The following is a 72,089-nucleotide window of genomic DNA, read 5'->3' as shown; positions in this document are numbered from 1 at the left end:
ATCTCTGTGAGCACACTGGACCAGAAGCTGATTGTGTTATAGAGACAGCAAGCTTTAGTCATTGTAATGGAGTTTAAATTGAATAATGAATATCTGATGATTTCTAGGATCTATACAACGTGATGTGGCTTCATGCATCAGAATATTTTGGAGAAGAGATGACATTCATGCGAGGATGTGTGTGTGTGTGTGTGTGTGTGTGTGTGTGTGTGTGTGTGTGTGTGTGTGTGTGTGTGACCGCCTGTCGGTTCATCCATTCCACTCTGGAACGCTAACTCTGGCCAGATGTGACCGTTGCCCTTCACCGCTGTTCGTCTTATTCTTTCTTTCTCTCTGCCCATCTTTCTTCCCCATCTTTGGGAAACTCCTTACGACTTTCACTCGCTCATCACCTTTCCATCATGTTAACCTAGCCTGCCGAGTTCAATCATTTTCATATGGCACTAGAAGAGCACTCACATGTACACACCACACCAAAAATATGCATATCACGGTTCAGAAATGGGTGATGAAGGTAGTGTGTCAGTGATCCAGCTGAACACTTCTGGCATCAGATTTTGATTTCAGGCCCTGTTTGTGTGTGTGTGTGTGTGTGTCTGTTTACACTGGGCGTTCACGCGGTTACAGGCCTGTTGCTAAGACTGATCCAGCTCATTTCCTCTCCACAAAGTATCATCATCTGTCATCTGACGGGTGTGGGGCTTAGTGTGTGTCTATACTTTAAACATGTGGTCAGTGCATATGTGTGTTTATACATTATATCCCCATCTATACGCATGCAGTATACTGTACATGTCCATACTATAAGAATAACATGGGGTCACTGCTGTCAGATTGGCAAAGCAAACGTTCCTGTAAGTGAGAAATGGCTTTTTGCTTTTATTTAGAAATACATTTTTGAATGGAGGCGGTGGACCAAATAAATGCTTAGAGCTTTGATCTGGAATATGAATAATAATAAACAGGGTGGATTTTCCTGACTGGGAACTCCTTTCTTATAGCGTTTGACTTTTGGTTTTTATTTTTATTATTTATGTTACACTACTACAACCGCGATTTATTCTACTCGATACAATTGAGGACTTTCAACGGCTTCATAACATGCTCACTATGTATATGTGAAGTGAAATGCAGGGTAGCATACAACTGTGGCAATGTAAAGTTAGGATTACAGTAAGCGTGAAAATATTGGATATGAATAATAAAAAAGCCCAGTATGTAGGTGGGTTTTCAGTGTATGAACATCAAGGTGACTTCAGGATTGGAAGGATTGTGGTTATCGCAAATGAACCATGTCAAGTTTAGCAAAAGATGGTCATTCATGGTTGAATCACTTGCATAATAATTGCTGGTCTGTGGCAGAATGAGTTCCACCTCAGGGACTTTCTTATTTGCCACCGATTTCCACCGGGTTTACATTGTGTGGGGCAGAATTATCTTCTAGAGATGAAGCGCTGGAGCGTTACCATCACCCCAAAAGAGGAATGTAATGCAAACAAAGAGTTTTTCAATCCCACAGAGAAGTTAATAAACTTTTGAAAACCAATAAGCGTGGAAAACTGATGGCCGATGACAAAGAGCTCTGGCCAAAGAGCTTACTGAGTGTCCACACATCAGCACACGTTTCCCAGGTTGCTCACTAGAGGAAATTAATGGAGCTCCAGTGACCTGTTGATCATCTTGCTCAGAGTGTGACGTTGGGAAGCACCGGCTTCTGAGATGACAAGAACAAGGAGTGTGCCATAAATTAGTCCTACTGTTGCTCAGTGGCAGACAGTAAAACAGTCTAGTGTGCCACTCCCACGAGTCAAAGTGTGTAACTGTTCAAAGTGCTGGGAAACTTCTCACTGTTGCATTAAGGTTGAATGCATCAAGCTAGCATGGTTCAGATGGTGGTTTCACCAAATAACAGTGTCAACAGATCAGTGACTCTAGTGTATACGCCACAGTCACGTAACGAACAGTATTGCCGCAGTGCTGTTTACATCCCTGTTGGTGGTCAGTGGTCTCAAGCCCAAATACCTCTAATGGCTTTAATTTTTTTAATTCCCGTTTTGATCTTGTTGAGGTCATGTTTGGTGGTTTCAAACATGATAAATCCCGTTGTCTTACATACTAGTTAGTTTCACTCAGGGCATTTTCCTCTTTCTGTCTCTATCTCTCAACTTTTAAGTGTTCTGTTTTTTCTGATGTTGCTTTGGAAAGATGAATATGGTGAAGTTATTTTATGAAGGCAATTTAAAAGACAAGATTGTGCCAAATAATGAATGATGAGTTTGTGACAGGCCTCATAGGCACTATATACTGTGTTTATCCCTACACATTTAAACAGCAGCCCTGTAAACACACTTAGTAATTTTACAATAAGGTATGAAAATAATACTAGACTTAAGTCACTAAAAGTACAGTTACTATAAAGAAATTGTACTCACTAAGTCACTGGATATTTCTTATGTCAATCTTTTGAAATGTTAAAACTTTTAAATTATTCCGATGGCATGCGTTTTTGTTTGTAGAATCAATTGTCAGCCCTAGTGTTGTTGGTGTTGGCTTGCACCGATGATTGCCATTGTGTGTTAGAAATGTGGAAATATACACAGAGGGCTCCATTTGCCTGCCTATGTGTTTTGTAATCTTATGTCAACAGTCTGCGTTTTCTCATTTCCAAAGCAATTCTGATTTTGTTTTCTTGGAGATAACAAGGCCAGGTCATTTGTTACAATAGGCCTCAATATCAGTTACAATTTATCAGGAGTGTTTTTGGAGCAGTTTTTCTCAAATCTTATTTTTAAATGTATTTATTTCAATTTTGAATTCAAAATATGTTATTGCTAATTTTTAAGAACAAAAAAAGAGGCATAAGTCTACAGCTATGCATTATCTCTCATTGGCCAATCAGCAAAGCACCTTTTTAGCTTTTTTCCTGTCAACTATTTCCACAAACACACACACCACTCAATAACTTTGCGGGTGTTAAGGCTTCTGCCATCTACTATGTGTAGCAGGTTCTTTGCAGGGCTTCGGAGGCGCCGCCCACTGACTGCACCTGTCCCTGGCCAGCCAATCGAGAGCAGGCAATCTAAAAGCCTTCTTGTGAAATAAATAACTTCATTTACCAGTAACACCTGGTTTTATGTTGTCCCCCTTACCTTACACTTAAGGTGCGGCCACACCAAACGCGTTAGGCGCGGTAGAGGCTTAGAAAAACGGCATTTTTGCATAGGGAACCATTGGTTTAGGCGCGTTGATGCGTTACCCGCGGTAAAGCGGTGCTTTGGGCACGGTAGCCGCGTTACCAGCGCGCCTACCACACCAACGCATTAACGCGTGAGTTCAAAATGTTTTACTTTTTACGCTGTGCTTTAGCCAATAAACAAAGTTAGCTCCGGTCGGATAGCATTAGTTAACTCACCCAGTTGTGTGCGGCCACCACCTCCATATAATGAACCCAAACATAACGGCTAAATCCGGGGAACTTTCATGACAAGTACAGCGAAGCACCGGTGTTTACTGTATATCTACGCCAGCCACGGTCCCCTGTCACAGCCAGGTAGGGTAATGTAGGCTATTTTCCTTTATTTTGTACTGCCGTGCACACAATGCTGCTGTAAATGTGTGTGGTATGGTGCTGCCTTGCTGTGTGTGTTCATTTCCGAGCGGCGTGAATCTGCAATGCTGTTTTAAGGCTATTTGTTCCGTTCAGTTGCTGTTTATTTGTCTTTTGGCACAATTGTTGGCCGTGTTGTTGTTGTTTTTGTGCGGACATGATCGCTGTTGTGTCGGGTCGGGTCTGATCGCAGCCATGGTTGATTAGGGAAATAAATATATCGGGAGGGAGACTAGCTGCGTTGGGCGCGTTGAACCATTTTTGACACAAAATTATCAAGCGCCAGATTAGGTGGCCACCGCACCCAACGCGTTTGGTGTGGCCGCACCTTTAGTGATCTGGGTCATCATTGAGAAGTTGTTTTCACCAGTTAAACATTGTCACATTGCGTACAACCCTTTGTGATAAACCCTCTTTTGCAAGGATGCTTCACATTAACCTCAGCATCCAACTCAAGTATTCACTGAGGTCAGTGTGGGAATGAGGGGGTGTTCTGACAGCACTTTAGTGATTTAGCAGTATGAGGCCGATGGTCTACTTGGGGGGCGCTGTGCCAACTGTTGAAAGACAACACCGGTGAGAAAGCAGCTCTGGCACGGCCGCCGTAGCAGAAGCAGCACGGACCACCCGCCTCTGCCTGACTGCCCGCTCTCATGCGTACAGGTATTTTTAGCAGCTTAGGAAGAAATACTGCCTGGATCTTACATCAGCTCGCTATATTGCTTAACGTTGTTCCCTGACCAGATCCCACTCTCCTTTTGAGAGAGAGACACTCACGCACGCACTCACGCACGCACTCACTCACTCACTCACTCACTCACTCACTCACTCACTCACTCACTCACTCACTCACTCACTCACTCACTCACTCACTCACTCACTCACTCACTCACTCACTCACTCACTCACGCACTCACGCACGCACTCACTCACTCACTCACTCACTCACTCACTCACTCACTCACTCACTCACTCACTCACTCACTCACTCACTCACTCACTCACTCACTCACTCACTCACTCATATCTTTTTGAGGACCTTCATTGACATATTGTATTTCCTAGCCTCTTACCCTAACTTTAACCTTAACCATCACAACACAACTTTTTCTTTGCAGCGTCTACCCAACATAACATTTGATTTAATAATGATTCATTCAAATGCTGCGGCTTAATTTTTTAACAAAGATGTTTTTTTTTCTTCAACTTTTCTTCAACACATCACCGAAGCTTATAAACGTATTTCCCCTAATAACAAATCATCCATTTACAAGTGATTACTTCCTTTATTCTTGCTTTTTCTTCCATAGTGTTGTGTCAAATACCAAATGTATTATTTTCCGCCTACTCACTACCAGATGTGTGGGATTTAGAGCAGAAAGTAAATTCAGATAGCATCAGGTAAGCTAGCAGGCAGTCTGATATATTCATATGCGCACAGTCTAGAACACACTTGGCTCCAAATCGCTCCCCTTCTCTTTTTCCAAAAATAACAAGGTCTTGACTCACTCCTTCCTGCCTTCTCCTTTTTCTTTCTTTTCATTTCCACCTTTCGGGACTTTCCCTCATCCTACCGCTTCGCTCCAAAACGCCGTCTCGGTTTATAATAAATCGCCCCTCTGGATTTGGATGCTTCTTTCCACCCACGTAACCCTCTCCTCCCAAATCCCCCCTCCCCTCTTTCCATCACTCATTATCCGTGGGTTTTATACCTATAAACAATATTAAGAGATGTATAAGTCTGAATTGACCAGAGGCATAATAGGTGTTTATTTAAAAAACTGAAATTAGTGCTACCAGGTATCACACAGCTTTCATGTTGATCACTCCATTTCTTTTTAATTTAAAACTTGTATAGTTGCCCATGGAATACAATAGAAATATTGTTATTTTTTTCCATTCGTCCCTGCCCAACACGTGTTTGAGATGTTTCAAAACAAATTCTGCTCAGCTCTTGATATGAATAAGTGAAACCTCAGAGGACCAAAGAGATCAGCAGGTCTGATCTGAACACCAACTTACTTAACTACAAAACATCTTGCCTGTACCTTAGGTAAAGTCTAATCTTGGTCCAAAGGCAAGAAGTTGTTGGGAAATGTAATCAGTTTACAGTGGTTTGCATTGCATCTCAGCCCTCTCAGTCAGTCCCAATTTTGGCAACTGGACAGCAAGAAGCACTTAACCTGTTTGCCCCAGTAAATAACCAAGTGTTTTCTCTACAGACTCTAGCTCAACAATAAGAAGCCGAAAGTCACCCTGAGGTCTTCTGAAAGGCAAATAAACCCTGGCTTGACTTGATTTTGCAGCAAGATTGTCAGGCACTCATCAGACAGCAAACATGTGACAATATATTTTAATAATTACAGTTTTAGAACATAAACGACTAAGCCTTTTGACACACTTGAGTAAAATCCACCAGTGGACTGATGGGTAAGGGGTTATTTGGTAAAAGCTTCTGTGTGAAAGTATTGACTGCTATTGCACTTGGTCAGATCTCGAGGCCTTCCCTAGACTTTTGGGGGCAGGATTTGGTTTGGCAGCCACCACCCCTCCCCTTTGTCAAAAGTTTTCACTTCACGTGGCTCTGAACCAACTTGTGTATTGTAAATATTAATGTATAATAATATACAAATAAGTATGTAAATAATTGTAAATACATTTGTGCTATTCCTTCAGATTTTTTCTGAAGAACTTGTGAATCTTATCTCATTTGTAGCAGCAGTATATTTCAAACTGGTTCAAACATCCACCTTTGTGCATGAAATAAGTATTTTCTAAGGACGAACTGCTGAGGCAAAGCCTGCATTTTTGCTTAAGACCTTGACTTTTGGGTGGAGGGACTGAACATCTAAGCGCTGTCTGTAATTATTTTTTATTTATATAGGCCAATATCATCACCCTCTGTCCTTAGACCAGTCCACAAAAAGCACTTATGCCAGAGGCATTTTAAGCACTGGAGTAATGATGTCACATAGTATGTAATTTATTGTGTCATGTTTTTCTTAATGGAATTTGGCGTAAATACCAGTTGAAATGTTATCGGCCATGATTCTGATGAGGTGAAGGGGTGATGAGTTGGAGCCAGTTAGAACTTGGCTCAGAGATAAATGTGGCTTACTGTCAGTGTCAGGGGGATGTGTGTGTGTGTGTGTGTGTGTGTGTGTGTGTGTGTGTGTGTGTGTGTGTGTGTGTGTGTGTGTGTGGGCTTAGGGGTGAAGGGCTGCTGACACTCGTCCTCCCTCTCTCCTCCCCACTGAAAGCTGTGGTTCTCTGTCCTCCTGGCTCCATCCCAAATAGATCGTGGGAAGATACCCCTGACTGAAAACTAGAATAAATAGATAGTTAGATAAAACAGGATAAAATAAATAAACCATTTCAAAACACAAGAGGAAAAATTGCTCCAATCATCATCGACTCTATATTTAGATACAAATATTTTTTTCATTTTTCATTTAACTTTTATTTATCCTCGAGAGACCAATTGAGGGGTGACCCTCATTTTCAATGACGTCGAGTCAAAACAAATTCAAAACAACAATACAAACAAAATATTCAATGCAAAAACATCAAATACACAACAAGTGAAGAGAAGAAAAAACAAAACGATTGAAACATTTACAGAGTGGGGAAGAGTGGCAGCAATTAAAAGGCATAAAGTACAATATAGTCTAATTAAAACAGTTACAAGTAGAGTTTGGCAGATCCAAGATAGTCTGTTTAAATTGGCCAAAGGATATGAATGTATTTAGTTTAATTTTTAGCTGTAAGTTGTTCCAGGAGTCAGGTGCACTGAAGCTAAAAGCTGTCTTTCCCAGCTCAGACCGGGCTTGTGGGACATAAAGCATAAGGAAGGAGACCCTCTCTCACTGTGTGTGTGTGTGTGTGTGTGTGTGTGTGTGTGTGTGTGTGTGTGTGTGTGTGTGTGTGTGTTTCTAGGTCAATAGATCAGAACAGCATCTTAAATGCTTTTTTACCATTGCAGTTTAACCACTTTAAAAACATATTACAAGCACACTAACTTAAATAAAAAATATTAGAAATAATATTAAATATACAAGAAACTAATTATTAAAGTTAAATAACCACAAAAAAAGTGTGTACCAATGAAGGAACTAGTATATTTAGCAGTGAGTCGAGAGGAGAGGCAGGAAGAAGCTCCTGTAACTGCTCAGCCATGACCCTGCAGAAGGGTACTGTGGAGGGTAAATGGTAATATATTCTCGGGGTCAAGTATTGGCTCCACAGTGGCTTGTTTCAGCAATGAGAATCCTGAACATGGATATTGGTTGGGATATTCAGCGGCCAGTTTGAGGAAGATGTAGGAGGAAAAAGACACATTTCTTTAGCTGGGGGAAAGTTGAAGCTTGCAAAAAAAAGACAGAAAAAAATATGCTTGATGGCAGAGATATGAGCTTTGGTAAGAGGTGTCAGAGTGAGAATTGAGACAGAGACAGAAGAAATGACAGAAAAGGAGTGATAAATGAGAGGGAGTTTGGATGGCTGTTTTCAATTAAGGGAGCAGGAGAGCAAATGAGTGAGTGAAGTGTGTGGTTGGTACATTCCAGTTCTAAATTATAAAACTGAATCCAAAACAAGTCATTCGTTACAAACTGAAAAATGCATTGGCATGAATAATACATTCATCACTCACGTCCTTGGCACCTGATTTTATGCATTTTGCATCACAAGTTTGATATTATGAGAGTCTTGACACATACAAAAATGGAACAAGATGTTACCATACATATATAACAGGAGAGGTAAATCATTGTGACTTGTGGGCAGTATCTCTGATTAATCCATAAAAAATAACACATTCAGATCAGTTGATTCGATCAGGGTTATCTGGCCTGCAAACTGTGGGTGGGGAGTTTTTGAAGGCAGATGTGGTAGTTAACCCATCTTTGAGATTTAAAGTCAAGTTATGCCTCTGCTACTTTGATCATTATTTTATAAATCCCCCAAGTCTCTTTTGATTTATTTATGCTGAAGTAAGTCCTTGAAGCAACCATCAGTTAAATGCCTCAGTACACTTAGAATATAAAAATAAAACAAAAACACAAATGTATTAAAAAATCGTTAAAAAACCAAACAACTTATCCTAGAAGAACAATGGATGGCACATGAAGATATTGATTACGACATCTAGTGACTGTAAATGATTGGGGTTAAGAAAGAGCAAAACAACAATAGTGCTAAATTACTATTTTTACATAAATGTCAACTCTGCATATATGACGCATCTGTGTTTAGGTGATGTCCCATTACCACCCTCAGAATTTTACGGAAAAGTGGTTGACCAATGGGAAGTGCAATGGGAGAACACAGATAATTTGGCACAAAAGATGGAGACGGAACCACAAAAAAAGAAGGTTTTTGTGGCTTGCCACTTTTAAAAACAATCTGAAATCTTGAAAGACAACATCCTGTGGAAGCCCTCAGCCCCGTCTCGTTTTCACAGTCACTCTCCACCATTCATCCTGGATGACGGGGAGAGAGGTGGCTGAGGGGAGCAGCAGAGAAGTGTGTGTGTGTGTGTGTGTGTGTGTGTGTGTGTGTGTGTGTGTGTGGTTTCTGTGTGAACGTGCAGTGGGGAAAGCGTGGGTGTCCAAGCTTGAGGGGAGTGGGACAACTTTCCAGGGGAGTATACCGAAAGTTTTTAGAGGAAAAAAAGCGAGGAAATAGGACGGAACCAACACAGGGAGAGGGGATTAGGTGGTGAGGGAGAGAACTGGCTCTGTGGATCCAAGTGTAAACATTGAGCCAGTGTATGGACGTGTGCGGGGGCGCCAGGGGTGAAATGGAGAACGATAAGGATGATGGAGGGAAGGAAGTAAGCAGAAAAAGAAAATTAGGAAAGTTTATTATACAAACTGGTCTTGTCCTCCTCCTCATTCTTTCTCTCACTCACACACACACACACACACACACACACACACACACACACACACACACACACACACACAGGGAGGTGGTGGTAAACAGTTATGAGAGTTAACAAACTGGCTTTGTGCTCTTTCCGTTGCATTCTCTTTCCCATCTCAACATATTTCCTGCCACACGCCTCCTCTCAGTGGGCCACACACAACCACATGCGGGGCCCACATGTGCTGAGGGAATCCAGAAATCAAACATACAAACAAACACACACACACACACACACACACACACACACACACACACACACACACACACACACACACACACACACACACGTTTGAACAAACGCAGAATATAAAACACTTGCAAATACCTCAACCATAGAAGCCAGCACCTAAATACACACACTGGCAGCCAAGCTCAACAGGCACAGCCAGTCTCACACACATACTGTCCACTCGTGTTTCGATTGCACACCCTCAGAGGCTTGGCGCTAAGGATGAGGGGGATTTCAAACCTGATGCTCCACAGCTGCGGGACGGCACCCAGCGCGCCGCCAAACTGACGCAGAGTGATGACCTCATCAGATGGGAGTAACTGTGAAAACAAACTGCACACGGTCAGAAGCTGAACTTTGACTTTGTGCTTTTATTCTGAAAAGAAAAAGAAGAAGATAACAAATTGAGAGGCTTGGACACACCACGTCTGTGAGGAAGAGAGAGAGAGAAGGCCGTATGTTAATCATTTACTTTTTGACATCAAATTTACATTTCCAAGAACACAAATTCAGACATTCATTTGTGCATTTGTTTTTGATCGCACACTTAACAGCATAGTAGATAAACCAGATCAATGATGTACTCATCATGAATACAAAAGTGCTTTTTAAACCGTTTGTATGTCATTATTAGTCATTTATTCTTTAGGGACAGTGAATAATTGTACTTCATTACGTGGCAAATGATTGCGCTGACTGCTGGAACCCACCCGTCCGGTGATGAGAGGAGACGTCCACTCGGCAACAGACCTCCACACCCTTTAGAAAAATATATACAAACGTCATATTAATTCCAGAGATTTGAAAAATGATTTACAGTAGACGTTGCTGGCCAAAGACAAATGTTACCAGCAGTGACAAAGAGATGACTGGCAGATAAAACTGTGATGAGTGGGGCTTGGCTCCGGTTGGATACGAGTTGAGAACGTGCTGAGTGTTTGAGGAGGAGGAGGAGGAGTGGTGGATAGGACAGACAAACTGGGTGTAGCCTTTTTGAGCAGGATTCAGGAAAGACAAATAGAAAGAGAGAGGGCAGTGTGAGGAGAAAGCCTCTGCTATCATTTATCTGCTTTTGATTAAAGCAAATAATCCACAAAGCAGCAGTTCAATTCTCTCCCCCTTCTCCGTTTGCCTATGACTATTTAATCCCCTTTTCATTTCTCATCTTTCACAACTGAGTGCTCCTTTGACTTACTCAGCGCTTTCTTTTTATGAAGTCTCTCGCTCACACACTCTGTTGTTTTTTTGTTCAGTCGCTGCGCTCAAAGAGCTGCCAGAAGCAATTTTAACTACTCACATATGTCCAGTGCTGGCTCAAGATGTCCACTTCTTCACTGCGGATTGCTCAACATTTTCACATAGCGTGCAATCTGAAGCTGATCACCATATGTCTGTGTTGGTTTTAGCAGGCTTATCCAATAAATACACCCATCTGATTAAAAGGTTTGAGGTCAGTTAAGAGGTAGACAAATAAAAAGGGAAGAAAGTTTGTAACTTAAAGAATCTATACATGCAATTTTTTCAGTTTGTGTGAGAGAAAATCTACTTTTTTTTCACCAATTTCTCTGCTGAAAGTAACTTTAATGGCCAAGAATGAAATGCAACCACAAGACACGGTTGGTTTGCATGGCATCAACTACCCGTATAACAAGTTACCAAAGTGTTTGAGAGTTCTCAGGAAGATGGAGGATCTCACAATGGTAAATGGTAATGGTAAATGGACTTGTATAGCGCTATATCTCCGTTTATCACAGACCCAAAGCGCTTTACATTGTTTTTGTACACATTCACCCAGTCACACACACATTCATACACCGATAGCAGCAGCTCCCACGCAGGGTAGGCTTAGCACTAGGGTGCTAAGCTAACTAAGATAACTATCAGGAGCAATTCGGGGTTCAGTGTCTTGCCCAGGGACACTTCGACATGTGGCGGGGAGACGGGGGATCGAACCTCCGACCCTGCACACCAGAGGCGAAGTGGGTAGGGACTTTGAATACTGAACTATCCCTTTAAATGCCACTTGGGGCGGCAGTGGCGAAGTGGGTAGGGACTTCGCCACTGCCCCCCCAAGTGGCATTTAAAGGGATAGTTCAGTATTTTTTTAAGTGGGGTAGTATGAGGTACTTATGCATAGTTAGTGTGTTACCTGATGGAGATGGCGATCAGCGCAGTAATTTTAAAGAGTTTGGGCAAGATCAGCCTTGTACTGTTTCAGATGGAGTCATCAGAAAAAAAAATTAAGCCACGTATATGAATGCTAACTTCAAAAATAAAGAGCTGTCCAGTTGTAATCCCAATTTAGATTGTTGTGCTGATTTGCAGACTGATACGCTACACAGCACTGGCAGTAAGCCGTTTATTTCACAAAGTTATTAAACAAAGTATTACAAATTAGCTACTAGAATCAATAATTACTACTAGTGATTCAGAAAAAAAAACTTAATTGACCAACAGTAGAAGACCATGGTGCACTGGGAAGCTCCCATGTGTAAATTCATCAAGCTGTATTAAGGAGTGCTATGACAAAATACACTAAGCGAAAAGTGATCCCTGGTAATACATAGGCCAGAAACAGGACAATGTCACGGAGGTAACATTTATGAATAATTAAGGGCACGGCCTCTTGAGTGACAGCCGCCCGTTGGCTCTCACTTTGCCTCAGAGGTATACGTCACATCAATGCCCTTTTTCGGTAAGAGGAAATGAGGGGTAGTAAAAATCTGACAAGATGGGAACGTGCATAGGCCAGGACGATTGGATGCAGTTGAAATAACTGAGGTCAGCCCGGATGCTACATCCATTTTATATACTATCTATGGATCAAACTGATCGGCCTGCTGCAAAAAGTGTTCCACTCTACAGCGTTTAAAAGCCTTTAGGATCTGCCCTCGCAATGATCAAAGTCATTACTTGGGAAACTTGTGGGGCCCGTTGTTGTCTTAGGCCAGTGGTTTCACACCACATTGAGAATAATGCTCAGTCTGGAGAAGCCATTAACAGTCAGTATCAACAACCCCAGGACACAGAGTCCGGCCCAAGTCAGCAGAGCAGAGCCTGAGCTGAGTCAGACAAATATACCAGGTTTGTTGATGGAGGCTGCATGAGAAGATGGAGGAGATATGAAAGGGGGAGACGGTGACAAAAGAATTCAGAAGAAAGAATAAGATGTGAAAGCATTGGAGCAAGGCAAAAATAAGTCACTCTTCACTGTTTCGATTGTGATTTTTGCTGTTTTGTTATGTGCGTAACAGGGATGAAGACCCAGGCTAGCTGTTTCCCCTTTTACTGTACCTGCCTTTGTGCTAAACTGACCTACCAGACTGTACCTTTCTATTGAGTGTATTGAATCTTCTTGGTTACTCTCTAACTCTCTCAATAAATCCAAAAAGCATATTCTCCAAAATGTAAAATCCTTTCACAATAACTATTCCACAAGCTCAAATGACCTGACTTGTCATTTTTTTATTAGAGAATTGTGGAACAAAGTTGATTTTAACAGGATAACTTTATGTATTGAGAATGAGCTTATTTTATTAATTTATTGTATTAAGCTCATGTAACACCACAACACAACTTCTGACTTTGGCTCCTATCAAAACAGGTTGTTTACTCATGCTCGATGCAGCAACATAAGGAAATTTAACTTAATCATTTTACAGCAAATTGTACATCTTATAATGTTGTGGGAGTTTGCAGTAGATTTTACTGTAATAACTTCGTGTGTCATCTTATTTAATCACCTAAAGACTGAGAGCATGCAACTCTGAGTTGGATGTAAATACATAATGCCAGAGTTGAGACATCATAGCAAAGGAGACTTGAGGTTGAAATTTCTGGGCGCACTTTGTTTCCCCTTTTCTTTTAAAAAACATTAAAAACAAAAATAAACTTGCCACAAAAAAAAATGTCACATGATGAAAATGAAGCAGAGGGATGTAGTAATGTGTGCTCAGCTGGTTATCCTTAGGTGTATTGCCACATGCTCTCCCATTAACTCCAAAATGTCTCCATTATACAGTACGTATGTATTATGCAAGTAAATCAGCTTGATTTAAATAGATGCATGTGTACATTTGTACCTAGAAAGGACTGTTAGCCTGGCACCGCCCACCTACCTACTTCCGCTCAATTTTCACTTCTGTACAAATGAAATGAAGTACGATGGTCTGGTATAGGACCAGGCTAACTGTATGTACACCGTATAAATCATTTAGAGTATGTTTTTAAAGGCTCTTTATTTTCTTACTTGCAATAAGCAGTGGCATCATAGATTGATTAAAAAAGTATTGGAACCCAGTCAACAAGTCTGATAATTTCACATGTGAATTTCTTTAGTATCAAATCAAAATCAGTTTTATTTGTCTAGCCCAATATCAAAAATAGACATTTGCCTCTGTGGGCTTTACATTCCATACAGTATGACACCCTGCCCTTACACCCTTAGCTCGGCTGAGAAAAAACCCCCAGTAAAAAAAAACTTTTTTTATTTCATCAGTGCAAAATTTAGTTTGAAAAAAAAAATTCGAAGCTCTTCCGAGCCATCTGTACATCACCCAAAAACCACAGCGCTCCATCCAATGCCGACAAAGAAAACATCTTTTCACCAAATGTGAAGCCCTGGCTGTTGTATGTATTGTGCATTCTCACTGTATACTTGTCAGTATCCTCTTAGCAAGTTACACAAATCTTTTGCAAACTTTGAATCAAAACCTTACTGAAGTCAGTCCAGGGGATTTAAAAAGAAAAAAGGATAAGGAACGTTTTGGGGGGCATGTTGTATTTTGTTAAAGTTCCGACATATTGAGGGCAAGTCAAGATCAACCAACATTGGTGGTCTTGCGCTTTACGTGGGAAAACATACTTGTTTCATTCCAGGGCAGAGATGAAAGAAACCTGACCTGCTGTGAAGCCCTAAGGCTGCAATTTATTTACACATCTCTGTATAGAAGTAAGGAATACAGCAGGCGATGGTGACAGATAACATTCATCTACTGTCAGTGTGTGAGGAATAAATAATCTGCGCTGTACAAAGGGAACCACTGTTGTACAGGTGAAGTTACTGTTTATATTAAAAATCTCAGTATCTCAGACACTCTTAAATCAACCTTATGATTTGCAAAGCATTCCAGTAGGTGTGTGAATAAGCATTGTACATTTTCTTGGACCCTATTTTTTTTCAATTTGTCTGCACCTCTTTTGCACGCTAACATGAATATGTACTGTCAATTCACATAGCCTAAGTATAAACATGCTGTTTGAATATAACTATTTCCTGCCTGATTTTCTCCTGTCATCACAGTCCTGTTTGTGGGGACAATGTGTCTGATTTCTCCATCTCATCCTCTGCCCGTTTTCTTGTCAGTCCCTGCATACTTTTCTACTTACACAGTATATATCCTTTTATCTGACTTTTTCTTACATTTTCTTCCTGGAGACATTAAACGCTGTCATTGACATAGTGAAATGAATCAACCCATCTTTCTTTACCTTTGTTCTTTGCTTCTTCTTTCCATCTAGCCAACCGCAATTGACTCATCCATCTCATATCATCCATCTCTTGTCTTCCCAATCTATACGTAGAGTTAAATGTCTGTTGCTCTTCAATGCTTGGGGCCTTGTGTTTGAAGCCAAGCTGAAGTGTTCCGACGGATTTATTTATTTATTTATTATTATTCTTCCGGACAATTACACATAATACATCATTTTCTCATTGCATATTCATACATATTACTTTGTGTTATCGTCCGAAGGGAAGCAGGAGAAGCCAAAGGCTTATCGGGTCCCGCCCCCACTGCCATAAGATTCAGATACACAGCTACTATTAATCCCATATATGAGACAGCTATGAAAGATCGTACATCACAGCAGCTACAGATGAGGAATCCTACTCAATATCCTGCTTCGGAGCACTATGGCAGTTAGACACAATACTGTATGTGTTCAAAACCTCTTGTGTAATTAAGAAAAAGTTGTCATATTTGGTAGCAGGGATCAAAACATGTGGGGATAATGCTACTAAAACCACAACACTATCTACACTATATAGTTTGATGTATAGTCATCTATTAATAGTTAACTACTTTATGTAAATATTTATTATACTTGACTTACATTTTATTTTCATGTTTTCTCTTTCCAAAATTCTAAGATATGCTCTAAATGGACAATACAATCCTGTTCAATGTCAAACACTGCTTCACTCTGTCATAAAAACAGCACAATAGTCTTGCATGGTGACATGGTGTTTGAGTAGAGGTGCATTTTAACATTTCAAGCTTAGCTAATGGGTTGGTGGCAGCAATGTTAGCTTCATCCTTTCTGTGCACACATAAGACTGGGAAATATTAATTGAACTCTCTGCAAGAAATTGAATAAGCTTTTCCCAAAATGTCAAGCTATTTATTTAGGAGTAACTTTATCTACATTGTTTTAATACTCCTTATCAAAATAAAACTTGCTGGTCCCCGGTCTTCAATGATTTTTGTTCCATCCTGTGAAAGATGAGCCATCTCTTCATCTCCAGTTCCCTGCGCGGCATGAAGCCCTATGAATCAAAACAAAACTGTTCGGACACAAATGGCAAATTCATTGTTGTCCTTGAGTAATTTTAGCCTTGGCTATTTCTCCAGAATTGTCCTCATTTTAGGGGCCACTGCAGTAATGGTGCCAATTTACTGTGTTCAACCTAATTTTAGGGTCTGTGTTGTTTTAGCAGCAGTGCAGCAGATGATATCAGACGATGGTCAGGGGGTATGAAGTTTGACGGGTTTGTCAGATTGATGTGTCTAAAAGCATTTTTCCAAGAAAAGTGTTCTGGCGTTCGGCTTGTGCTGCCTCTCTGGTTTGTTTTCAAATATAAAAATAGAGGGAAGTTGTTTTTTTCCTGAAGTTTCCACATAGAGAAAGGAAGACTACCCTACTAACCTTTGATCTTAAAAAAATAAATAAAAAACTTACAAATGCTACAATAACAACCCTCCAGGTGGTATGGCGTCGGCCTCTCAGCTGTTACTAGCAGTGGTAAAGGGTTATTGAAAAGATTTGAGATGGTTTGGTGCTTTGCCAGTTTCCAGTCTATGTTCTATAAAAAGTTTAGAAATGTGTATATCGTTGGGTAAAAACTGCATTGGCCGTTACGGTAAATCTTACCAGAGACACAATAGCTTTTTGTTGTCATGTACCCTAAAATACATTGCCTTTGCATTTAATTGGCCTTGGACAGTAGGCACACATTTGTAAAGTTTAAGGTTATGGTTAGTGGTTCTCATAAGCAAAGAAGTTAGGTCAAAGCAACAAAAAACTACAAATCACTGAGAATGTTGAAACTCTATGAAACCATTATAATTACACATGTGATAAATTACACAGCGTGGGTTTGAAGAAGGAGAAAATGACCATTTGGAAATTCAGTGTGTGTGTGTTTTGTGCAAAATGGTTCAGATTGGTGTCTCTGAGGCGGAGGATGACTGTTTCCACCACAGCATATTTCTTTTTTTGGACAAGTGACACAGACAAACAACCATTTGTTTTTGGAGATGACTCTCTCAGAGAAAAAAAAAAAAAAAAAACGCTTGAACATGTGCTTAATCAAGGCTGCATGCTGACTTGGCAAGAAATACGTCTGAAATGATTACCTTGCAAAGATTTTATTGAGAGAGGGTTGCACTTTTATTTGGATGAATGGGTTGACATGGGCCTTGTTCAATCTTGAAGTACATTGAAAAAAAGTTTAGGAGACTGCAGTACTTCATATAAATCTTGTTTCAATTAAGATGAAGACAGAGATGAAGAGAAGACCAAAAAGACGGATCCAAAAACAAAAGTCTGAATATAATTTATTCGTTGTCATGCAGCACATGACTCAGAAGAATTTCTCCCTGCTCTGTGATTCTCTTGCAGTATGTCTCACAGCAAACGTAATGGGCCTCCTGGACCTTTACTCCCACATTGAGTCAAAACATCCATAGAGCCATTTAATGCTTTATAGATACAGTTGGGTGGGGTTGAATGCTTGGGGCAACACACATTGCAATCAAAGATATAGCATTGAGTTTAGACGATCACAAGAGCATTTCAGTGAACGCTGCTTACTATCTGTGATGATAATCTATAGGATAACTGATGCTCCTGTAGCAGTTCCCATTCATTTGGAGATTTATGTTTGTTGCATGCTAATGTGCACTGCTATGCTGTCGAACAGGACAATGGGAATATCAATAGTTTTGCAGATATGTCATAAACCAAAGCATTCGACAAAGTGATACTTTTACCTGATGGTGGTGCCAGAAGAAAAATCATAGAATCATTACTTATTGAAGTTCATCTTGAGAGGGGCATAAAATGTCAAATGTTAAGGCAAATTACATCCAATGGCTTTTAAGATATTTCAGTAAAACAAGAAGGGGTTGGCCATTGTCTATAGGACTTGCCCTTATAGGGCTCATGAATAGGCTTTATTTCAAATACCACTACACACAATTGGATAGCACTACGACCGATCAGCAATGAACAAGGTGACGTATTCAGCCCAGCGGGGCTAACTGGTAAATTAAACTTTTTCTGTGATGGTCGGCAAAACAGAAAATTAATCTTTCTTGCAATTGAAAGATATGAGTGCCGTTTCAAACAGCGTATCTGCAGCCATCTTTGTTGTTTACTATCACAACTTTGAAGGCGCATGCGCAGGACTGTTGTCATCTGGTGACGCCCACCCATATCAGATTACATTTTTTTATTTGATTGGTAGCTCCGAATTTTCCGACATAGTTAATGAGCTCCAATGGTTTGTGCCCATAGATGCAGAGCAAATTTAAGTTTGTCAATAGGGAGTCTGGATTTCCAGGCTACCCCTAAAAATGTATCAAAGGACTAACACAGGTCTTCTGTACAGTATTAGCAGGATGCCTTAAGGCTCAAGCAAACAACAGACTGTTTTTATATAGAAACGTAATGCCTGAACCCATCTGAAATCATGCTGCTCATTGATGTGTACGATGTAAACCATTTTTGCTGGTCCTCGTATGAGAAGAAACCAGATTTATAATAAAGGAAATCTTGGTCAACTCATGAATATTGCGGCAGAGTGACTGGACACATGATTCAGCTGTGAATGCTTTTAACTTTTCAGATGTGTTAAGCTTTGTTTGCGGTATATTTACGGTGCTGTGACAACATTGCAAATATAAAAACAATGGAGATCAGTTTCTTGTAAATCAGCAGAGCAGGCTTTTCTGGTCAGTGTTTACATGTGAACTTGTTTATGATTTGGCTTCAGTTTCTGGCAGAGGTAGATGTTGAAGTGAAAGGTGTGGCTTTAAAGAACAAGATGTTTGAATAGTGCTTGTAATTAACCGAGCAAGGAAACAATTATAGTGTCGAAACTAAGGATGGAAGTGGTTTGTGTTTGTGTGTGTGTGTGTGTGTGTGTGTGTGTGTGTGTGTGTTTATGGAGAGAGAGAGAGAGAGAGAGAGAGAGAGAGAGAGAGAGAGAGAGAGAGAGAGAGAGAGAGAGAGAGAGAGAGAGAGAGAGAGAGAGAGAGAGAGAGAGAGAGAGAGAGAGAGAGAGACCAGTGACCTCCCGTGTGTGTGGGAAGGGGAGCATTTCTCCGTCTCACTGCAGTAAAGTAACATTCTGAGTTACAACTGAGGCGTGACAGGACTGACAGCAGTGGGAGTCTTCATTATTAACAGCAACCAATAAAATGTGAAGTTTATTTTTTTCTGTCTCCATTGTTTTCAGGCTTTTCATTCACACCTTCACATGTTCATATACTTTATACTTAATGACTTCAGGCCATCCGTTCAAAACAACAAATTTGTGACTATAATTCACAAATGATTTATTTATTATTAATTATTTGGAAGAAATGGTTAATTTTTCCATAAAATCAATTGGTTTAGTAGAGAATGTAGGTCCTCTTTTTCACCTCTTCTTTACTAATTAACACTGGCATAATCTTAATTAAACATGCCTCATCAAGGCATTTCAACAGGAGGTCAAAAGTTGAGTGTGAAAGTTCAGCTTGACCAGAAAAGTAAACAACATTCTTTTCAAACTATTGTCTTTGTCTTCAGATTTCAGTTAAACTATAGTAACACAAAAAATAATAAAGAAAACTCAAATTCGCATACAAGCCCTTTCCATAGCTCTCCACCTTCCATGGTCGTCATCAGAAGATGAAATTTGATTTGCTTTACTGAGAAAAGCAAAGACCATGAGCTGTGGTTGAAAGCTCCAGAAAGAGGTAGGTAGAGGCACCGTGAGTTAAAATGATTTGGCCCTACTTTAACCAACGAGTGACAAAGTGGAAGGGCCTGGGCACAGTGTCTGTGTGGGCGTCTCCAAGTGAACCTGCTATTTTGGTTCATGCACTGTATTTGCACCATTGCCAAGTGCCAAAGGGCTTCCTTAAGTGGAATATGAATCAGAGGGTGTGGTGATTAAGAAAAACACCCGCCAGCCGGTCACTTAACTGGTCTCATTTCTCTGAAACAGCTGAGCCGATCACAGTTACCTATGATGACAACAATAGCCCAACAAAAGGAAAGAATCTTATTTTCAAAATCATATTGATGTTGATGAAGCCATTTGTATGACTTCATCGATCCAGCACTCTTTCAGCTCTCCAAAGTGGCAACTGATTGACGTTAGTGCTACATATTTCAATACATATGGGGAACTAAACACATTAGTTGTGTTCAGCTAACAATGTGTTCTATGGGAAAGCTGGTGGAATGGTGGGAAATGGGGCTTTTGAAAATGGTTGGCCCTCTATGTGGGTCCTGTCAGACCCAGAATAAAGGTGCTGTTGGTGGTGAGGGGCAGCTGTTTGTCACACTGCTGGACTGATTCAGGTTGTCAGGGTAATGTGATGTCTTGACCTGGTTTGCCTTCACAGGGCTGACTGGGACTCGACTCCTTCTGTATGATTGAAATCGTTCCACACCTCAGTAAACAGACACACACACACACACACACACACACACACACACACACACACACACACACACTTAATACATTTGGCTGTGACGTATCTCCATGCTCAACTTTTCGCTTCAGATTTTTACACTTTTTTTTCTTCAGTTCTGAATAGATTATTTCAAATGTGTTTAATTGACACAGAGATATATTTTATTGACATCATTTAGACTTTGAAAATATTGGAGTGATTTGCATTGCTCAGCCTTCTGGAAGTAAAAGTCCAGTTCCCTTTTCTGCAAATACTGAATTAGATAACCGGTATTTAGTGAAGGATAAGCCTTGTATGAGTCTGAAACTCCCCCAGTTGAATAATTAGAACGGCACGCTGAGATAGAAAAATTCTGAAGCTTTTTTGACAAAAATTAATTTAAGCATAGTGCTCGCACACAGATTTAAATGGAGACATCATCATGTGTGCTGCTTGGGATTTGCAGTAAACATTTGCAAGTCACAGTGGGCTCCCACACACTCCTACATGGGTCACATTTCCGGCATTTGTTCTGATTGGAGTGTTGTGAAAAGTGTCAGAATATATTAAATAATGTAATATTGCAAATGGCAGTTTGCATGTTGCAACTTTTGTGAAACATGCCCAGATAATAGTGAGTAACAAAAGTTACTTTAACAGTTTATGTATTGTATATTTTACATCTACTTTTGAATCAGCAGTAAAGTCATGTGATAGTTACAATTAGAAATTAGTTATTATTTAACATGTCCAATGCAATTTTTTGGAAAGCTCAGTGTTAATCAATGAATAACCCAGGAAAAGGCAAAGAAAAAACATTTATTTAGTTATTTGCCTTCTAGTCTGTTCCTCCTATTTATTCATTGTTGTTCTTGTGACTCCTCTCTCTGAGTTACCATCACAGCCAGATGACGTCGTTGCCCTCAGGCTCTAACTGTGGTGAGCCTCGAAGAAAGCTGTTTATGTTTTTGTTAAACTGCATGCATAAAATGAACTATTGTTGACAGTCTATGGCTGAAATGATATCATGTTTTGTCTCTTTCTTAAGGCCTTGTTTTATACAAACTTAACATGAATTACAAGAAGCCCTGCAAACCTGAATGGATGCCATGGGGTTTAGGAGCGAAAAGTCTAGAATAAATATCCAACAGGGAAAAGCGCCCAGCCCAATGAAGCCGTAAAAACACTGAGGAAAATTAGCTTAGGAACAGATATATGACTTTTAGATTATGAGGTATAAATTCACCAAGAATAGGCTCGGATGCAGGAATAGTCCCTGAATAAAACCTTCATTCGGAGAAACAAATTATGACAAAAGCCTTGGATCACTGGGCAGGGCCGCAGTAAATCCATCAGCTTTTACACCATAGATTTACGGCAGGAATGGAAAACCACTTCCCTCCATAGATAACGCTGCTCTGCATTCCCCCACTTTTTTTTATTAATCCAAGGAACATTTCCTGTACGCCTACTGTATGCTTCACTATTACAGTTAACACAGCTTTTAGATGTCCTGTTTGGATCTACCTTGTTTGTCTGACCTGATGACTTAACTAAAAAATTAAAACTGATATATATAGTAGAAACACTGGCTCACACATTATTATTTTAAGCCACTTTTTGGTCTTCATTAAGCCTTTTGGCGTGGGACTACATGAAAGAAGCTTACCAGAAGTACAATTAATGTTGTGGGTGTCCCCAGTTCCTTGTTTTCCAGCAGCACAGATATTTGATGGCACTGTCCACATAGCTGTGTTTTATCTGATAATTGATACAGTAGTTTACTGTAGTTTTCCTATTTTCCATTTTATCCGATTATCCTATTGCATCTGCATGCCCAGGTTTAAAATAACAGTTCAACATTTTGGATACACCAATACAATACACCTTTACTCCAGGAGTTAATGTATTAGATTGATACCACTCTAATGTTTATACAGTAGAATTGTAAGATTAGCTGGAGTCAGCAGCTTGTTAGCTTGGCAAAATAGCTGGAAAAAATGAAAAAGCTACAGTAGCTTGTCTCTGTCCTATGGTCGCTTTTAAAGCTATTATCACTAGATCTCCCAAGACTATTTTATGGCCTGTTACTTTGGCATAGCAGCATACATTTCCACAGCCTCTCTACTGGTTGTTTGGCACCTAGTCCCTGCCAAAAAGGTGGTCCAACATATTTTTTTAAATGGTGAGTGCGCAAATTATTTTACATTTGGACTTTAGTTGAACTAGCAGTATTTATGCTAGGCTAAGCTAACTGGCTAGCAAAATAAAGCAAATAAGCATATTGCCCCCAAAAAATTATTCCATACATGAGTGTGGCAGTAAAATGTAATCTTACTGTCAGAATGAGAGCAAATTGTTGTATGATGAAAACTGTTGAACTCTTCCTTCAAAGTCTAGGTTTTAGATAGACATAATAATTCAGAAAAAATTATCTTTGTAACTTTGATGCAACACACTAACACAAATTGCACACACACATGACCCGAAGACATAACTATAATATATTTTTAATTTGGGGTACTTTTCATACTCTGTACATATTTTTCCTTTTACAAGTTCATTTAAGAACGCGCACACTCCACTCAGTTTTTTTGACCACATGGCTTCTAAAAGAAGGGAGCAAGAGAGTTTGTTTGAATTCATGCATCATCCACTAAGAATGCACCATTTATTTAAATAGCATCGTACCTGTTCCAGCTTCTTGGATTTTCTCTTTTGGCAGGAACCTTTACTGCTGCAGCCTTCTCCCATGAAACCCTCCTCTACTAATTAAAACCTGCAGCTTGGTCTGACGCCCACAGAATGACGGCTGATCCTCTCCTGGAGACTTGGAAAGCCGGGCTGATCTGACAAGCTCAGAGGGAAGGGAGAGAGAGACTTATAATGTTATTTTCAAAAGGGAGTTTGATTTCATCCTCCAGGTATTTGGAAAGCAGAGCGGGCGAGCGAGGAGCAGGCTCCAGGGTTGAGGCTCTCCTTTGTGTAAACTTTCCACTGTATGAAAAAATATCAGCAAGGCAGAAAAAAGGACTACTTCAGTTTCTGTTTAAAAATACACAGAGAAGCTGCGGTGGAAAGTCGGGGGCAAGTGCCGGGCATGGTTTTGATTAAACATTATGAGGCACCGCATGAAGGGTTGCCAGAGCATTTGCTTGTTCTCAATTCCGGCCGTCAGTCAGCACTCGGTCTGCTCGAATACCTCAGAGAAGTAAAAAACGGACACACTGAATGAGAAAACCAGATAAGAGTTGTAGCTAAAGGGACATTACTCAGTGTATTAATGTCAATGGTGACTATAAACCATGCTAGGCAGGGGGAAAAAAGCTCTTGTAGAGTACATGTTGCGGACTGATTCTGAGTTTTATTTGCTAACTCTTGTCAAAATATAGATACATGATTATATGAATATGCATTACAGTATCCAAAGATAGTGAAAAGCCATCAAGCTAACTTGGGAAAACTACAACAATATAATAGGTTGGCAGAAACAACGTTCATTAGTAATTGTAGCTGTTTACAAGCTTTGTAATGTATCACAGGTTTTTCCTCAGCCTGAAATCAGCAGCTTGTTCACACAAAGAACACTGTGAGACAGACCTTCCAGGATTCTGATTTGGTCTTGGGCTGCTTCCTTCAATGAACCAGACGTTCTGTTTTGCAGTGAGCTAGAGGAATTAAAAAAGAGACAGTAGCAGACAGAAAGTCAGATGTGTTTTATGTTTTATATTCATTACCATTCAACAGTTCTTTCCACCTCAGGGGATTCATCAGCTCACCATGTGCTCATGTTCCTCAGTGCTCTAATCCATTTATTTATAAACATTTCTAAATATATTTCAATTGTGTAACACACCTTTTAACTATTATACAACTGTAGTTGATTAGATCTTTCCCTACTGAAACAAACTCCTTGATTGATTCTTGCAGATTCTTAAATGTCTTACTCCCAGCCCTTTATAATTCCTTCATTTCAGCTAATGAAAAACAAACACAAAGAAATAAAGGCTATTGGGTTTAACTGACAGTTTCAAAATGCTCCACAACTAATCCAATCAGCCTGGTTTACAGCATTTTAACTCTTCTAATAATGTCCAGGTCTGCATGTCAAAACCAATACATCAAATAAGAAATACACCAAAGGCCGAGCTACATTTGACAAAAAAAACATTTATTCACGTTGTTCTTATTTTTCAAATTATGAAACACAGATTTTTCGATTTCGAAACAAGATAATAGAAAAAAAATCTTGAGAAGATGTAATCTGCAAGAAAGCCTCCAGACTCTGTGGCACCGACACAAGGGAAATGGATTGAAAGCAAACGTGTACTTCATGCTCACCAAATGGCCTGTGTTGAAATCGCTGCCAAACGGTTCGACTCCCAAAGCAGAAGTGGGAGATTACTACACCGGGCTTTGCCATAGGCCTTGAGATTAGGTTGGATTTAGCCTCTGTTTGTTGAGACAGAGTTCTGTTTTTCCTGTTGGACTGCTGTCTGTCAGAGCTCAATTAGGCAGGGTGACAACATTTAAATGTGTTTACATGAGGCTGGTAGGAGCATGTAGCTTGGGTAAGGCAAGACAAGGCAGGTTATGCATGGTCAACAAAAGTGACTCTGAAAAAATATATCTATCCATCCATCCATCCAGTGAGTAGGTGTTAAGGGGTACATTCTTTGAATATTCAACACATCCACACACAAACACACTGCTCTTCCCCTGAACACACATCTGTTTTGTCCCTCTGTGTCCTGTTCAGGCATTTCCCTGCTGATTTCTCCCAGACAACCCCATCAGCACACACATCATGAGGCCATGCTTGTGTTTCCTCATATCTCCTCTCAGCGGGCTCCACACGGCCTGCTGCTTAGATTTAATATTCAATCTCCCACCTGCAAGCTCCACAGTGTTCACACAGCTCACCGCTGAACCCACACAATCCTAATCTCCCTGTGTTTGTGTGTGTGATTAGTTTGACCAGAGATTTTGATGAGTGTTCCACCAAAAATCTGGCTCTGGCATATTTCACTTTGGGGATTTACTTGTACTAATACTCTACAGTATGTGCTCCCCCCAAACCCTGTACACCACTGATAAACCAGAGGCCAATAACAGTGTTGAGATATAATTTTATAAAGCCAAATACCTTCTCACTTTCAGGTTAATTTGTTGATTTTCTAGTGATCAATCTGAAAGAAGATAAAGAAAGATTACTTTTAATCATCAGATTCCTCCTAAGTGTTTGTTGTGTCAAATGTGAGAGACACAATTTTTATTTGTGGGTACAACAGTAAATAAGCCAGGTTGTGTTTCTTATTATTATAATAAAGAAACATCGTAAACGCATGAATCTACACATCTGGGTTACGTTATCACACTGAACATGCCTGCAAAATTTTTACAGACAACATATTTAATTTTATTTCACCACTGTGTCATCTGGTGGTTCAACTTTGTTTAGGCACTTGGTAAAGATTAGAGAATGACTGAAAAAGCCTCAACCTAATTAAGCGTTTTTGTAGCCTAAACCTATATTCCATAATGAAATGATGTATTCTCCTAAATGTGTTATTCAGGTAGTGTATATACGGTTAGGGATATTTTCTAGCAGAGAGAGTTGAAAAGCTCCACCTTGTAAACCTCCTCTTATAAAGAGTTTATGAGTTTAGCTCGAACTGGCAATGGAAACATTTCTTAATTCTATTCTGGTATATAATAACAGAGAAGTGACATTCAGTGTGTGAGCATTCCCGTGTTGCGTGTTCCTCTTAACAATGGGAGCATAGCTGACCTTGTCCGTCTGGTCTCCGAGGTGAAATCATTATGCCCTCGCCGGCTGGCACCTGCGAACCAAGTCTGCTCTACATGGTCCCTCACGATATTAAACATTTCATCACACAGTGAGTTCAATGGAGACGGACACAATGTCTTTTGTTTGAGGAGGGAACACTCATAACCAGGAGTGGAGGTCACTACGGAGTCCTTTTGTTAAGAGGCTCTTGGGGACTTATCTATGGGAAAGGAAGGAGCTGCTGTTTGTCAGTCAACAAGCTCAGAGTAGCCTCACATGGCATAAGTGCAGATGTAACATCTAAAAAAGTGTATTTTAAAAGGAAATTGTATTTTGAAATGATCAAGTATAATAATTATCCAGTGTAATTCTCAGTATAGAGTAGTGTATACATCCTGGGTTGGCTGCTTTTTAGGATTGAGTATAACATAAGAGGATTTAATGCAGGAAGGAGATATTTTCTTGGTTGACTTTTTTTTTATTTAATGATGAGAAAAAGGGCAAACATGCTTATTAAAGTACAGCAAACCATATTTTTTTTAATGAAATATTGGAGACATAAGACACACTCCACCCGATATGAACCTTAGGAAAAAGTCAGCAGACAGTATGGCATTTTGAGGTATGATTCATAAACTACACTTATATTCCACTAACGTTTTGCCTTTTCCTCCTCACTTCCCTTAACGACCACTCACCAGAGCCACAAAAAAATAAGACCAAAACCATATCCAATAGGAAACAGTGAATCTTAAGAAGACGAGCCCAACATTTGGTTAAACCACACTTAAAAAAATAATCCTCCCTGAGTTAAAAACATAAGGATGATGATGGCTGTTCCAACCCTAAAGCCACTGGAAAGTCTAAAGTGCGTAAAACAACCTGGCAAGAGGCCAAGAGGATGAACTACTGAAATTCACTTCTCAAATCTGACCATTTATGTATTGCAGTTTAGTGGAATAGTTTGACATTTGGGGAAAATGCATCCATTGGCTTTCTCTCCAAAAGTTGGATAAGAATATCCTTAATATTGCAACCTTTCTATTTGTCTATAAAATATGAAGCTAGAGCCAGGGGGAAATATGAAAATTTAAACCCTAAAATAGGTTGTGTCTGTCAGTAATCTTTCTTTTTCCTCCGTCTTCTCATATTACCCTCCAAAATGCATCATTTGAGTTATTGAAGTGACATGTCTTGGAACAACGAAATGCAAATGGGGGGTTTACATTTTAAGTTCAGTCTTTGTTGACTCAGACCTGTGTAAATCATTTTAGCTCGCTTAGAGGGAAGCAAATGTAAAAAGTGGCTCAGATTACCCCGTTCTCCCCTACTGTAATATCATAGTCCTAATCTGGAATGTTTTGGGCCAAGTGTGTAACAGAACCAGTTCATTTCAACCAGCTGGGTTACCTTAGCTACAGTAAATAATGTGTGAAGCCTACCCGTTAAAAACCAGCAAATCCCCTATCAAATGAAAAATCAACATGCTTGCTTCTCCTTCTTTCTTCTCAACTTCTTCCCCCTTCCCCCTTTTTATTTCCTGCCAGGTCATGTCAGAACCTGCTTCACATCTGGCCTGACAAACACCAGTAAAAGAGGGCCCTTTGTTACGGCTTTGGCAATCCAATAACTCAATTGATATCACTTTGATGAGGGGAGGGGGGAAGCCCAGAGGCTTAGCAGACATTTCCTGAGGGAGGAACAAACAGAATGTCGGAGGGGTAGATGTGAGAAGGGAGGCCGAGATAGGTAAGAGTTCTAACTGAAAGTTAAAGCAATGGATAAATGGATACATTTAGATGTGTGTCATGCTCCAGAAGCCTGAGACTGAACAAAATTAAAAAAGAATGCCTTATAAAATTAAATAAAAGCACTGACTAAAGTGTCTACCTGGAGAGAAAATGAAAAGCAGCAGAGAGGGATAAAAAAGAAGGAGAATGATAGAAAGCAAGTAATTAAAGCTGACAAGGGGACGGGAAGAGTAACTGAAAATAGCTAAACACTCCAAATGCGCCCCTTCTTGTTGCTATAAGTGGGCATAAAGAGGCAGGCCATGGCCTATTCCTGCCAGCCGTCAAAGGTCACCTGTTGAGAGGTGAAGGGTCAAGGGGAACCAGCCCTGCAGCAGTCAAGTGTTTCAAGAGGAGCTTTGTATGATAAAGCCAAGATGGACGGACTGCGAAGCCTGATCAAGAGAATTTCTTAGTGCAACAGTTTTATCGAGAGTCATGAATAATAAAGGAATAAATAAATCAAACACATCCATTCATCGAGTATCAATAGGGTGGAAGGCAGCTCGTAACTTGCAAGCATAGCGGACAGCAGCTGTAGTTAAAATAGAGCAAGAGAATATACTGTGGATTTGAATGAAGAAGCAAATTTACCATCCAAAATTCTAAAGCCATGCCTACAACATAATGTGCTTGCCGGCCCTTGGTAATTTTGTTCAAAATAAACATCCCTTTGCCAATAAATTACAAAATATTCTTCTTCAGAGATATGAAGCTACAAGGTGGACAAGTATTTTGCAAATGATTAAATTAATATATTTAAATCCACTGAAGAGAATGTAGTTCTTGTACGTAAAAACAACTGAGATACACGGTGTTCATGTTAACATATTTAACATACTATATATTTATGTAGACCAAATGTTCACAATCATTGCTAACACTTCAACTGCTCTTTATAGCTGTGTTTCCGACATCCTCTTATGTCCATGCATGATTTATGCCTTACACATTGTATGCATGTTTGCAGCAGATGTTTAACGCTTGACTGTGCAAAGGTATTAGTCTTGTCCGTTATGCTTTGCAGTGAAGGCATTAAAAAGGTGCAAGTCCTTGGTAATCCCTGCTGTGTGCAGTCATGTCATCTCCTATCACAACTTGACCTGCCTGGCCCTGAAGGCCTATTGTTGGGCCACAAAAATACTGGAGCCCAATAAACCCTCAGCTGCTGCTCCAGGGCCCAGAGTTCACTGAAAACACATTACTCCTCCTCTCATCTACCTGATTTTACTTAAAGCTCCCATATTATACACTTTTCGGTTCTATTATACACCATATTATATGGTCTTAGTGGTCCCTAATAAGTTTTTCTTCAATTGTTTGCTGAAAAAAACTTTCAGATAATTAAGTACGGGTCCCCAGTGTAACTGGGGATCCGTAATTATTACTCTCCACCATACTTATTCTTCTGACTTCTGACTTCTGACTTCTTATTCTGCCTCACATTTTCTAGCTGCTTCTCCTCCCACACCGTTACACGCAGACATGCAAAAATTTCGCACAACGTGCGTCCCCACCCCGCGGGGTGTGCTATTATACAGTTTTTTGAATTTCCGCTAGGGGGCGCTGTAATGAAGTCCCGACTGAACGAACTTTGAGAGGCCACGCCCCGCACGCCGTAACTCCGATTGACTTGAAATTTCTCACACAGGTGTATGTTAGGGTGCTCTACAAAAAAGCCTCTGGGACCATAAAAATTCTTCTGGGAATATTTCCCGCTAATTAGCATAAACTGAAAAACAGCGTGTTATCCACAACTTTCTGCAATTTGACTGTATCGACACCAAATTTCTCGTGAAGCCCCGGGGGACTACAATAAACATACCCGTAAAAGATTAGTTGGACAACTTGAAAAACATGGCCGCCATTGACCAAAAAGTTTACGCAGGGGCGGGGCTTAATAACACGTTGGCCATAACTCCTTAACCGTAGGTCCTATCATCATCAAACTTGCTGGGTATGTGCAGAAGTCATGTGGTAGCATGTCCCATCGAAGCTTATCGCGATTAACCCATAGGGGGCGCCACAAATGGGCGGGGCATAATAACACGTTGGCCCTAACTCCTTAACCATAGGTCCTATCATCATCAAACTTGCTGGGTATGTGCAGAAGTCATGTGGTAGCATGTCCTTCTAAGCTTATCGAGATTAACCCATAGGGGGCGCCACAAATGGGCGGGGCTTAATAACACGTTGGCCATAACTCCTTAACCATAGGTCCTATCATCATCAAACTTGCTGGGTATGTGCAGAAGTCATGTGGTAGCATGTCTCTTGAAGCTTATCGCGATTAACCCGTAGGGGGCGCCACAGGGGCGGGGCCTATCCACAAATTGGCCATAACTCCTTAACCATAGGTCCTATCATCATCAAACTTGCTGGGTGTGTGCAGAAGTCATGTGGTAGCATGTCCCTCGAAGCTTATCGCGATTAACCCATAGGGGGCGCCACAAAAGTCACCCGACTCCGATTGACTTGAAATTGATTACACATGTACAGCTCATGGTGCTCTACAATTTCGCTCCGAGGAATTTTTTTTTAATTTCCGCTAGGGGGCGCTGTTCTTAATCCCTGACTGAAGAAAGTTTGAGAGGCCACGCCCCGCACACCGTAAGTCTGATTGACTTGAAATTTCTCACACTGGTGTATTTTAGGGCGCTCTACAAAAAAGCCTCTCGGACCATAACAGTCAACCTGGAAATACTTTCGGCTAATTAGCATAAACTGAAAAACAGGGTTTTATCCACAACTTTTTTAAGTGTTACTCTATCAACGCCAAATGTCTCACGAAGTCCCGGGGGACTATGACGCACGTCTCCGAAAAATATTAGTAGGGTAGCTTGGAAAAAATGGCCGCCCTTGACTAAAACGTTTACGCAGGGGCGGGCCTTAATAACACGTTGGCCGTAACTCATTGACCGTAGGTCCTATCGTCGTGAAACTCGCAGGATACGTGCGGAAGACATGCGGTAGCGTGTCCCTCTAAGCTCGTCGAGGTTAACCCACAGGGGGCGCCACGAATGCCAAAACCGTCATTCGCCGACGCAATGTTTGCCGGGCCACGCCCCTTTCCCCCCGACTCCGACCGACTCGTCGTTTGTCGGACGCGCGCGGCTCGCGTCGGTCTACGGTAAAGCCTCTGGGACCGCGGGGGTTGGCCGTGATTTTTTTCCTTCCCCGATTCGCGCGGGGGCGGCCCGTACTTTCCAAATCTCCGCGGGATTTCTAGTTTATTGTACTATGCTGATGTTCAGCTAATCTCACAATGGCCTATTTTTTTAAAAAGAGCTGCAGCTCCCCTTGTAAATATACAATCTTTGAGCTCCCCCTGCCCCCTGTCCGGAAGCGAAGCCAGATACGCCTCGCCCTCTGTCTGTTTGTAAACAATGATGACGTATAGCCTGTTAGCACAGTTAGGTTTAGCCTACCCATGAGAAGAACCAAGTCTAGTGCTAGTAACGCACTTTGAACAGTTTGACATGACCTATCCTTGTCTACATGAAAGACTATGTTCATACAGATGCACTGACAGCCACACGCTAATAGAAACGGCATGTTCACAATAAAAATGCTGCAAAAGATGGTGGCTACTGCGAAGCTAGCTCGGGAGCTAGCTGCTAACAATACCACTAAAATCAGTGAAAAAATTATCTTCAAAGTCAGACTTCTTCAGTATACCTTCCAATCCTTTGTCCTATTAAAAACAAGGCATTTCCAGACTGGTGTGGGGAATAGAAATATGTTTTTTATGAGCAAAAGCTGAATGCTTGTCCTGAAGCTAGCTCGGGAGCTAGCTGCTAACAATACCACTAAAATCAGTGAAAAAATTATCTTCAACGTCAGACTTCTTCAGTATACCTTCCAATCCTTTGTCCTGTTAAAAACGAGGCATTTCCAGACTGGTGTGGGGAATAGAAATATGTTTTTATGAGCAAAAGCTGAATGCTTGTCCCAAAGCTAATAGCTATAGACCAGTCAGGCAAAAATACCAATAAAAACATTTATTTCAGTTTCACTGTTTGAAAAAAAGCACAAGCAGCTTCCTATCCGTTGTGTTATTAAACGAGGCTGCTGTGGTTAAGATAAATTAGTGGATTATGCAACATTCATCATGTTTTGCCGTACTACAGGCATCTTGTCGCTTAGCAACAAGCAAACAACATGGGGGTGAAGAAATATTTTTCGAGAGGATCTCGGGGCCGTGGACCAATAAGAAATAGGGGGGTGGACTGCACAGTGGAAGCTTCTGGCTTTCCAGTTTTTGACGTCAGAAACGGGGAGAATTCTGACTGGAGTATATTGGGTGGAGAGGTGGAGGGTTTCAGAAAAGGGGAGAGTGAGAAAAGGAGAGAGCTTTCTTTTTTTGATACTTTGGCAGTCTGTAGGCACACCGTAGACCCATAATTATGTTCAAAAACATCGGAAAAGTGCATTTGCACAATATGGGAGCTTTAATGCTGACTCGACTGCACTGTCTTTCTTTCAGTTATGTTGTTCTGGTTTGACTCTAGTATAGAATAGAATTCTAGAGTAACAGAATTTACGGATCTATTTTATTTCAGTTTTTTTTTTTTGCTCTTGCTCCGTTTTGTTGCTGCTTCTTGAAAAATTGCAAATGTTTAGCAAATGATGCATTGTTAAAGTCACTTTCCTTCTTTTCCTATTAAATCCCAAAATGTTTTATTTTTTTTAGCTATTATAATAATTTCAACCAGAGATCTCAGGTGGTCTTGTGTTGCTTGGTTTAAATACTTTTTTGTTCAACTTCCTACTCTGCTTCAGAGAACATGGAAGTCATTAAGGGCCATGGGTAAGAGAAGACCTTTGGGTTCCATGGGCAAATGAATAGCAATTAAAGCAAATTCAATTAAACATGGTATTGTATTTCAGACAGGAAAAGAGCCTTCCACAGCTTTATCCAGTGGTTTTTCTCATGAGAATTGGGAACATGATATCTCAACCAGTGTGGGAAGACATTTTGGAGTACAAAGTGAACCTGTACTGTCTTAATTTGGTTCATCTTTTTAGTGGTTAATTTACCCTAAAAGCAGCGATGTAAACACTTGAACATTAGTGTTCAGTCTTTTCCTGTTTAATCTCAAAGGTAAACTACTTATACTGAAATACATTTTGCTAAACAATTCTATTGTTCCAAGTCCAAATTGATTGTCACGTCTTTTCAGAGCAAGTCTTCACAAGGGAATCGCCAGAATGTCTTTCACCTCTGAATGTTGACCATTGAATTGCATTAACCTATGTAAATAGTATTTCATCCTTGGCTTAAATCAAGTTGTGTAAATTCATCGGTCTAAATGACTAGAAATGCTAACTTCTTGGCTATGTTTGAGTTCCCAGAATTAACTAGGTGAATACTTAATTGTGAGGACTGGGGGGAGGGTTAGGGACACAGGTGCGGACCAAAGGGTGTCTTAAAGTTATCCCCGGAGGGATAACCACTAAATCGCTAACGCGAAGAAGGGGAGGGGGAGAAAACAAAAAGCACAAGGCTAGAAAGGGCCACACAGGCTACCTTTTAATATAGAAAAACTAAAGCACAAACTAAACCACCGCTGCCAAGCAGCTGAACGGAAACACACAAGTAAAACAGAAGACTAGAAAAACTTAACACAGAGAGCACTTAGAAACAACCTCTCACTACCTCTGAAGGTGAGATAATGAGCAGCACAGAGCACTGGGATCTCAGGGCATATATCATCTCCTCACACCTGGGTCCAATCAGCCAATCAGTGCCACACACCAGATTGCAGTGAGGGAATCAGTCACCATTCTCACGGAGAACCTTCCGTTTCCTCACAGGACCACCCCTCTAAGGAACGGCACCTGACGTTCCAACAGGACCCCCCACCCACCCCGGGTGGAGGCCTCCCTGGAGGGGCTAGTGGATCGGAACAGACTGGCTGGAGGCGGGAAACATGAAACACGGGGTGAATCCTCATGGACCGAGGAAGCAAGAGGCGAACATTGACGGGGTTTATCCTTCGAATGATCCTGAAGGGACCAACGAAACGTGGCGGCAATTGGCGAGACTCTACCCGCAGTGGGAGATCCCTTGTGGAGAGCCACACCCTCTGACCCACCCGATAGTTTGGGGCTGGGCGGCAATGTTGTTGTGACGTCTTGTTTCGGGTGCAAATTTTGCAAGCTGCCACAAACTCGCTCACATCTCTACCCATCCGGGGCCACCAGAATCTCCGTTTGAGAAAACCAATAGTGCGACGAACACCGGGGTGATTTGTGAGGTGTGTGGAGTGGCCCCACTCAAGCACTTGTGATCGCACTCGTGCCGGAACATACCGACAGCCTTGGGGCCCCCCTCCTGGGTCCGGCTCCTGCTGTTGAGCCCCCTGAACCACTGTGTCAATCTCCCCAGTCAGTGGGGCACAGATGTGGGTAAGGGGCACAATGGGCTCTGGAGAACTGTCACTATCTGAACACTGGAATCGTAGAGATAAGGCATTTAGCCTCTGATTTTTTGAACGTGGACGGCCCTTATGTTTACTAATGACTTCACTAAGTTCAGCGCACTCTGCAGGAACCCCATTTGCAAGAAGAGACACAGAGGGCGAAGAATCAGAGGGAGTCAAGGTCTCAATAACCCCGAGAGTCAGGCGGTCGCTGGGGGAAGCACAGGGAAGGCCTACTGAACTGTGAGATTTTGAGACAGAGGCACTTGTGGCAGGAGGGGGCTCACATCCAACAGGTTGGAGTTGAACCGAGTCTGATTCCATCATGTGAGATGCACAGTTTGGACCCCAGCTCATCACCCTCCCAGTCCTCCAATTGATGTGAGGGTTGTGTTCCTTGAGCCATGGGTTTCCCAGAATGAGGGGTAACTGAGGTGTATCAATAAGAAAAAACTTAATCTCTTCCGTGTGATTGCCAATGCGAATGAAAATCGGGCAGGTGACCCTCTCAACCCTACCCCTACCCAATGGTTGCCCATCCACTGCATTAATTGCGAGTGGACAAGGAAGATCATAAATGGGTAAATTGAGCTTTCGGGCCAGGGTTGAGTCCATAAAACTACCTGCTGCTCCTGAATCAACAAATGCAGAGAAGGTGCGCCAGTGTCCATCCCATAATAACTCAAAGGGCAAAGGGGTGCAACTACTGACCACGGGAGGGGAATTATTACGACTCTGCAAGACCTCCCCAAGGTCTGACACGCCTACCCTGATTCCCTGCTTATTGTGTTTCTGCGTTGAGGGGCACTGGCGAATGAAGTGACCCACACTCCCACAGTATAGACACACGCCACTGCTCATACGCCTCCGTCTTTCCACGGGAGTAAGCCGTGCGTGTCCTATTTGCATGGGTTCCTGATCATCATTGTTAAGGGACCCTTCAGGCAGGGTAGGTCTTTCACAAGGGATGCTAAACTCCTCAGACATCTGGTGGGTGTACGCTTGTTTTCTCTCTCTATTGCGCTCACGAATTCTGTTGTCAATTCTAATAGCCAATGAGATTAAATCCTCAAGTGAATCTGGAACCTCACGGGAAGCGAGCTCATCCTGAACTCTCTCAGACAAGGCATGACTAAACGTGGTCACTAGAGCCTCCCTGTTCCAACCTGACTGCGTAGCTAAGGTCCGGAATTTAATTGAAAATTCTGCAACGCTTGCAGAGCCCTGACGTAACCTAAGGAGGCGTTTGGCTGCTTCGTGGCCACTAACATCGTGGTCGAACACGCGCCTCATCTCCGCCATGAAGAGGGGCGCGTCAGCGCAGACTGGAGTCTGCCTATCCCACAAGGCTGTAGCCCATGAAAGGGCCTTTTCCGAAAGAAGGGATATTATATATGCGACCCGGGCTCGGTCGGTGCTAAACATAGAGGGTCGTAACTCAAAAACTAAACAGCATTGGGTTATAAATCCCTTACACCTCCCTGGATGCCCGTCATAGCGGGCTGGGGTTGCCAGCTTGGTCTCCTGGCCTACAAAAGGGTCATGGGGTGGAACTGGAGGTGCTTGTGCTTGGGTAGGGGTTGGCCCAGGTGGCTGTAAACGGGCCAGTATCTCCCGAAGCATGCAGTCCTGCGAGGCCTGTTGCTCTACAATGGCACGTAGGGTTAGGTCGTGTGAGCCCAACATGGCTCCTTGAGCAGAAATTGCCTGCCTATGGACCTCAAAACTGTCAGCACTAGTGGGGTCCGCTGTGCCCTGCATTGGGCTGCTCATTCTGTGAGGACTGGGGGGAGGGTTAGGGACACAGGTGCGGACCAAAGGGTGTCTTAAAGTTATCCCCGGAGGGATAACCACTAAATCGCTAACGCGAAGAAGGGGAGGGGGAGAAAACAAAAAGCACAAGGCTAGAAAGGGCCACACAGGCTACCTTTTAATATAGAAAAACTAAAGCACAAACTAAACCACCGCTGCCAAGCAGCTGAACGGAAACACACAAGTAAAACAGAAGACTAGAAAAACTTAACACAGAGAGCACTTAGAAACAACCTCTCACTACCTCTGAAGGTGAGATAATGAGCAGCACAGAGCACTGGGATCTCAGGGCATATATCATCTCCTCACACCTGGGTCCAATCAGCCAATCAGTGCCACACACCAGATTGCAGTGAGGGAATCAGTCACCATTCTCACGGAGAACCTTCCGTTTCCTCACACTTAATTTAATTTATACTTTTCCTATTGTCAACATATTCCACAAATAACATTGATCTGCTGTGTACTGTAGCTTCTTAGAAAAGTATACAGGACTAAATATGCTTTTTTAAGGAATATTTTAAATTTTGGATTAATAATATGTTTGATCTGCTAGTATAAACAGCCGCAGATGCATAGATCAACACTAAATAAATGACTTAACTTGTTATAACTTGTTTCCTATTGCACTTATAGCTCTTTGATGTGTTTGACACTTGAGCTCTATGGTACAGTGGAATAAGATATGTCAGACTTTGACAACAAAATAAATTATTGGTGTTTGTGGTCTCTTCATGGGATTGGTTGACAATAAGGAAAATAGAATTTCACCAGCCCTATGCCTTTAATACTCCAGTCTTGTGAATGACGTCAGGCTTGTCTGCCTAAAGACTTAATAGAAGCAAATGCATACAGTCTCAAGATCAAGGGCATAATGTGCAGCCCCTGAAATTCTGGAAATGTTTTAAATATGATGTATGGACCTCCTAAAATACAGTTAAATAAATACAAGGTGATTTATTTAATATATGGGTAATTACTGCTTAATAAATAAATTGTTTATTTTATAAGTGGGAAAAAAATAAACTGAATGGAAACTGCATTTTCCATTTTGCCAGCTTTTCATTTTGACCGCCATTGTTTCGAAGTCATCCCGGCTTGTTGGTTTCGGCCGAGCTGGTGGATACGTGAGTGGAGTTTCCGACACAGAGAGTGTCGCCGCAGAATAGAGGAATCATTCATCATATGGGCCCCAACTAATTTTAAAGCTAAAACATAAGCTTATACAAAGTCTAAAGCTAAATAAGCATTTACAGCTATTGCTGTGCCCTCTGTGTGCTCTTTACTCCTGTGTGCTCTTTACTCCTGTGTGCTCTTATTCCTGCTCTAATGTGTGATGCAACACCGAAATTTCCCCACTGTGGGACGAATAAAGGATATCTTATCTTATCTTAATACAAACCCAAGCGCTTGGTATATTTAGAGAACATTTAAAAAGATTGCACTTCATTCAATGTGAGGTGTGTTATTATTCAAGTGTGTTAACGTTGCCTATATTTCATGTTTAAAGGGTAACTGCATACAATTTAAGTTTACTATTTACATTTAATGTGAAAAGGTTTAAAGGGCTCTTGCTTGTACATTTATTTGCATTTACTATTTTCTTTAAAGGTTTTTATTTGTATTTTTTATTTATTTAGTGCATTGGTACAAATTGAGTTTGAGACTGTGAATGAACAGTTAAGTTGTGCATATTGAAAAGCGAACTAATTAGAGGAAATATTAGAATATAACAAAGAACAAAAAAACAGCATTAGTAAATAAAGTCTGATTTGTTAAACATTCTATACCATTATAGCTCATAGAGTGTGAGTTAAGTAATTCCACAGTGGAGGCACTGCGCTATTATTTCTAAATCATTTAATTTGTTACATACGCCTGTGAATAATATTGTCTACTGGTAACGGGAGATTTAGCCAATTCACCATTCAACTGCTAAGCACTCAGGATCCTGTTGATTAGAACATTTATATAGTAACCTTATTTAATCATATTATACTTCCAGCGCCAGGAAGGGCTTACAATTAAATTAAGCACTTGGTTAATGCAGACACATTTTTGCTTCCTTATAGAAACAGTATAATCATCGACCCTGATAAACAGTCTTTAGGATACATGGTTCAGCCTTTTCATAGGTTATTGTCAAAGTTACTGAAGCAATATAATGGAGATGATGAATTAGGAAATGATGTAGGTGGAGGTAAACTGTAGCTGTCAGTTTAATTATATTTACACATGTCGCCATTGTGTTGCCATAATCAGCAAATAGTTAGTCAACCATCCAATCAGATTTTGCCATCTGTCTTTGTAAAAGAGGAGGTTGGTGTGGATTGATGGTTCAACAACATATCTTTACTTTTACACAGGAGGCTGCTATTCCGTTCCTGTTTCCAACCAACAGTCAATGTCGTATACCAAAAACTTAACAATGTTTTCCCGAACCAATTCAAACCTTAACAGTGTTGTCATGATATTTTCCCACAGTGATTTCCTGCTTATATGGCCCTCAGATCATAAAATGTTTCAATATGACAATGAAGACTGCCCGGCCGAATGACATTCTGTTTTTTAATTTGGAGGACTTGCTGAAGGATTCACTTGGACAGAGTCCAAGATGAGACACCTGGACATAAAACTACAGTTGAGACTGCTTCAAAGTTTACAAATGCGTTCTGGGAAAGGATCATAGATATCTCCCTTATGAATTTGTGCCAAAAGGTTTAGTGCATTCATAAATGATTTTAAACACTTTGAGAGTGTGATCTGTGCCAGAATTTGCTCTTTAAAATGCATCAACGTCCAAAAGACATAAACCATGCTTTTAGTGTGTGCTAGCAGCAGCAGTACACATTCCCTCACTATCTCACATTGGTTCTTATATATTACGCAGGTATGTCAGTGTTTATAGTGGGATATACTGCAGCACAAATGGGTTGCATATGGGATTAATGGCTGTTACACCGTAAATTAGGTACAGTATGTACACAGAAGTATGTACACACACACACTCGCACACACACTGAGTCGGTGGATTTAAGAGTGTTGTAGGCTCCATTTAAAGTATTATCAAGTCCAACAATCTGTACGCTGTTGGATTTCACCCCACTCAGTCTTTCCTCCCCTCTCTTTTTCTCCGCTCGCTCGCTCCATCCATCCACCCCCATCAAGCCCTGACTGTTTTCATTACAACCAGATTGTTCAAATAAATCCAGCCTCTACCCACTACCCTGCCTTCTTTTTATGTCCCGGTATCTTTCTTTTGTCTTGTTGCCCTGCAGCAGACCATGGAGGCAGGTCTTTTAACAAGAAGCACATTTTGGGCCTAACGAGGTTGATGGGCTGTAAAGTTGGGCTTTGTTTTAATTCAAGGAGTCTTTGTGGCTCCAGTCTACATTGTTCAGGTATTGACTCTATACTGACTAGGTTTGTTGGTTCAATCCAATCTACGTATGTATCCTAAACTTTTGACACTTGGAGCAACCATTAACCACATTGAGGACCAGGCTCTGAATTGACACTCTGAAGTGTACCCAGGCCTGAAAATCCATAGTTTGTCTTGCACTATGTCGGACTGCCTTTACTATACAAAACAAATAGTTTAAATAAACAGCTCTTGTTGAATCTGTTGTTTTATGTCTAAACTGAACTGAATGTATTGGTTCAGATGAAATGGTAAACAAATCTGTCGGCTGGGTGTAAAGTAATAGAGAAACTGACAATTACAATAATACCAAATTTACTATAAAGCGAATGATAATTACTGCTATTTTATTAGAGTGTCTGTAATCTGACTGTGAAATGTATGCAACAGTACAAGAACAATCACGTCCATTACATATGCACTGATAATATATAACAGTTCCACAATGCAATGTATCGTGTATAGATATACACAATTGTCATGCAACACAGCTGTCTGCGATGACACAAAATGATGAAAAATAAGTTTAATAGCCGTCTGAAATAAATGGTTTAATTCTGGACCTAGTAACCTCCTTAACACATGCAACTTTTTATCAAAGTTTTCCATCATAGACACCTAAGTTATCTGCCAGATTGTTTGTGGCTCAGTGGTCCACATCCACCAAGTCTGACTGTTCACTTTCGCTCTTGCAGTTTTGAATCCTCCTGCTGACCCATTTATACAAATGAATGGTTCTATTTTTGGTGCCAAACATACTTTTTGCACATTTCAGTGTCTGCAGTCCATAGAAACAGAGTTGGTGTCTTTTTCCCAGTTCATCACAACACATTGCTTGTATCCGTGTCTCTGACAGGTTCAGACAGCATGGCATTGAAATGCATCCTAGCGTTGCATGGATGACTATTATGTTTCTGGGGTAACACATTGTCTGAGACACTGATTTGTCAGTGAGTAAAATATGTTTGGTCTGGTGTGCTTTTCTGCATTCTCATTCCAAATTTAAACAAGACCATTTACAGACTGATTATGTATTATTGTAACATTTCAAAAGAGAGGCTATTTTAAATTCTTTATTTTATTGCTTCAACTCGACAACCTGTCAAATTTAGTGCCAAGTAACATTATGACCGACCATGGGAGGCAGGTGTTGATTCAGTGTCTTTCCTCTGGGTTTATTTGGCAGCAAAACGTGAACCCTGAGAAATAAATTCTTACACATTTCTTTCACTGGCAAGTTGATCCAAGGAGTCAACCAAGGATATTCCAGCAATCACAATCACGCTGCAAGTGGCTCAATTTCAGTTCCCTTGTATATCTCCCAGTGATATTTTTACATTTTATAACGTTCATATTGGCTTTTGTTTACACTACCCACTGTTTTGCTGAATCCTAAAAAAGAAATCTCTTTTCTTACCGCCACAATTAGTATGCCATCCAACGCCACACCCTTTGTAAGTGGTTCTTGTTTTAGCGCACACACAAATCAACCAAACAAAAATGTTTATTCCCTTGTAATTTTCTGTGGAATTCACAATGATGATCGAGAAAAAAACGGCAGCTGAGCCGCAGTGGCTGCTGTCAGTCCCTCAGCTCTTTCAAAGAATTCCCTTCATTTCTCATTAGAAACTGAAAGGTTATAATCTGTTCTGTCAATATGTAATTAGATATTTGTGTTTCTGTATCGAAATTAGAGTGTTCAACTCATAATTCAGTATAGAGTTGTGTTTATGTTTATTCAGGTCTATAGTTTTGAAGCCAGCTTAGCAAATTACTATTTGATCCAAGTTATTGAGAAGGTTTCAAATGATAAGCTCTGCTCTTTTTAACTGTGTCTAAATAACATGGAATCCACACATGCTATACTGACATTCACAGCTTATATTTCACAGCCTACTCTACCCACTGTGCCCCCCTGTTGTTTTAATTGCAATTTCCTTGGGGTAAGATGTAAAAACGCTGAGGCAACAAGAAAAATGCCAATAGCAAAATACCAGCAGGGCCATGTAAAGTCTGTTACTATGAAACTGTTTTTTTGTCATATGTTCCACTGGCATCTGTTCTTGCTATTAGGGTTGAATAAAGAAAATGACCTCCATCCACAAACCATCACATGTAATCATGATGTAGTTGAGGTTAGTACGAATGTGTGTGTGTGACTGTAATGATGTATTGAGAGATGCAGGCTGTGTGTAATCAGCTTCTGTTGTTACTGGAAATCCTTTCTCAGTTTTTGTGTTTAGCTTAGCTCTATGACAACACCCATGCACACGCAGAACTGACTAACAGACCCAAATTCCTCAAATCCACAAGGAGGAGGAAAACTTCAAAAGCCTTCACCAGTGAGCATATGAACATATACAGTACACTGCTCCACCATTATACAACCGTAAGAACGTGAGTTGAATCTTGAAGCCAACAGCATTCTTCTTTAACAATAAGTCTTTTTAATACTGTTGTTTTTCTCAGCATTGCTTTTCTGGCAAAAAAACAGACATACAAAATGCATTGACATCATTGACAAACATAAAACAATGAGAAAATATACTTTTACCCAAACAAACAGAAGGTTCTGTAACAAGCATGTTGAAAATATGTCAAACATTTCCTGCCCCTTTCCCAGTCCAAGGCCATACAGAGTGTCTTCCAGTTGAAATGAAGGGAGGGCAGATATATGAACATTTGTGTCTCTGTTTACACTGGAATATTCACAGAATAAAGAAGTAGTGAAGCCAAAACATGAGGCGCTGATTGTGGGACAGGAGTGTAGTGCATGGACCCAATTATAAAGCAGACAAAGTACTGCAGGAGTGAAAGCAACAAAAAAAACACTAACACAGGTACACACCTGAACAAACAAACTGACAACAGTTAAGCCATTTTTTTTAAACCTGAATAAACTGATTACATTACATTTCATGTTTCTTCCATTTTAGTTTGTTATGGCATATAATACAATGCCGGTAAGGCAAGATAAAGGCCCTTTTGTTCTTGAAATACACATCAGCATGTAATTTGACACTAAGGGATTTCATTAAACTTCTGCACCAATGTTGCTTTTTATCACGCATTATACAATTTATGATTCTCTTAAAAAAAGGAAATATATTGAATAAAGAAAAGTAAAAGTTTTCTGACATTCCCAGAATTGCATTTAACCTGTACATTTCACAGTCTGGTTGGCCGTAAACAAGCAAAACGGTCTCCAAACACACAAGCCAATAATCTTTGTTGACCAAAACACACTGGATGGTTATAGCTGAGGGGGCAGAGAGCCAGCAAGAGGGAAAACAAAATGCTACAGGAGCACACTGTCTAGAGTCTAGACCATATCTCAAAAATGATACGGTCAGGAGCGCCAAGAGGAAACTAGTGTCTAAAACTCACTGACACTCACAGCAAATTGCCTTGAAGCTGTTTGAACCTGCTTTCTTTTCTTGGCATGTTTGTACCGCTTTATAGGACTGGGCCCTGTGGCAAAGGCCACTGTTTTCGGAGCACTGGTGGTAAAAAACTGGCAGTAACTTATCCTTTTGTAGCATTGGCAGACCTGGCACATAGAATAAAGTGTTTAACACTTGACAGTTACATTCACTTGGTGAGTTCTATAGATATGTGTTTGTGAACCTCATACAGAAGCATTCTGGACATAATGCAAAGTTGACTGAGTTTTAATCTAATCTTTAAATTAAAAAAAATGTTTAGTAGTTTAGTGATTGCTGTTGGATTAATTTAGTGTTTGCCTAAAAAACCTAGGCTAGTATCCCTGGAAAGTTGTATCTACAAAAAAATGCAAATATAAAGAATTATATAATTCATATATGCTTAAGCAGGCTTGTTCAAAGGAGAACAATTACTTTCATTCACAGCAATAGCAATACTGAATGGACATTAACAGCAAAAGATGTGAAAAAAAATACAAAAAACACACAACAAAAACCATGATATAACCAAGACAAAACAGTCTTTCTGTCATGGCACAGTCCAATGGAGGCAAAGTCCATTCTCAATGGCTCTTCATTCAGTCCATTTTTCTTTCACAGCAATTTTCTCTCGCATGGAGGTTAAAGCTTTTGGATGTGTGGAGAGTATGATGGTTTGTCTATTGACACTGAAGAATCAAACTTCATTGCAGATCAAAACATGTCAACGGTAAAACATTAGGTTTTTTATGGCAGTGTTTGATGTTCATCAGCCTATTATGAGCTTTCCAATGTATTTTTTCAGTTTTTATGTTATTGCATTTCCTTATGCGACCATCTGTCTTGCGGTAGTTAATGACTGGGATACTGGAAAGGAAAATACATATTTCTTTTCAGTGTTCAAGTTCTTGTAGAATCCATATAGAGCAGTTGGAGTTGCACGAAAACCCATTTTGTACCGGGACGTGTGGTGCATGCATCACACATATGTGTCACTGTTTTACTTCTTCCAAACACTGGGGCACTTTTTTCCATACTGTATCTCCCAAATCCAGCAATAGGATAACAGCTCATACACATAGCTTCTTTTATATAAACAACGATTTATTTAATGAGCCATCAGTTACGGTTGTTTCAATGCATAAAGGCACTTCCGTTTTCAGTCTGCTACTAAGACCCTTCTAGATCCTTCGATTGCACTTAGTTAAGTCACTTGGTTAGGTTTCACCATCATCAAACTCTTTTAGATGACTTGAAATCACACCCTAATCATTGTCCCATGGTGGTTTAGCACATTTCCAATATGGAACCTTTTAGAATTTTGGATATCTAATATTATAATTAAAATTAGATTTTAAAACACTAAGTGAGCCACAGCAGGACCTCACAAGTCTGGATGGGCAAGCCCCTTCCGAGAAAATATTTCAAAGTGTTTGTATTTTAATGCATCTTAGAAATACGATGGCTTTAGGGATGCTAGATTGTTATTTGTTGGGCAGTGTCCTTGCATTAGTGGTACCTCATAGTCCAAACTCCCATTCTGTTGCAAGGATGGAGGTGGCTGAGGAGTGTGACAGCGGTCAATCTCAGGTTTGTGGGGCAGTGTACCATTTTCCCCATTATCCAGACAGGCTTTTATCCCCTCCAGTTCCATGGGATCAGGATCAGAAGGGCCCAACTCAAGCTCCATTCCAGCCTTTGCCTGCCTCCTCTTCCGCACACAGAAGATTGTCCCGGCCACCACAGCCAAACCCAGCACCAGGGCCAGAGCAGCCACGGCGGGGATGAGAGTGTATGTCAGCGGGCTCTGTGTCTTCACCCTGGGCTCTAAGGATGCCAGTGACACCCCTTCGGTGCGAGCCTCTGTACAGGACCCGGTTTCTACTGAGTTGTTGGTTCTAGAGTTGATCCTCTCACCCAGGGGACTGGCACAGACTGAGTAGGTACAGTTGGGTCTCAAACCACGCAAAGTGTACTCGGGGTACGATGCCGGGACACTCAGGATAATGGGGCGGCGGTCAGGTCCAGAGAGGTTACGATAGGTCAACCTGATTCCACGGATATGTGGCCGTGTTTCAATGAAGCGATGCAGGTCAAGAAGGATAGATGTGGAGGTCACCTGCCGAGAGCTGATAGCATCCAGTTCAGAGGGCACCTCGGGTGCAACTATCGAAACTTCTGTTGTTGAAGTTTTTGGTGGCTCTGGAACCTCATCCACATTTTCACAGTAGAGGCCAGAGGTTCCTGAGGGACACAGACAGCTTAGTTGACCCAATGGGTCAAAATTACAAGTGCCCCCATTGAGGCAGATGTTTGGTGGGCAGACGTGTGTCTCGTATTCCCCACTGGTGGAGCTAGGGGAGACTGGGGGTTCTGGTGGATGGGGGTTGCCGTCAGCTTTTGAGGAGACAGTGTCCTCACTGGGTGGAGGAGGAGGAATAGCGTTGGTATGGGTGGTTTCTGGAGATGTGGTGGGCATCGGGGGAAGAGGAGTACTCCCAATAGGGGAGCCAATCAGTACTGTTGTGGTAGATGGACACCCAAAATCTTTGTGCTCCAATGCTGACAGCTTCTTTCCAGCATTAACTAGAGGGAAGTGACATCTGGTTTCCTCAGGCCTACCAAGAGTCACATCATTTTCCTTTAGCCAGATGGGGAACCAGGCCAATGGGCACAAGCAGTTAAATGGGTTCTCAGCTGCTGTCAGGTGAATCAACCTAGGGAAGGTCTGGAAGAAACTCTGGGGAAATCCCTGGAGATTAAGTCCACTGAGATCTAGTTCTTGAAGTCCAGTCAGTTTCTGGAAGTCCTCTACTCTGAGCTCCCCTAATGGGTTCGCGGCAAGGCTTAGCTTGGTCAGCCCCTTGAGGGAGTCCTGCTTTAGGGCCTGAGGCACCTCAGTTAACTGGTTTGTGGAGATGTCAAGTTCATGGAGGTTCCCCAGGGAGGCTATGAGATCCTCATGAACAGAGGTAAGCCCAAGAGAGGCCACCTTAAGGGCTTCCAGGTTGGGAGTCTGAAGGTCTGAGGGTCCCAGTGATGGGATGTCATTGTAGCTGATGTCTAGAAGAAGAAGCCTAGGGAACTGAATGGATGGCAGAGAGGTGAGCTGGTTTCCTTGGAGTTTGAGTTCCAGGAGCATCCCTAAACCTTCAAAAGCATCAATGTGGATGCTCTGAATGCGGTTGGCATGAAGATACAGCCTCTCCAGTTGGACCAACCCAGAAAAACTGTCTTTGGAAATGTGGGTAATTTGGTTAGAGGACAGGTCTAAATTGTTCAGCTTTGACAGCATCTCAAACACACTGTCTGGAATATCTGTCAGCTCATTTTGACTCAGATCTAACATTTCCAACTCCCCCAGGCCTTTGAAGTCATCTTGGGACAAAGTGTCGATTCCGTTCTGGAAAATGTAGAGATTTTGGGTGTTGGTAGGTACACTGGGAACAGTTTTGGAGCGTCGCTGAATGCAGAATATCGAGTTCTGGCCCTGGCAGGAACAGTCTGATGGGCAGTCAGAGGATAAGACCAGACCAGATGAGAGGAGGAAGAGCAGGATGTAAGGCAGCATGGTGACGTCAGGCCTAAAATGCAAAGAAATGAGAGAGGAAATAGTTATTCACCAATTGCTCATTAAGATAGTCAAAAATTATGATGACTGATGAACAAAATTAGGCTTTAAAGTTAACACATAAAAAAGATATTTAATAGGAGTTATAACTGATAACTAATTGTAATTATATAACAAGTCCACTTCTATTTGCTCATAAATAAATGAATGCCGGAAGATTTTTTTCTTTGACTTTTCCATAAAACTCATCCATACACACACATTCAAGTTTGCAAGCTCACATACACATAGCATACTATGATACAATGAATATAAGGGTTAGGGTTTTGCCCAAGCAACAATCCATAGCTTTCACACACACACTTGCATGCATATAAACAAACAGTCACGCTGACTGCTACATCATAGTGATTTTGATGTTTCATATCCTTGCCTAACAGACACCCCAGGGATCAGGACCCACAGGCCGAGGCGACAAGCTAATAAGGCCCACCCAGGGTGACCCTTCCTGGGGTAAGTGAGACCCCCATTCAGCCTCTTCCCTATGTTTATGGCCCAGTCCTAAACCCGTGAAACCTGGTCTGTATTAATGCATCTCGACGCTTGCAGCACCACATGGCTACTACATACAAATATCCCAAAGTAAATATGCAGTGGGTGTGTTGGAGCGTGCACACGCACGCACACACACATACACACACACATACACACTTACTTAAGAAATGTAGGAAATTGGGGTGCAGGAGGGACCGTGGAGGTATATACTGTGTACGTGTAAGAGATATGAAATTGCCACCACATGACTTTGTCTAAAGGTAAAGAGTCAGGATTACAGTACAAGGTTCTCTTAACAAAACTTTCCCGACTCAGCTTTAGCAACAGATTAGTGTCTTTCCGATTTTCCAACTTCTTTGCAGAGTTTTCCATTTCCTGCCCTGGAAGTTCTGTCTACAAATATGCCCAAAAGAATAAAGTCAGCTCCATAAAATGTAAGAGCTAAGTATTCCTCTTACACCCTTGGAAACTCTACAGGGGTACAATGAGTACCATCAGTTAGAATAGGCTGAAATGAAGGTTGCTTTCTATTTTAGACGTAGCGTTTGGTAGAATGAGATGTATATTCATGCTATGTGTATAGAGAGGAGTTCAAGCACTGCTGTGTGGTTAGCACAAAAGATTCAGTATGAACAGATCAAGTCTGAATCAACCTCAGGCCATTTGGAAGATTTTTTTTCAGTTTAAGTTTAATCATGCCTATGATGTTGTAGTAACTGACTTTTTTTGTGCATAGTGGATGATTTCATTCTGTAAACAGCACACATTCTCAATACTTTATACAATGAACCTTGCACATTCTTTGGTCAACATTCTGCACATATTCTGTCCTTTTTATTAAACAAAAAACAAAATAACAGATATATACACACTTCATTTTATATGTTCTATTTCTATTTGACTTTGCAGTAAATGCTTTTTATTTTCTTAACCTCTCCTTGTTTACTGTATGCACCAATATACCAAGGCCAAGTCCTTGTATGTGACAACTTAATTGGCAATACACTGGATTCTGATTGCCTTTACGTGTGTATCAGGCTGTATCTTTGAACTTTTGACTGTTTAAAAATGTTCTGTCATACAATGCAGTGCCTGTTTATTCATACACCATTTTTCTTCCCCCTTTCCTCTAATTTCTCCTTCCCTGTCCCCACTGACCTGGTTTATGTTAATATACTTGTGTCAGTAGCACTCCTGACCTTTCCAAGACTCCTGGGGTGGAAGTTGAGGAGAAACCAAAGACGTTTTATTAAAGTTAGGAGTGCACCTCCGGCCCAATGCCCACATCCCCTTTCTGCCTTCTGTCGCCTCCATTTATCCACTCCTCAAACATATGAGGTCAGAGTCTCTCAGATTGACAGGAATTTCAATTTCCCCTGACCTTTATTAAGTATATGTAGCAGAGTGAGGTAAAAGAAAGGAAGAAGGTGGGGGAAGATGTAAACAGAGCTAAATAACTTGACTACTGACAAAAAGAGCTGTGATATTCTAGAGGCAATCAAGAGCGTCTCATAAAACCCCTAAGCTGTCAAAGTTTACAGCTTGTGTGGCTTCACTGGCACACTTTAGAAAGATCACACCATTAGTATCTTAGTTAAAGAGGCAGACTGAACAATAAGCCAGGGTGCCATGGTCAGTGAAGACTAGTTCTCAGCATGCTTCTTATTATTTTCTTTGAACGTTAAATACAACATAATGACACATTAACAAATGGGTGGCAACAGGCATAAGAATGAGAGGGATTGTGATGGGTTTTGAGTGTGTACGTTAGTCTACATCTCTCTCAATGTGTCCTTTCTTGTTGTAAGTTTATAAATCAGTTCCCAATTACAATTTGGTTCTGGAAGATAGTACTTGTTGGTACAGTGTCTCTTTGTTTGGGCAACGCTCCAAAATGGCGGTACATTTTGTTTTGATAGAAATGGGCATCTACTTCAAAAAAGTTGAAATGTTTTGCCTCAAATTGCTGAAATAATAATCTATAAACATACTTCTATAACAAGCAGATCTAGATGTATTATAAAATCTTCTTTCTCACGTTCCACTACAATTCCTTACTAGATGCAACTACACCAAATAGTACTTAGCCTATCAAATGTTGCCGTTTCGAGCATTCTAGTGTTCATTTGAAAGTGTCAGATATCACAATAAGTCACCAAACCACTCTGACACATCAGCCGGAAGAGCTGTCATCAAGACATAAAGTTCAAGCAAATAACAATGCACACGTGAACACACACTGAAGATGTCTTCAAAGATGACAAAGTATTACTGCTATGACAAGCATAGGCTTTTTCTTTTGTTTGGGGTACATTTTTCAGTGTAAAGACGCTCTGCTCGGGAATTCGGATCTTACTTTGTGTGCAATCACTCAAGGTTTAAAAAAACAGTCACATGGTTAATGGGAGCTGCACGTCATTCCTCTCCGGTTGCTGCTGCTTGCACACTGGCTAAACAATACATTTGATGAGAGAGAAGAAGATGAATATAACGAAAGAATAATTGTGAGAAAGAAGAAGAGAGAGTAAGGCTGTGATTGTGACAATTCTTACAGGTTTACATCTCAATATTAAAACAGGTTTTTCACTACAACTCTGGAAGCATTCTCAATAAACACAAAATTCCAACTAAGTAGTAAGTAAATGATTACTTGTACTTCAGGTAAACTTTCCTGACAGAATATGTCAGCTGCAGACCCCTTTACATGTCTAAGTAGGGGAAACACACTTGCCGGGTGGTAAGGTAGAAACACCTTCAACAGCGATGATAAGGATTTAATCCTCTAGGACAGCAAGTTTCTGACATGCTGAAGAATCCTTGTTTAAGAAACTGGATCCCTTCACACTGCTGCTCTGAACCTGACCTCTGACCTCTGACCTCTGTGTGTATAGGGGTGAGACACAACACAGGTTTCTTTCCAAGGTCAGAAAGTATCTTTGGGTTTCAGGGAATTCTAGGTTGCGTTCCGAATCGCATACTCTTTCTTTTTTCTATTCTACATACTACATCCGACGATAAAAATAATCTAGTTAGGATGCAGTAGGCATACTATTGGGACATACTTTACTCTCTTATTTCATCATAACATTGCGCCTTGATCTTGCCTCTGGCTTTCATATCCATCGCATCCCCGTTTGTTTTCATATGGAGGCTTCGTCGATGTGACGTCACTTCACGCGCGCACTGGATTGTGGGTCAGAATCGCCCAAATAGGATGCAGTTTTCAACACTGACAATCTTGGCCGCATGAAGTAGGATATCCGGGTACTTCTAACCATCCTAAATCTGGCTACAAGAATCGGGACATCCTAAATCTTTTTTCTACATACTATATAGTACAAAGTATGCGATTCGGAACGCAACCCTAGTGCTGCTGATGTAGTCTTCTTCCAGCACCTGCCATTGTCAATGTAAGGCCATCGGGGCATTGCTTTTTTTTTTTCCTTTTTTTTCTCTACTATTCAAATTGCTGGTGGAAACATTTACTGAGATGCATTTGTCTTTTGAAATATTTTCTTTAATGCCAAGTACTTGAAGTTTCCTCAAGTATTGCCTTGCACCCCCCCCCCCCCCCCCCCCCCCCCTCCCCTCCCTAACAATACCTAGTGAAGCCAGAGAGAAGTTTTCCATATTGGGCACAGTGCAGTTCCTAACTAGCTGCCTTTTTCAAGAACTTTTCTCTCTTTACATCTTGGCCTGCTTTCCTTGTTGAGTGGATGCCACAACATTGAGTGGATGCCACAACATTGAGTGGATGCCCGCATCACACCACCAATAATCTGCCAAGTGCTATATAAACCATAGCAGTCTAGATGGGGAGCAGTTTCTTCCTGCATTAAAATACAGTCAGCAGTGCATAACATCAGTTGCAAACCAGTTCTTTTTGCTCTTTCATTAAGTCATGATTAAATGTGACAGAGTATTTTGCTGCCAAGACGTGGCACGCACTATATCCTCAGCTATTTGTACGAGTGCAGATAAGGCCGCATGATGAAAGAGAAACACTGCTGTCAAAGTGACACAGAGCAGGTCAACACGCACGCAAGACCTGCACAGCACAGCACAGCACACAGCCACACGTAACTGTGCGCTCACACTCACACACACATTCTTGCACATGTTCACACCAGCAGACACACACATACACACAAAGTCTACAACACAGCTGGATTCTGTTACCCACAATGCACTGCAGCCACCTCTCACAGAATGAAACCGCATGAAACGCTGTCCTCCCCTGCGATAAGACAAAGGTATACAGAGGGAGAAGAGAGGGAGGGAGCATAGTAGACGATGAGTGTGAGGTAAACTGTGAGGAAGAAGCACACGACAGAGGGAAAGAGAAATGTGGTGTCTTAAAAGCTGGTAGCTGACAACTGCCTCAATTTATCTAAAGTCTGAAGTAAACAAAGTCTGACTCCTTTAGACTTTAAGTGCATGACAAAAACCAGACAGGGTTATATATTCTCTTAAACTGAGGTTAGACGTACAAAATCAGATTAAAGCACAGCTACTGTTGTAATGGTACGGTTATCACTTTTCCCCACAGCTCTTAGTCCAATTAAGACTGCATACTCATGGTACTTTGGACTAAAGTGTTCAACAGGTTGTAGATGTAAAATATTAACTTGCATTATTTCTGTCCAAGGTGTAACCCACTGAGTGAAATCGCTTTTTTAAAGACACCAAAATCACAAAAAATTAAGGTAAAATTAACTAATACAGATTCAAAGTATTACCCCTCTAAGAAAAGAGGTGAGGAAAGATTTGGATGGATGTTGGGAGTGGTAATGGAAGCAGGAGTTGAAGCAGTATAGTGGGGATGAAGGTACAGAGAAGTAGAGAGGGGATCATAAATTGTGTTAGAAAGCTGGTCTACTGGGAGATTACTTCATTTTAATGGAGAGAAAAAAGTTGACGTGAGTTAGTGGTACAAACCTTACCTCAACTCCCACACCCCCGAAACTCCCCAGAGTGGAATATCACGTTACCTCACGGCTGAGAGCTTACCAGTAAAATCAGTTTAACGGCTTGAATCTTTCCAAAACTCTTGGCCCCAAAAGCCATTGTGTAAGCAGAAAATGTATTTATAATGTTTGTGTCTGCACATGCAAAAATTAGCATGTGAGGAATGGATATATAACATACATTAATCCTCAACACACACACACAAAATCCCAGTCTCAGATGTTGCTTTAACGCTTATTGTTTTATATGATGCCAATCCATCAAACCTTTTCCGACACTGGCTTTGTGATACTGAAACAAATTATGCACAGAATGCTAGCATTTGCTATTTTAGAACAAAACACGAGTACAAATGGGACTCGTAGGAATTCCTTTATTATTGCAGGTATTTGCTCATACACCAGAGCACCAGATGAAAATAACTGTTTTACTGAGGTTGAAGCTGAATGGAAACTGAATAGAAAAAACAAAAATGTGAACCTCATAGTGGCAGTATAGAAGAAAATTGGGAGCATCATCAGGGTCATAACTAAGGATATACTATCTGCTGTATTTTTACAATATAGTGCCATCCATGAAATGGTTGCTGAGATTTTTCACTGAATAAGAAAATATTGGCCAAAGTAATCAAAATATTACTATAGTACATGTGTGTAATCACATGGAGTGTTCTCATTTAAATGAATGAGTAAACTGCACCTTTTACACAGTGTGATTGTTGTGGCTGATTGCTTGTTGTTATCAGGTCCTGTGGTTCAATTTGATTCTTTATACAGCACATACCTGCCAATGGTGTAATGTAATGTGAATCCATACAGCAACTCAGACATTTTGGGTGCTATCCCTGCAACTTTTGCTAAACACTTGGCATCCGTCAAGCAGTCTAGATGTAGAATACATGAAACACAAGTGTTAATGATGCCACAGGAAGAAATATCCTACAATGCCATTTCTGTTGGTCTTTGCTTGCATGTTTTGATCCAATAATCCAAAAACAGTTAAGTTTTATGATGTGAACTAAACGGAGACTGCCAGACATCATCAGCAACGTATTCATCTTCTATGTAGCCATTAACACCTGCATGGTGACAACTGGTGTCTAGACTTGGCAGTGACAACTGTGTTTAGTCTATATTAGTATGAAGAGAGACGCACAGGGACCGTGTGAAGCTAATCGAAAACAAAACAACACATAACCAAAAAACAAGTAGATTTCTTTTACTTAATATAATTTAAATAATTCAGAATGAGCTGTGTTTAGGCATTTCTATTGCATTCACTCTTGGTCACAGCAGACAACAATGCCATATCACCTCTGGACTATCAATAGCAGACCATACCGAGTATCAGCGTAAAGTCTCAATTATATAGACAATATTTGAATTGTATTTTTTCTCAAACTGCATCGAAAGCTCAATCTCATGTTATTTTCCGTGTTTACATAAATACACACACACACACACACACACACACACACTGAGCATGACCACTCATCCGTGGAGAATTAATTACACGGTGTGTGACAACTCATCTTCACATATTTGACACTACAGTTTACCTCCCTCTTCAAGCATTCATCAGTTGGCTCTTTCCATACCTGGTAAATTTCTCTTCTTCTCTAATCGTCCTTCTTCCTCAGTGCCTTTTCATAACTTTGTCCAGTGACCTTGACTGTGGTCCCTCTCACCCTGTCTCTGCTCGCTCCCTGCTTTTGTTGCATTAACAGGAATAACTGGCCGCTTGCTGAATAGACAACTTCTTTGTTGTAGCCAGAGGTAGCTTCACATACAGTACAAAGCTTATTTGGCCTTCATGTTGAGGCCAGAGGTCAGGGTAGGGATCTAGTGTCTACTTCAAGAATGCTACAACCAAGTGTTTGTCCGTTGTTAAAACAGCTTGACCTCAAGGCTGAGACGTAGTACAGTGTAAGTAAGAGCCAATTCAACTAATGGTTGGAGCAAAAGAGCAATCGGCAGGCAGGATTGTGGTTAAAGTAATGAAGCATCAGCAGGGTAACCACTGCTTGACCCGGTTGACTCAAGTAGTTACAGTATTGTTTGGGAAACATCTTATGAAATGACATGATTGCACCAAACAATGTGGATTACAGGTTAATAATCCATCATCGTTTGACATCTCAGTTATTTTGGCATATGTGTCCGCCTTAGAGACGCCTGGGTGTGTATGCATCTGACTCAGGTATGGCAGAGATGCCAGCTATTCTGCCGCTGCTATGATGGAAATGCAAAGCGACATTTAGGTGTGCTGTTGCTGCTTGTCAGACCTAGTTCTCTTCTTTGGGTTTGGGATACATTGCTGTAAGGGGATCAGCCCCTTTCCCTGTAAAATACTAGATCCTGCCTGTTTAAAACAGCAGTGTTTAGCTTGAGGAGGTAGTGGGCAAAAGCCAACAGACCGATTTTTTTTCACTACCTGATGTTGGTGTGTGTGTGTGTGTGCGTGCGTGCGTGCGTGCGTGTGTGTGTGTGTGTGTGTGTGTGTGTGTGTGTGTGTGTGTGTGTGTTAGGGTTATTGGCAGTGCTAAGAGCCCAAAGCACAATGCACAACATGTGGAACAGTAAAGAATAGATTTGATGTTAAAAACAAATACTTGGGGCTGCATCAATCAACTCATGCCAGCCTATACACAGCCGGTGTATAGAGCTGGACCAGTTACCGGTATATCTGTATATCTGTTCCGCAGATACGTGACAAACGCATATGAAACGCCACCTGTGTCGACTTGCCATAAGGGTTGGTTTTAGTAAAGGTTGAACGGCTAGGAAATGCATTATGCCATTAAAGTTCTTCACAAGTAGAGAAATACACACACGTGGTGTACATAGATGCTGCCAATTATGCCAGCAAATCATTTAGACAGTAGCAGATCGAGGAGATATGCGCATCATCCAAAATGAGACATTTTAAATGTGAGCACCAATTTTTTTTAATACTAGGCCAAAATATGTTGTAGGGTATTTTTCTCTATTAGATATTTAACCCTTTATATATGTCTGATATTCCAACTGTAAATACACAGTCTGCAAAAAAAACAGGGCTGGCAGCTGAAATATTTTTAATTGACTTAGCCATCAACAGACCTTACTCAAAGCAAATATTTTGGTTCATTAGACAGGTGTAACTTATATCGCTCATAATTGTAAAACTTTGTAAAACTATTTTTAAGGTTATTAATTACGAATGTGTTCACTGTTATAAAAGTCTATCGAACACAACCAAGCATTTGTGGTGTTTCACTTATATCACTTAAAGCTCCCATATTATACACTTTTCGGTTCTATTATACACCATATTATATGGTCTTAGTGGTCCCTAATAAGTTTTTCTTTAATTGTTTGCTGAAAAAAACTTTCAGATAATTTATTGTACTATGCTGATGTTCAGCTAATCTCACAATGGCCTATTTTTTAAAAAGAGCTGCAGCTCCCCTCGTAAATATACAATCTTTGAGCTGCCCCCGCCCCCTGTCCGGAAGCGAAGCCAGATACGCCTCGCCCTCTGTCTGTTTGTAAACAATGATGACGTATTTGCTGGGCCTGTTAGCGCAGTTAGCCTACCCATGAGAAGAACCAAGTCTAGTGCTAGTAACGCACTTTGAACAGTTTGACATGACCTATCCTTGTCTACATGAAAGACTATGGAATACAGATGCACTGACTTGCCGTTTCCAAGCTAATGGAAACGGCATGTTCACAATAACAATGCTGCAAAAGATGGTGGCTACTGCGAAGCTAGCTCGGGAGCTACCGGCTAAAAATACCACTAAAATCGGTGAAAAAATGATCTTCAAAGTTGACTTCTACACTATTAACTTCCAATCCTTTGTCCTGTTAAAAACGAGGCATTTCCAGACTGGTGTGGGGGATAGAAATATGTTTGTATGACCAAAAGCTGAATGCTTGTCCCAAAGCTAATAGCTATACACCAGTCAGGCAAAAATACCAATAAAAACATTTCTTTCAGTTTCACTGTTTGAAAAAACCCACAAGTAGCTTCCTATCCGTTGTGTTATTAAAAACGAGGCATAGACTGCCGTGGTTAAGATAAATGAGTGGATTATGCAACATTCACCATGCTTTTCTGTACTACAGGCATCTTGTCGCTTAGCAACAAGCAAACAACACGGGGATGAAGGAATATTTTTTGAGAGGATCTCGGGGCCGTGGACCAATAAGAAATAGGGGTGTGGGCTGCACAGTAGAAGCTTCTGGCTTTCCAGTTTTTGACGTCAGAAACGGGGAGAATTCTGACTGGAGTATATTGAGGGGGAGGGGTGGGGGTTTCAGAAAGGAGGAGAGTGAGAAAAGGAGAGATAGTTATTTTTTTTTATATTTTGGCAGTCTCTAGGCACACCGTGGACCCATGGATATGTTAGAACACATTTAAAAAGTGCATTTAGCATAATATGGGTCCTTTAATCTCTGTTCCTTCAGAGTACCCTGAGGGTAAATTGGTGTTGGAGGGGCGAAACAACTGCAACAGTAATTGTGTAGATTAAGGGGATTTCTAATGAAGGTACGTTACATTTAAGCATTAGACTAACACTCACCTAGTTGATTTGCATCAACCTTTTTATTCATGCTTTGCCATCAGAAGGTTATGTAACTAATCTTTAACTAACACTTCCCGCTGTTACTCTGCTGATTTATTCCAGTCAATTTAATTTGCTGCCTTGTGTGCAAAGCTTTTTGTTGATTTCATATGTTTAACTGATTTGCCTAAAAATGTCAATGTATACATTTAAAATTCCCAGGGGTACAGAGCCTTTTTCAACACGTATAACATTTGCTATTGCATATATATCCAATTAAAATGTTTTTGACTGAAAGATTGTTTTGTTTAAAGTTTTACGACTAGTAACCATGTTGCATGCACACCTCGTAAAATTATTCTCGTGGTTTGAAACCTCCCTTTCCAACACATACTTTTGGTTGTCTTCTTAATATCCTCCTTTGTTGCCACATTAATTAATTTAACTGCTAATGTCAACTTTCAGCCAAACAGTTGTAGCATACATGTGACGTGTTTGAAGTGTTGCTACACAGGATACAAGTAGTACCCGCTTATCCAAACATTCCCCTACAGCACTACTAAAAAACTGGGGGCATTTAATACAAGTTTCCCACACTCACATTTAACAAAGCAGTGATGCAACTTTTCCTCTATCAGTGGGGAGCTCTCACTATGTAATACTGGATAAGTTAATTTACACAGTTGTTTGTTTTACTATATTATTAATTAATCGGAAGCATTACATTAGTACAGACTTTTTTCTATTCAAATCAGAATTGTTTTTAATAAATGCATGCTGTTGTACATACTGTACAAAAAAGTCGCCTAACTTTTAATTGTCGCATAGAGCCAGTAGAGTGTATGAGAGAGGAGAATAGAGAGTGGAAACGTACATCCAACTCATTTGCACTAGAAGAGGAATACACCAACATAGTTTGATATTTATTTGTGCGCACCCTGATGCAGGATGTCTTTTGGTGACACCGGTTTTTCCACCTAGGTAAAGCATGAATGCCATCGCAGAGGTGTCACGAGCGGAGTTAGGCTTTTTGTGGTAACAACCAATGCAACGACTACAAAAGAGTCAAGCATGTAAAAGGTTGTGCGTGTGTGTCTTCACATTCCATTGGCTGTGAGCCCATGTCTGTCAACAGTTGAAAATAAACATGTCACCTGTGTGCTCACCTTCACTTAGGTGTGCCAGCGGGCAACTATGGAAACAACACTGTCAAACATGTCGACACCGTTCTTGTCCTTACCTTCTTACTGTTGGTACAAATTAGTTTTTTATCCTCCTGACCAGCTTTACAAATCCCCCAGTTCCTTAACCGTCTTCTCAGTGACATTTTAAAAGTATCTACAGTAGAGAACAGAGACTTACACAAATTCTGACATGTATAGACAAAAGACGTCTTCACACAATGTGTTTTTAAGAATCACAATGATCACACATACATTTACAATGCATCAGTTTGAGCGGATTCTTTTCTAGAATTAAAGTCTTGAAGCTACAATAAGGAAACTGAACACCTCCTCCCTCTTGGATCTGTTGGTTCCTGCCCTGCCATCACTTGTTGCTGATACTAATGAGCTGTTTACATCTGGAAACGGCATATAGCCTAAAGCTGAGATTCCGGCAGAAGCCACAGAAGCAGGAAATGTTTTTCAGAAAAGGCCGTTCACTGAGGTTTTTTTTGCCCTTGTTTGCCATGCAATTAACTTTCCTGTTCTTTAGTTTCTTCATGCATCGTTGTTGCACGTTGCAGTCTAAAAGCCAAACTCTCTTTCACTTCATTCAAATGCTTTTCATTCCCTTTTCTACTTCCTCCGTTTGTCCATCCACCATCCACCATCCACCATCCGTCCTCCCACCTCCAGGGCTGATTAGTGACTGATGATCACCTGCGGGACTCTCATTAGATAGGGGCCCCTTCATGCTTGTTAAACCCAGCTGTCAGGCAGAAAAGTGTGGCCCCTGGCAGGGTACAGGTTGGGCTGGACTCTGGGGGTACAAGTACGGATCATACACGCCTTCTCTCCAGTTTGTACAAGTCCAGACAGATTCTGTAGCATTGCAGCTTATCTGCACTTCAACAAAAATTACACTGTTTCTAATTCTGAATGATCTCTTTAGAACAATAATGCCAAAGACCAAAATACTGACATAACAAAATAAAGTATACTGCACTCATCTTACTTTCAGTGGGGTTACTTCAAGAATGCAAAATAGTCACCATATTGCTTTGAATTATTTAAGGGCTTTATTCATACATTATTTGCAACTATTATCTCTTAATTAACAATACAAACCAGTTAAACCACACACACACACACACACACACCTATACCAACAGTCCCCTGCTGCTGGATCACCTCATTAACCCAGTGTTCGGTCAGGAAGTGTGGACAGATTTACTGCTGAGAGCCTTCTTCAAGAACTGCCAGTTGGCAAACACATACCTATAATTTGATTATAATTGGCAAATGGGTTCACCTTAAGAGCGATTTATTTATATGAAGCACAAACTGTTAATGTGTTTGCATGGCAATGTATCCCGATGTGCAAAGTTGTGTGTGGGATGTTTACTTTGTCACTTATCTATTTACTTAAACTCCTGACATATCCTTTAAAGTAAACACACACACACACACACACACACACACACACACACACACACACACACACACACACACACACACACACACACACACACACACACACACACACACACACACACACACACACACACACACACACACACACACACACACACACACACACACACACACACACACACACACACACACACACACACACACACACACACACACACACACACACACACACGCGTTCTTGTCTCTGCGTGAAGGGGAATCAATTAGTGCAATCTTAACTGTGTGTGTGTTTGTTTGGCTCGGATAAGCCAGTGACCTCGGCTAGTTCATGACCCAGAAACAATGGCTGCATTTTACACAGGAACAGAACATCAGATTTTTTTACTCTTTGCGCTGCTGTTCAAACCCATGCCTGGACGTCTGCTAAGTCAAGTTTACAAGACCAGACCTGATCCTCGACATTATTTTCACAGTGTGAAAGTGGCTACAGACACACGTAAAATGAGTTATGGGAGGGCGACTCGGCTGATAAACATGTCATGTCTGAGAAGGAAAACATGGAGCTAATTTTAAATTGGACAAAGTTCATCCTGTGCTATTTTAGGAGCATGTCACTGCCAGAAAATCAGTTTTATACACTGCAAGCAAATACTGTATGTAAAGTTGCACTTCCTACCTTTGCTAAACTGTTAGTAACTTTTTAAAACCATCGCAAACATAAGGGGAAAAAAGCTAAAAGCACAGTTTATGATATATGTGAACTCACAAAGCAGCATGGGTTCAGATATCTGTTGACATTACACACACACACTGCTTATCTCCTCACCAGACCAATAATTAAAACAGAAACCAGGCTCTTTCTCAGTTTGCACTCGCCACACTATGAGCAGTAACAAGCACCCAACTTGTGAGCATTCACCTTAAAAATTTGACATCTCATTCAAAGTGATTGTGAGCCTAATGTCCTGTGTAAGATTGCAACTGTGCTGATGCAGGAAAAGCAGCTCGAATTACCCCACAAGTGATTCAGTTGCATAGGGTCAAATGTCGCGTTGACACTCTGTCTTGCTCCCTCTGTTTGTTTTTGTTTGGGGTGGGACAGTTTGTTTTTATTATTATTATTTTTGAACTTTAAGTCAAATTTGGGTTTATCAAAGAACAGAAGGACATAATTGTTGGATGTTGGACTATTGGGTGGACCCCACGCATTGTGGACACCAAATCGTCTACCCTCGCTTTGCGCATCGATGCATAGCCTTGCAGTCTTTCTAAACACACTCTAAATAAAGGCTGTAGACAGCCAATTTTAGTTGGGGGCAATTGTAAAACGGTGAATGCAAAATTGGACAACAAATTCAATGACAGTGTTAGGCAAAAATTAGATTCCTTTCACAAGAGCTAGAACAATACTGTAAAATAAGTAGGTACAGTGATTAGGAAACATATAGATTAGCTGTTAAAGTAGCTACATTGTGCTACACGTCAGGAAGAAGTAATTTCCGTGAAATATCAAGATTTGTTCTTATAGGAAGTACAACAGAGTAATTAATATAGTAAACATACACATTAGGTCCACGTGAGAGGGGAGCTCGTATAGTGGCTAGCTTGGTTAAAACCTAGCTAGCAGATCATATAAAACATAAATTCAACCAAAGTATGAAACAGCTGTAACAAATTAGAATCCATAGGTAATTTTCTTCTCAATAAGTGATGCAGCTTCTCTTCTCTTTAAATGCAAGCATATCCTTTTAAGTTTCTGCAAGAATTCTGCATGACTCACTGCATGTCCTGTAACTGGACTCTGACCAAGAGAAATGCGAAGGAATGGCGACAGCACGCTCCACCGCAGACCCAGCACTGACACACAACTCTGAAAAAAGCCCAGGGGCTTGTAAGGAAGTTTAGAGAGGGAAATGAGGAGAGAATGATGTGCTTGTGTGGATGGATGCAGTGTGCATACACACACAGACTCCCCCAGTCAGATATGACCTCATTTGATTTTGCACTGATAGTTTAGTAAATAATGATTGTTTTTAACACTTTACTGTTCAGGCTGTAAGATTACTTTTTCGGAAATATTTTTGAATTGTTTGTGGTTCATTCAAATACAGTTAACAAAATAGAGAGAGAGAGAGAGAGAGAGAGAGAGAGATCCCGTAATGTCAAACCTCCATTTTCTTCTAGGTCACAGCTGGTAATCCAAATTTATTTTAACATAATGTTCCTCTTTTTTTTTTACTGTTCACAAATTGAGCGAACATTTGGTCCACCATGTCCTATTGTTTCAGGACTACATATGCATTGCATTCTGTACAGCACATAAAAGTGAATTTCACAGTGAGCCTGCATGAGTTCCTGTGGCTAGAGGTCATGTGGTTTCCACTTCATTTAAACTCTGCATATGGCAGTGTTGCTTCTTCAAGGGGTTTGGTAAGAGTATACATTTATCAAAATCACATTGTGCAAAAGCATCGTGAGCCACAGAGATGGTTAAAACAAGGAACTGGTCTCTCGGCTGTTCTTCACACTGCCAGTAATACAAAACACAAACTAATGCTTATTTCAACTGCAGGGAACTATCTGAGAGAACTGTTTACTTCATGTCGGCTGTTGTTTGCTTACTCAGCTGTCCCGATGTGTTGTTACCCTTTGGCTGTCAGACTGCACATTTAAAAAGCATTCTCTGTCCTAGCCAAGGTGTGACTCACCCTCAAGAGCTAGAGACGCATTTACAGAATGGAAATCCATATAAAACAACACAAAGTTAATTGTGCATTTGGAAATCTTACCGTTAGCAATTGGCAAACTATAGGATGTACAACAAACTCTGTGTGTTTGTAATGCTTCACACGTGTTGTGCACACACACACAAAAAAAAAACCTTTCAACCTTTCACAATCCCTTTGAATAATGGCAGCAGTCAAAATTCTTAATGAGCAGGGGTAGTTTTGTAGAGGCCATACGTTTTTAAAAAGCCAATCACACCTAACACAGATATATTGGGCCCATTTTCTGCCATGACTCTGTGAAATTGCTCCATCAATCTTCGCAACATCAGTTTTGTCTAATATGTCCCATCTGTTCCAATTTGAATAACAGTCTGGTGTGTGTTGGCCCCTTTCAGAAGAACCGAGCAGCATTTTTTGCAGCTGACTGACCTGATGGATGCTTGTCTTGGACTTGTATTGGTCTGTCTGTGTTTATGTGGCGACTTGGTTTTTAGCTAGCGGCCATCACTAACGCACTGGATCGATTACGCCTAGCAGACAAAGAAATAAACACTGTCTCCTCTCTAAAACTTAAAGTTAAAGTGGCAGAGTACAACTGTTTGATATCTAATCATCTTGTTACTAATTTGCACACTCTAATTACTGAAAGTGTTCTTTTTGAATGAGGAATTGATGCATTCAAACACACGTGCAACGATTGGCCCTGTAAGATATGTTTGAGGTACTGAGCAAAAGTTTGTTGTGAAATGGATGTAATAATTTAAGACTATTATTCACAGGATAAGCAAACCAGCTTAACAATGTATGAATTCAGTAGAGGGCACCGGATTATGCAAATGTCTCTGTTTATACCTGCCTGGATCTGTGCTTTAACTTTATGACATTTGCTTTGCTTTATTTTGAACGTGTCTGCATGTTGTCTGTGTACTCCCAACACATACAGCACACTCTTCCAGTGTTCACTCTTCTCACCGCCAGCATGAAATAAAAGCTGCCGCCTCACTTTTGATCTGCTTGCCATCTCTTTGAAGTGGCATTCACTTCTCATCTGTGAACAACATGTCCAAATTAAAAGTACCACAGGCTCGCCCACATCTCGCCGCACTGGGTTCAGGGGACGGAGGATGTGTAAAGTGCCAAGTAAAGTGCAAAGCAATGTGCTGATGCTTCATCTGAAACAGAACTAACTCATACAGAAGGTTGTTTTTGTCAAACAATAAAACACTGTGTCCATCAGTGTTGCTTTCCATTTCAACCATTTACTCTAATGCTAAGATCATGACCACATTAAAAGCTGTTTGTACTGACCTTGAGGTTTTCACACTGAACATTCTCAATCGTTTTATGTTTTGTGTTGTAGATGTTGCTTGTTATAATTTATTTTAGCTTTATGCGTATTTAAATATTGGAGTTTCTGTTTTACAGTTCGTCACCCCCACACTATAAAATGCGTGCTTTGTTTTGCCTTTTCCCTTTCTTCACTAAAGCGCCAGACAAAGGCGTTTCATTTACAGAAAGTCTGTCACTTCCATAGCAATTTTGCTGGGATACTTTGTATAATATGGATCATTTAGCCTGCCCCTTTGATCTTTTTCCTCTTGATTTATTGAGTTTTCTTTTATGTGTGCCCAACAGTGGGTTCATTGTTGAAACAGTGGAGACAGATTTCAACTGTGTTATATTTACTGTACATGTTATTCTATTGATAAAGCACTACCTACATTAATAATAATGATGTTGGCACTCCTTTATTGCAACTGATCTTAAGACATGTACTTTCAGAATTTCGAAAAGCCTGAGAAAATCTCTGACATTCAAATCAAAGCCGACTTTTGAGTTTTGACCTTAACCTGATCTTACCATGATAAACAAGTGTGTAACAGTCAAAAGCTTTCACAAGCCTGAACACGCTGGTTTGATCTGTTTGTCTCTCTGAGGTGGTCCAAACACCATCACAGTTTTGGGCCATAGGAATAAATGGTGAACCACAGAAAATGCGCACTTGTGTGCATGGCGCTCACTCAGTAGGGCAGATTTATTGTAATCTGAATTATGAAAAATCTGACTCTGATTCAACACTCACTCTGACTGTCCCCCTCTCTTTGTCTATGTTTCTTCTGCTTTGTCAGTTTCTTGTCGCGGCCCATGGGTTGACTGGTGCCCCCTTTGACTTCTGACCTCTAAATCTCCTGCTAGCTGCAGCTACGCCTCCAAGTGTGTGTGTGTGTGTGTGTGTGTGTGTGTGTGTGTGTGTGTGTGTGAGGACATGAGTGTTGATTGGTGAGTGTGTATGTCTGATCTTTTCAGCAGCAGTCTAGCTAAGACTGTAAGGGACTGTCAGTTAAATCGTATTACAACAGAACTGCATACGGCAAGACTGGGCATACAGGCACCCAATCAGCAAGCTACTTTTGTAACTGCAAATACACTTGAGGCTATACTTGCTAACACTGGCGTGTAATTCCTGTTCATCTTTGCACAAACACTATGTGTCTTGGGGCCAAACAAGTCAAGCCAGCCACAATTTTCCCGGGTTTAATTTGTCAGCGTGGTGCCACGCCTGCAGGTAAAGCTGTGATTCAGCTGGCATACCAACAAAATTGTTGAAATACTATTGTCCCTATATTTATCGTATGACCTGAATCATTATATTCAATTGGGTTCAATTACACTTCTTGTTTCACCAAGCATCTATAATCTATTTTAAATTCAGCCTCTGACATTTGAAAGAGAGGAATCCTCAAATTAGGCACTCACCACCCATGCCTGTGGTGATGCTCACTCGGAAGCCTCAGTTTCCTGGGTCTATTATTTCAATAATTGTATACATCTTTCATTGCTACTCATCCAAGTAGTACCAATCAAAATACACCAGTATCGCAATATTTAAAAAATTATCTGATATCAATGAAACAAAACTGAGAATGGATTGTTTTTTAAATACTAATAATTATATGTAAAAATAGCTTTAACCAACCAGTCAGGCCACGCTTGATTACATAACTGCAGAATGAAAGAGGAAATATCATATTTTATAAAAATGTATCTTTACATTATCACAAAGGCCCGGTCACACCAGCAGTTACATATCCAAATAAACATTTTACAACTAAATACATTTTATCAACACCTGTGTAAAATGTGAAAGCAAATGCAATTATTTAACCAGCAGGGCCACCTCGCCCAGAGACATCTCATATACAACTAATGTTTCTCCTCAGTACTAGCTCTTTCCGCATTCTTCCCATAGTTACACTCGGTCTAATACATTTGACTTGTTTTCTATGTTCACTCCCACAACTTTTATCCAGCCTATCCAGTTTTTTTTATAGTAACAACCAATCAAGATCTCTCTCTATAATACATTTAAACAATATTTTCCAATCACACTTAATATTCCTAGTAAGCAATAAATGTTTGGAAAGTCAAAAGATGTTTAACGTGTAGGTGCATAGAGTATATTGGGAGTACATTTGGTTGAAAAATAATCTTTTACAAGTGTCTATGCGACATTGAACAGTTTCACAGCATTTTATTGACTGCATTTTAATATGACACAGGTCCTAACTGCATGTTGGAACGTTTCATTTAAGGCTTTTGAACAGTTATATGAATGAATGAAAACGTTATTGTCATTGCACATGTCACAAGTACAGAGCAACAAAATTACCATTATGACCATAGGTCTAAAAGAAGTTCACTTTTCCAACAAATTTAGCTCAAAACTGAAAACCTAGACATCTTTTGATTAATTGGTTTTACTAAGCATCTCTATCAATCAATTGCTTTTAATTTATCTTCTGACTACAAAACTACAATTTCAAGACTGACAAACAAAGACTTGTTTATGCACAAAGGCAGTGTTTGCATGTCAACTGCACAACAAAAGGAGAGTAAAAGGCACCTGATCACAGACGCACAAAACACATTCTCCTAAATCTCAGTAATCTTTCACTTGCCTGACAGATAGTTTGCGCTACACACGAGCCTGAACTACAGCGCACACGTCCATGGTAACCAACACTGGGTTACTTGGGTTCGTCAAACGGCTTCTCTCTTCACCTGTTGCACCTTGAGTTGTTCAGGACACCGTATATCCAGACCTTGGGCCTTTGAAGTGCTTTGTGAGGCCCTTCAGCCCCCCAGGCCATTGTCTATTTCCAGTGTGTGTGTGGGGGGGGGGGAGAGGGCTGTTGGGGATGAAAGACTGAGTGTGAGAGTGTGGGCAACCAGACTGTGTGCCCTGAGGGGAAAAAGGGGGCTTGAAGGTGGGGTTCCCCTAATCTACCACACCCACTCACACACACACACCTCCCCTCAGGTATGGTTTCTGTTGGAGGATTGAGGAGGCAGAGGGATGTGTAATCCTAAAGACTTCAAGCAGATGATGTGTCTGAATATAAAAGCATTCTGTTTATACACCCGCTTCTCTGGGTTCACACACAGAACAACAACAAAAAAAAGTTTAATACTTGGCTAACAATTTTTTATTTATTTTTATTGATTCATTTTCAATCTTCTGTTTTATTCGAGAAAAAGTTTTAATTTAAATGTGATTTTACGATCTTCGACACAGCGAGAAGATAATGTTTCCAAATTAATGAAATAAGAAATGAGGTCCGATAAGCCCATCAACATGTCAAATTAAATACAGAAAGCATTCAGAAAGCATTCATTTTTGCCTGCATGTGGGACTTTGTCGAAAACAGGCCGTGGCGCTAGGGCCTATGTTTAATTAATTTAATTATTTAAGCTTTTGTTTTTGCCTGACATGTAAAATGACATTGTGAAAAACGTACACATCTCACAATTGGGCAGTTGTTGCGAAACTACTATGTTTTGCGCTGTGGACCAAGCTATAACACAGCTGATACTTTTTCAGACTTTTTTTCTGGGACTTCACTGCTCAGTTGAAGCGTCTGGTACTGATAGCTGAATGGCATAACCCGTTTACTTTTTGATATACAATGACAGACATGCATTTGGTGCAGGTTTATATTATTCATGAACAACTGTGCATAGCAATTAAAGATTTCAATCGTGTTTTAGCCTTCCAGCATTTTGAGAAATATAAAGTAATTGTCCAAAAGTTTTATTTATTTTGGCATGTATTCTAATACTGTTTTGAAGGTTGGCCTATATTTTGCATCGCATGAGTGCTTTGCATCTGATTGCTTGCCATGCATTCAGCACCTACTAACTAAAGACTATGTTTTCACTCAACAGCAAATTGTACATATAGCATTACTGGTCTTAATATAGATGCTGCTTAAGATGTGTACTTCTTTCAACACTTCATTAAGAAGTATGAACTGACGGGTGAAACTGCTCCTCAAAAAAGGTTAGTCGTTCTTCAAAATCTCAGCCTGGCATCTGTGCATTGGGCAATCTGACCACAGACCTGCCGTTGGAGGCATCTTTCAGATCTGGTTCCTCCTGGTACTGTCTAGGAATGTTACAAGGAGTCTATATGTGTCACGCTCTTTACCTTCCTACTGAACCACTGTGTTTATACAACACACAGTGAGGATGAGGGGGGGAGGTACTTAGAGACACGCTTCATGGGTTAGTAAAGGAGTAGCAACCCCTAAACCCTCCCTGGGGGTGGAGGCACGGGTTCGAGTTCTAGGAAAGTAGAAGTTCCCCTCCGGCGAGCTTTGTTAGGTCTCAGCCTGTTGTAGGTTTGAGTTTAGAATTCCTCTGGTGCCCAAGAACCATGTAACGATGTAATCTAAGTATTTTAATGTTGCGGAAAACCAAAAACAAATTTAGCAACATCCCAACTGTCATAATTTGAATAAAACTCTGCAAGCTCCTTTTAGAGTTCTTGGTTCTCCTTGTGTTTGCACTTTCCGCTATGCTGCTGTGTGCTAACCCACTGTGGATTAATAGAGAATTATTTTATTGTATCGTATCTTTAATTGCATTAGGCATGGTTTGAATGGTAGGCTGAAAAGAGAGGAGCATCTGTTACCAAAAAACAAACTATAGCATTTGACAAATATTAAGGCAATAAGTATATATAAATCCAACCATTTAACAACAACTAGTGGAGCATACGGATAAGTTGATAACTTATAGTTTTTTTTTGCCTGTTTTATGTAACTGCATATTAACGGTAAATTAAATATGTCATTTTGGGATCACACATCAAGGCTCATTAAGCACTAGTAATTCCGAGAAATGCTTCTGCCAAATCCTCCAGCGAAAAATGGAGCAACCTAGGAAACAAACCCTCATCAACATACATAATAAAACAAACATCTTGTACTGTAAATGGTTTCAGTATGGCTGCAGAGCTGTTCATGAGAGGGAAAGCAGCCCCGAGCAGCACGATGACTAAACTGAGCAGAATGATTTATCAGCAGTCAGAGGCTTGATGCTGGGCGTCCGCTCCATCTGCGTGGTCCCCGCTTCCTTAAACGCTCCCAAATGAGCTGACAAGCAGCCGGGCCGCCCCACCTATGCATCTGCACGACGGCCATGAGGATTTCTTCCACCTGTTTTTTTTTTAAGTGCATTATTTCATTTTGTGCGAACAAACTATGAAAGACCAAAAATTAAAAGCCAATGTTTCCAAACCTAACTGCGGAAAAGTTTTTCACATAGTGGCTTTAAAAAAAATGTATTCAACCTGCCTATGCTTTTTTCTTTTCTTTTTGCATAATTCCTGAAAGTGCAGCATTTTGCTGCCCTCTTCTACATGCCTCAACTTCCCAAGAAAGCCGCCAAACAAACAACAACAGACTAAAAAAACAATGCTGAATATGATGTAAAGTAGAGTGAAATAAGAGAAGACTAAACACTGCTCCTTCGATCCCACCCTCACAATAATCACAAATCAACTGAAGAAACAATCACGTTGCTGTTCTTATATCCAAATTTGAGCAGCTTGCTAAAACTTCAAACTTAGATAAAGAAAGGTTGAATAAAGAAAGAAGATTTAAGTCAAGGCCTGGGTAGCGTATCCTTATGAATCACATTCCTATTGGCAGATTCTGCAACAGATGATCATGCAAATGCAGGAAGTAATAATGTGTCCCTACTCCTTTTTGTTTTTTAAATAAGAAATTCAAAATTTAACCATACCAATTGTTTTATATAAATGTTCAGTGTGGAGATGGGGTTGGGTATGAGGAGGATTTGAGTGAGTGAGATACTCAGGCAGAAAAGCCAGGATGGAAAAAAGCTCCAACAGAAACCCGAACTATAAGGAGCAGAAGGGTGAGGCTGGAAAGGAGGCTCTCTTCAGGGGTGAGTGTCACATCTGCACAGTATATAGTAGAAATAGCAACATGTTTCAGAAAGTGTGTGTGTGTGTGTGTGTGTGTGTGTGTGTGTGTGTGTGTGTGTGTGTGTGTGTGTGTGTGTGTGTGTGTGTGTGTGTGTGTGTGTGTGTGTGTGTGTGTGTGTGTGTGTGTGTGTGTGTGTGTGTGTGTGTCATCAGAGCACCACAGGGCATACTTAAACCCCACTAAAAGGAGGAGCTTTAAGTTCATGTAGCTGATAACAACTGTACTCTCATCTAGAGAGAGAGAGAGAGACACACACACACACACACACTCCACAACAGCATCCTCTTCACCTTGTACCTCTTAGCTTCCTTCATGGGGTTATTAACTCCTTGATTGTGGAGATTTCCTATGAGTTCGTCCCTATTTAGTTGTCATGGTGGCATGACCCCAACACTTATTAGCTGACCCTTGGGATTAGTCCAAGCTGGAAACAGGGGGAGGCAGAGGGTTAAGCCTTCACCTCGAGGTGCTCGCTGCAGCATCTCACAAAAACCTTAATTAAATTGCTGAGACACAGAGTCAGGAATGTTTGCTTTGCTCTCCCTCTCCTGTATGTACTTCAATCCGGCCCACTGTCTACATCTTTCTTTGCTTTTCCCATACTCGTGCACCACACACTGCGTTTGTGATCCTGCATGCTCACTAACCAATATTTCTTTATTTGACCCAAGTGAACACAACACACTGCTCATGTATTACAAGTGCACGTTTATATGAAGTACAGACCTAAATTAGAATAGAAGAAGATGCTAGTATAATGTATGTGAATCGCCTGGTCAATGATTTGATTGAATTGGTCAGGTTTAGGAAAATGAAGGTCGCCATTATCTTTACCAGACAATAGATAACATCTAATAAATAAATAAAACACCTGAGAACATTTATGTGCAAATTGCATAGACTATAATGGACCACAACATGCGGTGGGGACACTACATGCAAAACCAAAAAAAGTAACTAAGCTCACAGAAAGTCTGTATGCCATACTGGGATCAACCAATCAATCATAGCCTACCGATTACAGTGAGGTGAAAACAAACAGCCAACAGTGAGGAAAACCATGAAGGAGGGAGATGGGAGGGATAAAGACGTCTAATCCGATACATTCGACACAATCACGGTGTGAATCAGCGACAGCGATAAGATCTTATCCTGTTTCCACATGTGTGCGCAGGAAACACTCCTCTTCAGTGTCTCTCCTGGCCGTGCCTCCCTCTGACTGTAGAGTCGCGTCTGGCCCAGTAGATCCTGACCCGACATAGTGACCCGTGCGCCCGGGGAGAGGAATGCGAGGAGACGCTGACTTAAGTCACCAGTGGCAACAGATTGAAACGAAAGCATACACATGTGTGGCAGCCAGGCTGAGTTATAAAGGGACCAAAAGAAGAAGACGAGGCTGGATCAATTATCATCGGACAGCCTCTCGGAGCGTCAAAATTCACAGAAAAAGCAGCGATTAACTCTGTGGTTTGAATCGATAACACAGCAGCATCTGAACTACTTGAGACGGGGAGGGTTTCTCAAATATGAAAGGTAGTACAACATCGCCATAATGTCAACTGAGCAGCAGCATACGGAGTTAAAATACGTTCCAATCATTCGAATCGTGCTAAGAAATTAACTTCATCTCACTGCGAGTTTAGAAAATCCAGAACAACATTGGAATGGGGAAAGAGCAGTGGGAGCTTACCTTGGAACAGTAATCCAAAATCCGCGAGAATGCGCTCTGGCAGCCTAACGTTTTATCCACTTTGTCGGGGGAAAGTCCCTCTTTGCAAAGCCCACCACAGTTCAGAAATGTCTCGTTGTAACGCAGCAAGGTGTTTAGCGTCTACGCGAACCTAAAAGGTGAATCACTGCAGCGCGTTCGCTCAGTCGGTCAGAGTTGGAGACGCAGGTCCTCCAGCGTTCAGGGGCGCACTGCCTTTTCAACAATAGCGCTCATTGAAGCGAAAGAGGCGAGCACTTAAACAAGCCGGGGAAGTGGGAGGATCCGTGTGTGAATCCGGAGCGCGCTATTCGTGCGCGCCCCCGAGGTATTTTGCACCTGCAAAAAATATCCACCGCCGGAATGATGATTTATTCAGAGATGTTAAAGATAAACGTCTGCAGAGCAAAGGCTACACACATTTGCACAAATGCTATATACATTTTTTTTTTGACTTAATTTATTATAAACAAATGTGACAGTTACTACCTCTATTCATTTAGCAATCTTCCATCATTTCTTGAATCTTTGTTTAAATTATGTGGCAGCCTGTGTAGAAAATGTCTCATTCATTTTTAAAGCTAGATGTTCATTGATTTAGGGACCCAGTGTTGTGTTCAAGGAGACTCGAGGAGTTGGTTAAGGGATTGGTGTTTTTATTGTCTCTTTTCTCTCTTTTGTCTATTGGTGCTTTCTGGAATATTGTGATAGGCTATTTGTTCACAAGCATCTCTGTG

General features: G+C 40.8%; 1 protein-coding gene across 1 annotated transcript; it reads right to left on the bottom strand.

The window, feature by feature from the left end:
- Window positions 1-42,396: 42,396 nt before the first annotated feature.
- LOC307251605 (vasorin-like) lies at window positions 42,397-71,562 on the bottom strand. The gene is made up of 2 exons (XM_080028980.1): window positions 71,335-71,562; window positions 42,397-46,961 (listed from the first exon to the last, which is right to left on the bottom strand). Exon 2 carries the CDS (start codon window positions 46,946-46,948, stop codon window positions 44,828-44,830), a length of 2,121 nt encoding a protein of 706 aa, XP_079885106.1. The 5' UTR covers window positions 46,949-46,961; window positions 71,335-71,562; the 3' UTR covers window positions 42,397-44,827.
- Between the last annotated feature and the right edge of the window lie 527 nt (window positions 71,563-72,089).

This window comes from Ammodytes marinus, assembly GCF_949987685.1.
Source record: "Ammodytes marinus genome assembly, chromosome: 6".
Classification (NCBI taxonomy): Eukaryota; Metazoa; Chordata; class Actinopteri; order Uranoscopiformes; family Ammodytidae; genus Ammodytes; species Ammodytes marinus.
The sequence above is the reverse complement of the archived record's forward strand: the minus strand, read 5'-3'. Positions and strand labels throughout refer to the sequence as shown.

Coding starts and splice junctions, on each gene's coding strand:
- LOC307251605 (XM_080028980.1), bottom strand. CDS start 46,948: ATGCTGCCTTACATCCTGCTCTTCCTCCTCTCATCTGGTCTGGTCTTA.